The sequence below is a fragment of the Panicum virgatum genome, chromosome 3K (genome assembly GCF_016808335.1).
Source record: "Panicum virgatum strain AP13 chromosome 3K, P.virgatum_v5, whole genome shotgun sequence".
NCBI classification, from domain to species: domain Eukaryota; kingdom Viridiplantae; phylum Streptophyta; class Magnoliopsida; order Poales; family Poaceae; genus Panicum; species Panicum virgatum.
Window position 1 is genome coordinate 14,725,941 of NC_053138.1, and position 69,038 is coordinate 14,794,978.

The 69,038-nt window shown below is 50.9% G+C and overlaps 6 protein-coding genes across 10 annotated transcripts; 3 read left to right on the forward strand and 3 right to left on the reverse strand.

Moving 5' to 3' along the window:
- The first annotated feature begins 32,086 nt into the window (after window positions 1–32,086).
- Window positions 32,087–34,121, forward strand: LOC120697762 (probable 2-oxoglutarate-dependent dioxygenase AOP1). 3 transcript variants are annotated; one of them, XR_005684593.1, is made up of 4 exons: window positions 32,094–32,545; window positions 32,639–32,960; window positions 33,169–33,330; window positions 33,431–34,121. XR_005684593.1 is itself a non-coding variant. In XM_039981083.1 (3 exons), exons 1-3 carry the CDS (start codon window positions 32,157–32,159, stop codon window positions 33,871–33,873), a joined length of 954 nt encoding a protein of 317 aa, XP_039837017.1. In that variant the 5' UTR covers window positions 32,087–32,156; the 3' UTR covers window positions 33,874–34,121. The 3 variants fall into 3 exon arrangements, 2 of the variants coding, with proteins under 2 accessions (XP_039837017.1, XP_039837019.1); XM_039981083.1 differs by lacking the exon at window positions 33,169–33,330 and having other exon boundaries at window positions 32,087–32,545; window positions 33,631–34,121; XM_039981085.1 differs by having other exon boundaries at window positions 33,169–33,608.
- A 1,074-nt stretch (window positions 34,122–35,195) lies between these two features.
- Window positions 35,196–36,169, forward strand: LOC120700630 (probable 2-oxoglutarate-dependent dioxygenase AOP1.2). The gene is made up of 2 exons (XM_039984876.1): window positions 35,196–35,797; window positions 35,883–36,169. The coding sequence occupies exons 1-2, from the start codon at window positions 35,196–35,198 to the stop codon at window positions 36,103–36,105; spliced, it is 825 nt and encodes a 274-aa protein (XP_039840810.1). The 3' UTR covers window positions 36,106–36,169.
- A 2,225-nt stretch (window positions 36,170–38,394) lies between these two features.
- Window positions 38,395–56,002, forward strand: LOC120697763 (probable 2-oxoglutarate-dependent dioxygenase AOP1). Of its 2 annotated transcripts, XM_039981086.1 has the most exons (4): window positions 38,395–38,871; window positions 38,965–39,286; window positions 39,708–39,760; window positions 53,324–54,009. In XM_039981086.1, exons 1-4 carry the CDS (start codon window positions 38,483–38,485, stop codon window positions 53,511–53,513), a joined length of 954 nt encoding a protein of 317 aa, XP_039837020.1. In that variant the 5' UTR covers window positions 38,395–38,482; the 3' UTR covers window positions 53,514–54,009. The 2 variants fall into 2 exon arrangements, with proteins under 2 accessions (XP_039837020.1, XP_039837021.1); XM_039981087.1 differs by lacking the exons at window positions 39,708–39,760; window positions 53,324–54,009 and adding an exon at window positions 55,486–56,002 and having other exon boundaries at window positions 38,396–38,871.
- Window positions 55,069–57,311, reverse strand: LOC120697761 (zinc finger CCCH domain-containing protein 39-like). Of its 2 annotated transcripts, none has more exons than XM_039981082.1 (3): window positions 57,206–57,311; window positions 56,024–56,722; window positions 55,069–55,904 (listed from the first exon to the last, which is right to left on the reverse strand). In XM_039981082.1, exons 2-3 carry the CDS (start codon window positions 56,663–56,665, stop codon window positions 55,566–55,568), a joined length of 981 nt encoding a protein of 326 aa, XP_039837016.1. In that variant the 5' UTR covers window positions 56,666–56,722; window positions 57,206–57,311; the 3' UTR covers window positions 55,069–55,565. The 2 variants fall into 2 exon arrangements, with proteins under 2 accessions (XP_039837016.1, XP_039837015.1); XM_039981081.1 differs by having other exon boundaries at window positions 55,069–55,910.
- A 3,421-nt stretch (window positions 57,312–60,732) lies between these two features.
- On the reverse strand, window positions 60,733–61,496 carry LOC120697764. Its single transcript, XM_039981088.1, has one exon. The coding sequence runs from the start codon at window positions 61,403–61,405 to the stop codon at window positions 60,935–60,937; it is 471 nt and encodes a 156-aa protein (XP_039837022.1). The 5' UTR covers window positions 61,406–61,496; the 3' UTR covers window positions 60,733–60,934.
- Window positions 61,497–63,259: 1,763 nt separating this feature from the next.
- Window positions 63,260–64,274, reverse strand: LOC120701242. The gene is made up of 2 exons (XM_039985367.1): window positions 63,888–64,274; window positions 63,260–63,765 (listed from the first exon to the last, which is right to left on the reverse strand). The coding sequence occupies exons 1-2, from the start codon at window positions 64,101–64,103 to the stop codon at window positions 63,442–63,444; spliced, it is 540 nt and encodes a 179-aa protein (XP_039841301.1). The 5' UTR covers window positions 64,104–64,274; the 3' UTR covers window positions 63,260–63,441.
- Window positions 64,275–69,038: the final 4,764 nt, after the last annotated feature.

Genomic DNA, 69,038 nt, shown 5'->3' on the forward strand with positions numbered 1-69,038 from the left:
ATTTTTTTGGACCAGTCAGTGTCTGACCGAGGATTTGTCCGCACCCCTGACACAGAAAGAGAATTTAAATGCAGACCAGGCCGCCGCCTATCTTTACTCTGTTTACATCATCACGGAATAATATAAGAGGAAGTTTGGATCCAGATACTAATATCTACAATTACAAAACTTTAACACTAACTGAAAGGACCTTAAGATGACTAGATGGAGGTGAATATGCAATCTGCAATTTAAAAACACTTAAAAATCTATCAGACGCAGACTCGGCCCGGATACTCCGGGTTTTGTGGTCCGGAATATCCGGAGCTATAACCAGAGTCTCCGGGTATGAACAAACTGAAAAGAAACTGCAGGAATCTATGTATGAAAAGTAGATCGAGCTGAAGTACGAGTACCAGGGGTTCCTTAAGGTTGATATCCAACAAACAAAACTCACTAGAAACTCGTGAGTGAGTAGATCGACCTCAAACCCTAGAAAAAAGTCTCACAAGCAAATAGCAATGAAATCAAGTAAATTAACACGAAAGAGACAAGGATTTATTTCCCGAAGTTCACACCCGAAGGTGCTACGTCTCCGTTGAGGAAGGATTCGAGAGACGGTGCTCAAGAACCCATATGCTCATCTCCCAAGGGCGAGATCACCTCTCAAGCCCAAGGTCACTTACTATGGATTCATCGGCGAGGAATGTAGTTTACAAACTTCTTGTGCAGCTCACAACCTTGATTGAGCAGTCACAAGCACGCCTAGCCGTCTACGAGCACAAAACTCCAAGAGTAACAAACTTGAATCCACAGGCTAGACCAAAACCAAGTGCTCAAAAGGTGTGAATGAGGCTCACTAGCACGAATCCTTGATCTTGCTTACTTCTCACTCAAATCCCTTAAAGGAATCACTCAAGAATGAAGAAAGGGGAGTGAGAGAGCTCTCTTTTGGCTTTAGGAGGAGTTCAGCTCGAAAGAATGGCAAGAGAGAGTGAAATGAAGGAGGAGAGGGAGTATTTATACCCCTTGACCCAAAAATAGCCGTTGGGCGAACAGTTACCCGGAGACTCCGGGTATATGCCCGGAGACTCCGGGCAACCCTAATTTTTCAGTCCGTGAACAGCACCCGGACACTCCGGGCAAAGGGGTCCGGAGTATCCGGCCCTATACCCGGAGTATCCGGGTTAGGTAGGATGAAAGCTCAAGTTTTGCTCTTTTGAGTATATTTTGTGGCTCACAGATGTTTGTCTAGGTTCTCTTGAGCACAAGATTTAAATCGAAACCCTTGAATCAAGTCCCTCTTGATAGTACGGCATCTCTATACTCAAATTTCAAATATAAAATCTAATATCATGAATACACTTAAACACCGCCTTTTCATTTTCTTTTTGGGGGGCCATACGTCATCACTTGATTCACCTATACATATTCATCACCTGCACACATGCTCAATTACAAAATTAAATATACATGTGTTTTGTCATTATTCACCAAAACCCACTTAGGGGCCTAGATCACTTTCAATCTCCCCCTTTTTGGTGATTGATGACAACCCACATGTAGCTCATTTGATTAACTTGAAACAATAAACATCTACCATATAAGAGCTCCCCCTTAATGTATGCCATCAACTTTGAATTTCAATTTTGACTTGACATTTCAACAATTGGCATATATCAAGAGAACCACAAAAACTCTTATATTTTTAACAGTGGGGTGAACAGGTGCGTACAAAAACATGAGTGATGCATATGACATGTTATCCACTCAATAAAAAGTGTGTCTGCCAGCGAGACCCGGAGACTCCGGGTAGGAGCCCGGAGACTCCGGTTAGGGAATCCGGAGAATCCGGCCTGTAGCCCGGAGTATCCGGCCCTTCTGAACCAGAACACAAAAAAACAGTCACCAAGTCAGAGAAAGAATTCTCACAATAGCACAAATTCCTTAGAACAGAGACAAATACGATAGCTAAGCATAAAGTAGCACACATTACAAATGTTCTCACACCAAATAGTCCTTACAAAGATCAAAGGAGTTCGAAACGAAATGGAAACATAAGTTTGATACAAGTCGATACATGTCCAAATGAGTACATAAATGACACCTTCACTCCCCCTTTGTCATCAAGTGCCAAAAAGGGAATGAAAAGGAGCATGAAGTCCATCTACTCATCATCTTCCTCTTGGGTGACGTCCTCGGAGGTGTCCTCATCTTCAGCTGAGTCGGGGTGCTCGCGGTAGTCGAGAGGCGCGTCTTCCTCGGTCTCCTCTTCCTCATCAAAGATCTCTTGGACACTTGGAGGAGCACGGCGAGAGGAAGTAGAAGCACGGCGACGAGGAGAACGGGCTTGGCGACGAGCACGAGGAAGTGGAGCATGAGCAGCAGCAGCAGCCTCATCGGCGGCATCCCACTCAGCAAATGGATCATCGAAGGCCGAGAGCTCGCGGTGCGAATCCAAAGGAAGCCCCATGTGACCCCGAATCTCATTGATCGACCTTGCGTTCTCATGAACATCTTGTGCAATGTTCCTGCACATCCCAAATAAGCTGCGGAGGGCCCTCTTCACAAACGAGTCATGATGACGGTGACGGGACGATGAAGAGGCACCCAAGGAGGTTGGAACAGGATCAAATCTTGGGTTTCTTGTTGCACCGACATGAGATGGAGGAAGAGGTGGCGCATCACCAGAGCGGGCACGCAGGTGAAGAGGTTCATGCTTGATTGTCTTTGGAAATGTGACCTTTGTCACCCTCTTAATCATGTACATGATGTATGGTGCATCAGGAAGTGACTTCTTGGCCTCAATCATAGTCCTTCTTAGCTCATTCCAAATGAAGTCCATGATGCAAAAAGGTTTTTCACTGGGCAAAGCACGGGCTAGAAGGTTTACTGCATAGTATCTAAGTACAATGGAATCACCATCCTTTGCATCAATGGTGGCTCTAAAGAATTGATTCATTGCATAGTATACCGGTAGGAGATAGTTTGCCTTTCCTTCCTGAGCGCAAATAGGATTGAAGAACAAGGTAGGTACTTGATATGGCTTGAGTTGTTCTTCAACATGAATGGGATCTGTTTTCTCATCCTCAGTGCCAAGTCCAAGTATCCTAGAGAAGATCATGTAATCTACTCCGTATTTGACTCCCTCGGTGGTCCAATAGAAAGCAATCTCCCTTTCATCATAGTACAAGGAAGAGTGAAATTGACGTAGGATCTCCGCATTCCAATCATAGCGAAAGCCCATGATATCATAAAGACCCATCTCCTTGCACTTATCCATAGCCTCATTAAAGAATGGATCCTTCATATCTTCATAATATTTCCAATCCACGTACTTGCACGGGACAATGGGAGCATGAGACTTGCGCATCACCACTGAGGAATAGAAGTCTTCATGGAGTTTACACCAAAAACGCTTCTCAAGACCTTCACTCTTGTCATATTTGTAGACTTTCTCCTTGCGTGCCTCCCTAAGTGCCACATCTTACTTGTAGTAATTTCTTTCCATCTCAACCGTAAAGCCAGGAACAATTCCAGGTCGATGAAGCCTTGGAATGCTTGGATAGTTGCGCTGCTCAGAAGAGTATTCAACTTGCAAACGAGGAGGGGTTCGAGGACAAATGTCATGAGCAATACCCTTGCTTGTTGGAGTCGGACGGGATGGAGGAGCCGCGGGTCGGCTTTGCATAATGTAAGGAGCTTTCCTTGGCTCCTTTCTTGAACTACTGCCTGCGGGTTCCTTACCCGCGCGATGTCGTGGACGCAGCTCCCTTGTAGGGTTTGGAGGGGGATCCTCCCTTTGAGCGCGAGGATCATGATGCCGCCTTTGCCTTCTTTGTTCCGCATCATCCAAAGACTCACCAGCACGTGGCCTCACCATGCCTAAAGAATAGATAAGTAAGATCAAGACCAAGCTGGATAGGATTGGGGGGAAGAAAATGTGCCTGTGGTGATCCAGTCCGGAGACTCCGGGTATATCCCCGGAAACTCCGGCCCAGAGGGTCCGGAGTATCCGGACTCGAGCACCCGAAACCTTAGGTTATAAAAATCTAAGGATTTTGCCATGGGATTTGCGTGAAACTTAAGCCAAAGATTCCTACACATGCTAGGAAGAGATGCCCTAAAGATCTTTCAAAGAAACCTACGACATTAGGAGATCGGGCGATCCGAAGTTCAAAATACCTTTGAGACCGTTGAGAGCGCGGGAACTTCAAATCCAAAGCCTCCCCGGAGTTTCCGGAGGGGAGGAGAGCCTTCCTTCAAATATTGACGAACTTGGGATGGTAGGAAGGGTGGAATCGCCCCTAGGGCGAGAGAGGGGGAGAGGAGAAAGGAGAGGGCAGCGGCGGTAGTGAAAAAGACCTGAAGAACGGTTTACCCCCGACCCCAGCTGTATATATAGGAAAATTTAATTATCCGGAGTATCCGGCCTCTGGACCGGAGAATCCGGACCGTCCGGAGACTCTGGGTCTCAGGCCGGAGACTCCGGCTCCCCCTCAAACTAAGCAGAAAATGGCTCAAAAGAACTTGATCTAGATGGATTTGGTATAGATAGATTTTGAAGATCTAAAGGTGTGAGACAAATTACTCGACTCAAGATCAGCCAACAATCAATCAAGGAGAACAATGATCTCAAGTGAGTAAAGTGAAGAACCAAACTTTTCATAAAACAAAAGTCACACATTTTTGAAAGTTTTCAAGATCTTTTCATTTTGAGAACCACTTAATCTATGATCACTCAAGTGTATGCAGTAATTCAAGCTAGGTTACGAGAATCCAAGATGTTTAGTTCACTTCTCAAAGCACAAAACCTTGACTCATCTAGAGACTTAGTAAAGATATCGGCAAGTTGCCCGTCGGTGCTTACATGTTGTAAAGCAATATCTCCCTTAGCCTCATGATCCCTTAAGAAGTGATTACGAATATCTATGTGCTTTGTTCGGCAGTGTTGTACCAGGTTGTTTGCTAACTTGATTGCACTCTCATTGTCACAAAATAGAGGAATTGCAACAAAATGACAACCAAAGTCACTCAATGTTTGTCTCATCCACAAGAGTTGTGCACAACACGCACCGGCGGCGACATACTCGGCCTCCGCCGTGGACAAGGCAACCAAATTTTGCTTCTTAGAGCTCCAAGATACTAAGGACCGGCCAAGGAATTGACAAGTCTCCGTAGTGTTCTTTTGATCCACTTTGCAACCGGCATAATCCGAATCGGAATAGCCAAGTAAGTCGAAAGATGAGTGTGGCAGTACCGCCCTAATTAATCCGGCTCAAGTGCGCTAACCATCACCCTAAAGGTAATCCCGGCTAACACGCACTTCAAACGGAGTAATCCGGCAGTGCTGTCGGGTAAAGTCCCGATAAAACCACCTGAGCGTCGATCGAACTCAAAGCTTACATGCAACCCACACGAAGGTGAGTCCCGAGAGTACAACATTTCACAAATTCTTACATCACAGAGTCTTAACTTAAAATATTACAAACCGAGTTTGAAATCTTAAAAAGGTACTTGAGAATCAAATTGAAAATAGTTCAGAGTTCAACTGCAGCGGAAATAAAGCGAGTTCTAAACGACGATACAAGATGTCATGATGAAGCCCGTACATGACATCACTTGGCATTGCCATCGTTAGCCGGTAGTCGTATCCCATTCCACCGACCAACCAGGGGGTAAAGGTACACGGCCAAGTCAAGCTAGCTACCTGATCTTCAAACGTATCACCTGAAAACAAAGTTGAGCCACAAGCAAGGCTGAGTATACTAATACTCAGCAAGGCTTACCCGACTAAGGGTATACTTAGCCCTTTACCTAGACATGCAAGGCTTTTGGCTGGACGGGTTTGTTTCGCCGAAAAGCAACTAAGAGTGAATCCTTAATTTCAAATTTTAGCTTCAATATTCTAGTTCAATTAACCATTCTAAGTGAGCATCTATCCAATAGCATACATGGTGGAAAACAATTATTTTTTTATCATTCAACCATATTCATCATCCTCATTGTTCCATTTCTTACTCTATGTGGCAAAAGGGTTAAGCAGTCTCAATATCCGTGAGAGACGGACGATTCGAATCGAGTTTGTTAACCTGGCCAGGCAGACCTAAACACACGCATGGGAACAGAGTCACCCACGCAACAGTTCCCTTCAATTCCCGATTCACGGAACAGGCCCACCGCCCTCAAGTACAGCAGCACGACGACTCTGTACTCGCCATTAGCTAGATGTGAACAAGTTCAAGACGGTGGGGAGTATGTTCCGGCCTCGGTTCAATCCAGTACTTAAGCTTACCGATTACCATATTCTCGGCATGTGGTTAGTACGTTCAAAAGCTTAACCACCACTACCACACACCGCGGCCTTATCCATTTTTCACTAAACAGACGGGGTATCTCAAGTACCACAACCCCGCCCGTGAGCCTTATAGTTGCAGTATGTAGTAAACATCCAACTCCTATAATTCTCGCGAGTGACAGGAAATCACTCGACTTCTACCGAACCATTAGCCTAGCCAACTAGCGACCTAAACCAACTAGTGTTCAAGCATAGGTACCTAGGATCATGCAACTAAGGTTTCAATCAACTCCTGTAAACGTAAATGCACAAGTATATAGAAATATAAGCAGTTGCATAATTCTACAGTAGATAAGACATGCTCCGGGGCTTGCCTTGCTAAGCAAAGTTAGCCTTGGGCTCTTCCGAACTTTGGTTCGAGTCTTCGGCGGCTTCAGTTAGATTAGCTTGGGCTTCACTCTGCTCACTCTCGGACTCCGGCACCAGCTCGTACGTACCGTCGGCGAGAGTAGTCGAATCTACACGAGATGCATATGCATGAGTTTACGTGATAATTCTCAATTCATGATTTAATTCACTATAAAGTTGTAAACCAACACAACTCCAGTTAAGTTGGAGATTATGTTCTCTTTATTGGGCAATCGTTTATAGAGTACTATCTAACATGATTTTATTCAAAAAAAAAAAAAACTAGGAGTTTGTTGTCTTTCGTTTTCTTGACATGAAGAAATGGTATTTTTCTTAATTAACACTATACTAACCTGTAACGCCATAACTAGGGTTACATATACTTTCTGGTACTGAAATTTTTATGCAAGGTACAAATCTGAGTAACATGCCTACTGTGAAATTTTTAGCTAATTCCATTGAGCATATTAATTATTAAAAAGACATTAAACAGCTACTACTAGGAGCAAGATTCATTTATACAGAACAAACCACACAAGTAAAGATGCTATAATTTTTACTGAGGCTTCCTACTCTTACGTGGCGTCTACTGTTAATTTTTCAGATTTTATGGAGTAGTAAAAAGAGCATGAAAAATAGAGAAACATATAGCTGTATGGATCAAAACTAATTTCCATAGGCTGTCACACTAATTTATAGAGGCTCAAACTTTACCAGAAGGATTTAGTACTCTAATAGAAGCTCTAGTAAAAATATGAGATTTTTCTAATGAAGTAAACTAGGGTTTTTGATTTACAAAATTTATTCATGAATAAATCAAAAGGACTAGTTATACATTACTAAAAATTCCCAAAATTTTTATGTAGCATCTAGAAACTAAATTAAGGCTTATATAAAAATTTCAGCTCAGGAAAACTAAAATAGAACCCTGTGTATTTAATTCTATTTAACATAGGCATAAACCAAGATCTAATGAAACATATATCTAGATTTGTCAAAATGTCATCAAATTTTTACAGTAAGCTACTCATCTAGGGTATAGTACACTGTCCAAAAACTAGCCTTAGTTCATGACTACAACAGGAGATACATTTGTGTGCTATTTAATCTAATCTTTATCCTAGATTAAAATAGAAGCATAATATGAACATGTGACTGTCACAAAAGTTGTAGGTTTTGATCTAAGGATTCCAAAACATTTTAGTTTGCATTTTTCTGATTTTTCTACGATTTTATATGGAATTTACAAGTTTGCTGTTTTTTAAAAACAAAAGAAAAAGGAAACGAACTCTTGCATTTAGGCCCCTGGAAGTTTGTTTCTTCTCACTAGAGGTCCCTGGCGGAGGGAACAGAACAGGGGAGGGTCGGGCGGCCGTTTTCCGGCGAGGTTCGGCCCCGGCGGCGAGGGGAAAGTTGGGGAGGAGCTAGAGGAGACCGAGCTCTACCCGTTTGTGGGCTCAAACGAGGTTGGGGATGGCCGGAGGGGTGCTCCCCGCGGGAGCAGTGGGCGGCGGCGACGGCAGGCCGCGGCGGCGGCGCTCCGGCGAGGGGAAACGGCAGTGGGGTGGTCTGGGAGCTTCACCAAGCCATGGAGAAGCTAGCTAGGGGGCTTGCTCGGGTGGAGGAGGGCCCGGAAGGGAGAGCTCCGCGGTGGAGCTTGGGCGGCGGCCATGGGGTGCCGCAGCGGCAGTGGTCTGGTGGCTCTGGGCGGTGGCCAGCAGTTCGGGGAGCACCGGTGGAGGCCAAGGAAGCTAAGTACGGGGTCGTTTGGGCGCGAGGAAGGGTGGAGGAGGGGGCTCCGCGTTGCTAAGGGGAGAGGCGACGGCAATGGTGGGCACCGGCGACAGCGTGCGCGTTCCGGCTTCTGGGCGCGCGAGCAGGGGCTTGCCTCGGCTTTTAGGGGCGAGCATGGTGAAGGAGGAGGGGACGGGCGCGGCAGGGAGCTCGGGCAGCTCGGGCAGCGCGGGCAGCGGCCGCGACGCTTGGCCGGACGCGGCTGTCGCCGAGCGTGGCGTGCGCGGTGCAGCGGGAAGTCCGCGAGGGCGGCGTGCGCGCTCGAGTGGGGGTGATGGCGCGGCGCAGCGTGCCCAGTGCTCGAGTGGGGGGGATGGAGCTCAGCAGGGCAGCAGCAGCGCGGCAGCGGAGCAGCAGCGGCGGGCGGCAGCACAGCTGCCCTGCTCTGCTCTCGAGTGCCCGGAGTGAAAGAGGAGAGAGAGGGAGAGAGAAGAGAGAGAAGTAAGAGAGTTGACTTTAAATTCTCACAAAATTTTCAATTGAAACACTAAAAACTTTGAATACGAAAGTTGTTCAAAATGTCGAAATATACAACTTTTGTTTCAGGCATTTTCCCATTTGAGATTTTGTTTGAAAGTTACAAATTCAAATTGAAATGCAAAAGAAATTACCCTATACACATTGTTTTTCGAATTTTTCTTCCAAATTTTGTGTGCTAACTTGAAAAACTTTGAACATAAAGGTTGTTTGTCATATAAAACTTTACATCTTTGGTTTTAGGCAAAAGTTTATTTAAGCAACGGTTTGAAAATTATTTTTAAAGCATGTTGATAAAGATTTGAATTATTTCATCATTTCATGTGACCACTTTAAAATTTGAATTTGATTTTTCTTGCAAAAATTTTAAACATCACCTAGGGTGTATATCATTGCATTCTATTTGTCATTTCATGGTGAGGGTGAAAAATACATGAGCACTCTATTCTACACATATCTTGCACCCATACACCTAGATACCCATACATACACATGCATTTGTAAACATACCAGAAATGCATTATTTAATTTAATCTTGACGATTATGCATGATGTTATGTTTAGTATTTTATGTTTAGTGTTTTAAACACCCGGAGGGTTACAGCCTACCCCCCTTAAAAAGAATCTCGTCCCGAGATTCGGGTGAGTAAAATTAGAGGGGAACGTGCATGTGCCTTGGAGTGAGATTGGGGAAACACAAAAAATTTTGGTTTAGGTAACTTCCAGTGTCACACGTGGCTTCGTCTTCGGTATGGTGACTCATGTGGATCTTATATGTACATAATTGAATAGTTGCACTGGCACATGCGTAGCATGGAAAACAACAAGATCAACTCTACTACTACTTGAGGCATTTTTAACCCGAGATCTTATTATGTGGCATAAGCAAGGTTTTCTCAAGACATTCTTGCTCAAAGTTGCTTTTATTTTAATGGAGTTGATATTTATTTTGAGAAAAAATAATGTATTATGGAAATGCCAACATGCCAGGAGATCGATGATACAATGCATGGATGCGATGACCGATGCATTTATGAAATTATGCACATGGCGTGTTGCATTGGTTATGATGTGCCGGTCATGATGCATGACTGATGGTGCACGTGTTGGAATGCATGTTAGCAACCGTGGGAGTCATGCAGGTGCTCCTTATTATTTTTATTTTGACCCGAATTAGAACCCAAGTCAACCCATTATGCAGGTTGCGAAAAATAGTATGTCGCGGAGTTGCTATCGCGGACTATGATACCAGCGCGCACCTAGTGACACAAGCGTATGGCTGTAGCGCATACGAGGCCCTAGGTTCCGTCGCGGCACCATATGTCAGTGACAAACACCACGACAAGATGAAAATATAGCAACCCAATAATGTGCATGGCCAGGAAGGAAAATAGAGCCAGGTGATAATCAGAAGTCCTTCCGAGATGCATATGATGTTAATGGAGACAGAGCCCCAAAAATGCAGGTGATTTGGCAATGGCAATGCCACAACCATGCATGTAATGATCCTTCATGATATTCTCGTATTTGTATGCACCATTTTTAGTTTTTAGCAGACTTATATGAGCAAGAAGAGCAACTGAGATTTCCTGTAACTCATCCGAGGGAGGCACCTTTACTCATCTTCGAAATACTAACTAAGGAGCTAGGTGGGTTGGATAGGAGAACGTACCCTTCCTTTCTGGTGTACCTTCAGGAAGATCGGCAAGTGTGGTGACTTTGACCCTTCGTTGCAGAATAGTCCGTCTCACGTTCTTATTCTTGTTGCTCTGTATAGAATCTTGACCCTGTTTTGGTCGTCTAGGCTGGGAGCAGTCTCGAGCAAAGTGGTTAGGATTCCCACAATTGAAGCAACATTTCATCTTTCTTGAACCACCAGGCGGTTTGTTAACTAAGGATGTACTGGCAGGCACACCTACTGAACCTTTCTTGGGCGTAGTGCACCTGGCAAGGTCCATCGTTTCCCGGACAGGCGAGCGAGTTCTTGCTCTTAGGACGGTGTTGGTGTTAATAGTGTTGCTAGTCCACCGTCTACCACGTGGAATGAATTTTGTGCATGTAATTTCCCATCCAGCCAAGTCTATGTCACTTGGGCCATGCTTGAGAGTCCGACACGTTAGTTGGTGATCCTTAAGCTTCATCGGAAGTCGTGATGGTGGCATTAGAGAGTCGGAGACAACATCCTTTGTCTCCGTTATCTCCTCATTGAGCTCTCGATAGCCTACAACCTGAGGTTGGTGGACATTGTGCTCCTCCGGTTGAAAGTGTTGTTGCAGCAGGAATTGACCAATCGCTACCTGTCCCTGGACAAGCTGTCGAAGCAGAACAGTCTGGACATCCATGAATTCAGCCAGGTTGCACGGTGGCAGTGGCGGTGTGGGCTGTTCACTACCACTAGCACTTCCTAAGCCTTCAGGGGTATCGTGTATCCCTGGATCCATCTGCCATGTGCAAATTTTTCCTTAGACGGGGTCGGTCATCTGAAGTAATGATATGGTGTGTGATATGGGGAGATAGGTGAACAGATTATGAACAGTGCACTAAAGTAGCCATAACTCAAGGAGTTGATGTCCAAAATTTCTCAAATTTTAACAACAGGTAGTAGACAAGTTTTGGAGTAAATTTCTCCTCGTGCACTTCTGCATATAAGGTCCTTGATATATCTAATAAGTCGCATCTCTCTAGATACGGTAGAAAAGACAGATTTCTAGATAGACCTCGATCGAGAGAAAAGAATCGTGCTGAGATGCAAACCTTAATATTCCCAACTAATCCACATCCATTTCTATTGGCTTTTTGTTTATGATCAGGATGCATGCAGGTCCTATTCGTCCTCACAAGGAAAACAATTGCCAAATAGCTTTGGACTTACAGGGTTAGCACCGGTGGCATGGCACAATTTTACGTCTCTCCCTATATATATATTTCTAGCCGAGTTCTAACCGTTCTTAACTTACGTAATCGTGGTTAGTGTACCTGCAGAAAATTGATAGATATATATTCATTGAACCTTTCATGCCAGCACACATGAAAGCGTCCCCATACATTACCGCTCACTATAGAAGCGGCATCCATGCGTCCAACACTGCATGGACAGCGCTCATACGCTACTGAGGTGACGTATTCACGTTTTCTTTTACCCCCAATATAATCGACCGATGGTCGGTATATTGGCAGCAGCTCAAGTAGGCCACTGCTTGAGCGCAGCGTTCGATTCGCATCACCGACGGGAAGGTCAAACTCTCTCAGTTGACTGAGTATACTTTACTCCCAATATAGCCAACTAATAGTTGGTATATTGGCAGCACCTCAAGTAAGCCACTGCTTGAGGGCAGCGTTCGGCTCGCATCACCGACGGGAAGGTCAAACTCCCTCAGCTGACTGAGGATCCTTACCGTCTTACCTAAGCGTAGGTGCGTCATTACATAATGTAAATACTGAATTTAAAGTACAGAAAGAAATGTGCTGGAAGTCAGTCATAAATAAACCATAAGTTAGATAGCCACCTATAACTCCCATAATTTTTCCCTAGGGCTTTACGTACTATACACGATCCTTAGCGAAACAACGTATTTTCCAAATGCGATTGTGTGGCTAAGTTTTAAGGAAAAACTTTTGAAATCTTGTCGTACTCTCGGGTGTGCGCTTTGTTCGGCTCTGATACCAGCTGTGGCAGTACCGCCCTAATTAATCCGGCTCAAGTGCGCTAACCATCACCCTAAAGGTAATCCCGGCTAACACGCACTTCAAACGGAGTAATCCGGCAGTGCTGTCGGGTAAAGTCCCGATAAAACCACCTGAGCGTCGATCGAACTCAAAGCTTACATGCAACCCACACGAAGGTGAGTCCCGAGAGTACAACATTTCACAAATTCTTACATCACAGAGTCTTAACTTAAAATATTACAAACCGAGTTTGAAATCTTAAAAAGGTACTTGAGAATCAAATTGAAAATAGTTCAGAGTTCAACTGCAGCGGAAATAAAGCGAGTTCTAAACGACGATACAAGATGTCATGATGAAGCCCGTACATGACATCACTTGGCATTGCCATCGTTAGCCGGTAGTCGTATCCCATTCCACCGACCAACCAGGGGGTAAAGGTACACGGCCAAGTCAAGCTAGCTACCTGATCTTCAAACGTATCACCTGAAAACAAAGTTGAGCCACAAGCAAGGCTGAGTATACTAATACTCAGCAAGGCTTACCCGACTAAGGGTATACTTAGCCCTTTACCTAGACATGCAAGGCTTTTGGCTGGACGGGTTTGTTTCGCCGAAAAGCAACTAAGAGTGAATCCTTAATTTCAAATTTTAGCTTCAATATTCTAGTTCAATTAACCATTCTAAGTGAGCATCTATCCAATAGCATACATGGTGGAAAACAATTATTTTTTTATCATTCAACCATATTCATCATCCTCATTGTTCCATTTCTTACTCTATGTGGCAAAAGGGTTAAGCAGTCTCAATATCCGTGAGAGACGGACGATTCGAATCGAGTTTGTTAACCTGGCCAGGCAGACCTAAACACACGCATGGGAACAGAGTCACCCACGCAACAGTTCCCTTCAATTCCCGATTCACGGAACAGGCCCACCGCCCTCAAGTACAGCAGCACGACGACTCTGTACTCGCCATTAGCTAGATGTGAACAAGTTCAAGACGGTGGGGAGTATGTTCCGGCCTCGGTTCAATCCAGTACTTAAGCTTACCGATTACCATATTCTCGGCATGTGGTTAGTACGTTCAAAAGCTTAACCACCACTACCACACACCGCGGCCTTATCCATTTTTCACTAAACAGACGGGGTATCTCAAGTACCACAACCCCGCCCGTGAGCCTTATAGTTGCAGTATGTAGTAAACATCCAACTCCTATAATTCTCGCGAGTGACAGGAAATCACTCGACTTCTACCGAACCATTAGCCTAGCCAACTAGCGACCTAAACCAACTAGTGTTCAAGCATAGGTACCTAGGATCATGCAACTAAGGTTTCAATCAACTCCTGTAAACGTAAATGCACAAGTATATAGAAATATAAGCAGTTGCATAATTCTACAGTAGATAAGACATGCTCCGGGGCTTGCCTTGCTAAGCAAAGTTAGCCTTGGGCTCTTCCGAACTTTGGTTCGGGTCTTCGGCGGCTTCAGTTAGATTAGCTTGGGCTTCACTCTGCTCACTCTCGGACTCCGGCACCAGCTCGTACGTACCGTCGGCGAGAGTAGTCGAATCTACACGAGATGCATATGCATGAGTTTACGTGATAATTCTCAATTCATGATTTAATTCACTATAAAGTTGTAAACCAACACAACTCCAGTTAAGTTGGAGATTATGTTCTCTTTATTGGGCAATCGTTTATAGAGTACTATCTAACATGATTTTATTCAAAAAAAAAAACTAGGAGTTTGTTGTCTTTCGTTTTCTTGACATGAAGAAATGGTATTTTTCTTAATTAACACTATACTAACCTGTAACGCCATAACTAGGGTTACATATACTTTCTGGTACTGAAATTTTTATGCAAGGTACAAATCTGAGTAACATGCCTACTGTGAAATTTTTAGCTAATTCCATTGAGCATATTAATTATTAAAAAGACATTAAACAGCTACTACTAGGAGCAAGATTCATTTATACAGAACAAACCACACAAGTAAAGATGCTATAATTTTTACTGAGGCTTCCTACTCTTACGTGGCGTCTACTGTTAATTTTTCAGATTTTATGGAGTAGTAAAAAGAGCATGAAAAATAGAGAAACATATAGCTGTATGGATCAAAACTAATTTCCATAGGCTGTCACACTAATTTATAGAGGCTCAAACTTTACCAGAAGGATTTAGTACTCTAATAGAAGCTCTAGTAAAAATATGAGATTTTTCTAATGAAGTAAACTAGGGTTTTTGATTTACAAAATTTATTCATGAATAAATCAAAAGGACTAGTTATACATTACTAAAAATTCCCAAAATTTTTATGTAGCATATAGCAACTAAATTAAGGCTTATATAAAAATTTCAGCTCAGGAAAACTAAAATAGAACCCTGTGTATTTAATTCTATTTAACATAGGCATAAACCAAGATCTAATGAAACATATATCTAGATTTGTCAAAATGTCATCAAATTTTTACAGTAAGCTACTCATCTAGGGTATAGTACACTGTCCAAAAACTAGCCTTAGTTCATGACTACAACAGGAGATACATTTGTGTGCTATTTAATCTAATCTTTATCCTAGATTAAAATAGAAGCATAATATGAACATGTGACTGTCACAAAAGTTGTAGGTTTTGATCTAAGGATTCCAAAACATTTTAGTTTGCATTTTTCTGATTTTTCTAAGATTTTATATGGAATTTACAAATTTGCTGTTTTTTAAAAACAAAAGAAAAAGGAAACGAACTCTTGCATTTAGGCCCCTGGAAGTTTGTTTCTTCTCACTAGAGGTCCCTGGCGGAGGGAACAGAACAGGGGAGGGTCGGGCGGCCGTTTTCCGGCGAGGTTCGGCCCCGGCGGCGAGGGGAAAGTTGGGGAGGAGCTAGAGGAGACCGAGCTCTACCCGTTTGTGGGCTCAAACGAGGTTGGGGATGGCCGGAGGGGTGCTCCCCGCGGGAGCAGTGGGCGGCGGCGACGGCAGGCCGCGGCGGCGGCGCTCCGGCGAGGGGAAACGGCAGTGGGGTGGTCTGGGAGCTTCACCAAGCCATGGAGAAGCTAGCTAGGGGGCTTGCTCGGGTGGAGGAGGGCCCGGAAGGGAGAGCTCCGCGGTAGAGCTTGGGCGGCGGCCATGGGGTGCCGCAGCGGCAGTGGTCTGGTGGCTCTGGGCGGTGGCCAGCAGTTCGGGGAGCACCGGTGGAGGCCAAGGAAGCTAAGTACGGGGTCGTTTGGGCGCGAGGAAGGGTGGAGGAGGGGGCTCCGCGTTGCTAAGGGGAGAGGCGACGGCAATGGTGGGCACCGGCGACGGCGTGCGCGTTCCGGCTTCTGGGCGCGCGAGCAGGGGCTTGCCTCGGCTTTTAGGGGCGAGCATGGTGAAGGAGGAGGGGACGGGCGCGGCAGGGAGCTCGGGCAGCTCGGGCAGCGCGGGCAGCGGCCGCGACGCTTGGCCGGACGCGGCTGTCGCCGAGCGTGGCGTGCGCGGTGCAGCGGGAAGTCCGCGAGGGCGGCGTGCGCGCTCGAGTGGGGGTGATGGCGCGGCGCAGCGTGCCCAGTGCTCGAGTGGGGGGGATGGAGCTCAGCAGGGCAGCAGCAGCGCGGCAGCGGAGCAGCAGCGGCGGGCGGCAGCACAGCTGCCCTGCTCTGCTCTCGAGTGCCCGGAGTGAAAGAGGAGAGAGAGGGAGAGAGAAGAGAGAGAAGTAAGAGAGTTGACTTTAAATTCTCACAAAATTTTCAATTGAAACACTAAAAACTTTGAATACGAAAGTTGTTCAAAATGTCGAAATATACAACTTTTGTTTCAGGCATTTTCCCATTTGAGATTTTGTTTGAAAGTTACAAATTCAAATTGAAATGCAAAAGAAATTACCCTATACACATTGTTTTTCGAATTTTTCTTCCAAATTTTGTGTGCTAACTTGAAAAACTTTGAACATAAAGGTTGTTTGTCATATAAAACTTTACATCTTTGGTTTTAGGCAAAAGTTTATTTAAGCAACGGTTTGAAAATTATTTTTAAAGCATGTTGATAAAGATTTGAATTATTTCATCATTTCATGTGACCACTTTAAAATTTGAATTTGATTTTTCTTGCAAAAATTTTAAACATCACCTAGGGTGTATATCATTGCATTCTATTTGTCATTTCATGGTGAGGGTGAAAAATACATGAGCACTCTATTCTACACATATCTTGCACCCATACACCTAGATACCCATACATACACATGCATTTGTAAACATACCAGAAATGCATTATTTAATTTAATCTTGACGATTATGCATGATGTTATGTTTAGTATTTTATGTTTAGTGTTTTAAACACCCGGAGGGTTACAGCCTACCCCCCTTAAAAAGAATCTCGTCCCGAGATTCGGGTGAGTAAAATTAGAGGGGAACGTGCATGTGCCTTGGAGTGAGATTGGGGAAACACAAAAAATTTTGGTTTAGGTAACTTCCAGTGTCACACGTGGCTTCGTCTTCGGTATGGTGACTCATGTGGATCTTATATGTACATAATTGAATAGTTGCACTGGCACATGCGTAGCATGGAAAACAACAAGATCAACTCTACTACTACTTGAGGCATTTTTAACCCGAGATCTTATTATGTGGCATAAGCAAGGTTTTCTCAAGACATTCTTGCTCAAAGTTGCTTTTATTTTAATGGAGTTGATATTTATTTTGAGAAAAAATAATGTATTATGGAAATGCCAACATGCCAGGAGATCGATGATACAATGCATGGATGCGATGACCGATGCATTTATGAAATTATGCACATGGCGTGTTGCATTGGTTATGATGTGCCGGTCATGATGCATGACTGATGGTGCACGTGTTGGAATGCATGTTAGCAACCGTGGGAGTCATGCAGGTGCTCCTTATTATTTTTATTTTGACCCGAATTAGAACCCAAGTCAACCCATTATGCAGGTTGCGAAAAATAGTATGTCGCGGAGTTGCTATCGCGGACTATGATACCAGCGCGCACCTAGTGACACAAGCGTATGGCTGTAGCGCATACGAGGCCCTAGGTTCCGTCGCGGCACCATATGTCAGTGACAAACACCACGACAAGATGAAAATATAGCAACCCAATAATGTGCATGGCCAGGAAGGAAAATAGAGCCAGGTGATAATCAGAAGTCCTTCCGAGATGCATATGATGTTAATGGAGACAGAGCCCCAAAAATGCAGGTGATTTGGCAATGGCAATGCCACAACCATGCATGTAATGATCCTTCATGATATTCTCGTATTTGTATGCACCATTTTTAGTTTTTAGCAGACTTATATGAGCAAGAAGAGCAACTGAGATTTCCTGTAACTCATCCGAGGGAGGCACCTTTACTCATCTTCGAAATACTAACTAAGGAGCTAGGTGGGTTGGATAGGAGAACGTACCCTTCCTTTCTGGTGTACCTTCAGGAAGATCGGCAAGTGTGGTGACTTTGACCCTTCGTTGCAGAATAGTCCGTCTCACGTTCTTATTCTTGTTGCTCTGTATAGAATCTTGACCCTGTTTTGGTCGTCTAGGCTGGGAGCAGTCTCGAGCAAAGTGGTTAGGATTCCCACAATTGAAGCAACATTTCATCTTTCTTGAACCACCAGGCGGTTTGTTAACTAAGGATGTACTGGCAGGCACACCTACTGAACCTTTCTTGGGCGTAGTGCACCTGGCAAGGTCCATCGTTTCCCGGACAGGCGAGCGAGTTCTTGCTCTTAGGACGGTGTTGGTGTTAATAGTGTTGCTAGTCCACCGTCTACCACGTGGAATGAATTTTGTGCATGTAATTTCCCATCCAGCCAAGTCTATGTCACTTGGGCCATGCTTGAGAGTCCGACACGTTAGTTGGTGATCCTTAAGCTTCATCGGAAGTCGTGATGGTGGCATTAGAGAGTCGGAGACAACATCCTTTGTCTCCGTTATCTCCTCATTGAGCTCTCGATAGCCTACAACCTGAGGTTGGTGGACATTGTGCTCCTCCGGTTGAAAGTGTTGTTGCAGCAGGAATTGACCAATCGCTACCTGTCCCTGGACAAGCTGTCGAAGCAGAACAGTCTGGACATCCATGAATTCAGCCAGGTTGCACGGTGGCAGTGGCGGTGTGGGCTGTTCACTACCACTAGCACTTCCTAAGCCTTCAGGGGTATCGTGTATCCCTGGATCCATCTGCCATGTGCAAATTTTTCCTTAGACGGGGTCGGTCATCTGAAGTAATGATATGGTGTGTGATATGGGGAGATAGGTGAACAGATTATGAACAGTGCACTAAAGTAGCCATAACTCAAGGAGTTGATGTCCAAAATTTCTCAAATTTTAACAACAGGTAGTAGACAAGTTTTGGAGTAAATTTCTCCTCGTGCACTTCTGCATATAAGGTCCTTGATATATCTAATAAGTCGCATCTCTCTAGATACGGTAGAAAAGACAGATTTCTAGATAGACCTCGATCGAGAGAAAAGAATCGTGCTGAGATGCAAACCTTAATATTCCCAACTAATCCACATCCATTTCTATTGGCTTTTTGTTTATGATCAGGATGCATGCAGGTCCTATTCGTCCTCACAAGGAAAACAATTGCCAAATAGCTTTGGACTTACAGGGTTAGCACCGGTGGCATGGCACAATTTTACGTCTCTCCCTATATATATATTTCTAGCCGAGTTCTAACCGTTCTTAACTTACGTAATCGTGGTTAGTGTACCTGCAGAAAATTGATAGATATATATTCATTGAACCTTTCATGCCAGCACACATGAAAGCGTCCCCATACATTACCGCTCACTATAGAAGCGGCATCCATGCGTCCAACACTGCATGGACAGCGCTCATACGCTACTGAGGTGACGTATTCACGTTTTCTTTTACCCCCAATATAATCGACCGATGGTCGGTATATTGGCAGCAGCTCAAGTAGGCCACTGCTTGAGCGCAGCGTTCGATTCGCATCACCGACGGGAAGGTCAAACTCTCTCAGTTGACTGAGTATACTTTACTCCCAATATAGCCAACTAATAGTTGGTATATTGGCAGCACCTCAAGTAAGCCACTGCTTGAGGGCAGCGTTCGGCTCGCATCACCGACGGGAAGGTCAAACTCCCTCAGCTGACTGAGGATCCTTACCGTCTTACCTAAGCGTAGGTGCGTCATTACATAATGTAAATACTGAATTTAAAGTACAGAAAGAAATGTGCTGGAAGTCAGTCATAAATAAACCATAAGTTAGATAGCCACCTATAACTCCCATAATTTTTCCCTAGGGCTTTACGTACTATACACGATCCTTAGCGAAACAACGTATTTTCCAAATGCGATTGTGTGGCTAAGTTTTAAGGAAAAACTTTTGAAATCTTGTCGTACTCTCGGGTGTGCGCTTTGTTCGGCTCTGATACCAGCTGTGGCAGTACCGCCCTAATTAATCCGGCTCAAGTGCGCTAACCATCACCCTAAAGGTAATCCCGGCTAACACGCACTTCAAACGGAGTAATCCGGCAGTGCTGTCGGGTAAAGTCCCGATAAAACCACCTGAGCGTCGATCGAACTCAAAGCTTACATGCAACCCACACGAAGGTGAGTCCCGAGAGTACAACATTTCACAAATTCTTACATCACAGAGTCTTAACTTAAAATATTACAAACCGAGTTTGAAATCTTAAAAAGGTACTTGAGAATCAAATTGAAAATAGTTCAGAGTTCAACTGCAGCGGAAATAAAGCGAGTTCTAAACGACGATACAAGATGTCATGATGAAGCCCGTACATGACATCACTTGGCATTGCCATCGTTAGCCGGTAGTCGTATCCCATTCCACCGACCAACCAGGGGGTAAAGGTACACGGCCAAGTCAAGCTAGCTACCTGATCTTCAAACGTATCACCTGAAAACAAAGTTGAGCCACAAGCAAGGCTGAGTATACTAATACTCAGCAAGGCTTACCCGACTAAGGGTATACTTAGCCCTTTACCTAGACATGCAAGGCTTTTGGCTGGACGGGTTTGTTTCGCCGAAAAGCAACTAAGAGTGAATCCTTAATTTCAAATTTTAGCTTCAATATTCTAGTTCAATTAACCATTCTAAGTGAGCATCTATCCAATAGCATACATGGTGGAAAACAATTATTTTTTTTATCATTCAACCATATTCATCATCCTCATTGTTCCATTTCTTACTCTATGTGGCAAAAGGGTTAAGCAGTCTCAATATCCGTGAGAGACGGACGATTCGAATCGAGTTTGTTAACCTGGCCAGGCAGACCTAAACACACGCATGGGAACAGAGTCACCCACGCAACAGTTCCCTTCAATTCCCGATTCACAGAACAGGCCCACCGCCCTCAAGTACAGCAGCACGACGACTCTGTACTCGCCATTAGCTAGATGTGAACAAGTTCAAGACGGTGGGGAGTATGTTCCGGCCTCGGTTCAATCCAGTACTTAAGCTTACCGATTACCATATTCTCGGCATGTGGTTAGTACGTTCAAAAGCTTAACCACCACTACCACACACCGCGGCCTTATCCATTTTTCACTAAACAGACGGGGTATCTCAAGTACCACAACCCCGCCCGTGAGCCTTATAGTTGCAGTATGTAGTAAACATCCAACTCCTATAATTCTCGCGAGTGACAGGAAATCACTCGACTTCTACCGAACCATTAGCCTAGCCAACTAGCGACCTAAACCAACTAGTGTTCAAGCATAGGTACCTAGGATCATGCAACTAAGGTTTCAATCAACTCCTGTAAACGTAAATGCACAAGTATATAGAAATATAAGCAGTTGCATAATTCTACAGTAGATAAGACATGCTCCGGGGCTTGCCTTGCTAAGCAAAGTTAGCCTTGGGCTCTTCCGAACTTTGGTTCGGGTCTTCGGCGGCTTCAGTTAGATTAGCTTGGGCTTCACTCTGCTCACTCTCGGACTCCGGCACCAGCTCGTACGTACCGTCGGCGAGAGTAGTCGAATCTACACGAGATGCATATGCATGAGTTTACGTGATAATTCTCAATTCATGATTTAATTCACTATAAAGTTGTAAACCAACACAACTCCAGTTAAGTTGGAGATTATGTTCTCTTTATTGGGCAATCGTTTATAGAGTACTATCTAACATGATTTTATTCAAAAAAAAAAAAAACTAGGAGTTTGTTGTCTTTCGTTTTCTTGACATGAAGAAATGGTATTTTTCTTAATTAACACTATACTAACCTGTAACGCCATAACTAGGGTTACATATACTTTCTGGTACTGAAATTTTTATGCAAGGTACAAATCTGAGTAACATGCCTACTGTGAAATTTTTAGCTAATTCCATTGAGCATATTAATTATTAAAAAGACATTAAACAGCTACTACTAGGAGCAAGATTCATTTATACAGAACAAACCACACAAGTAAAGATGCTATAATTTTTACTGAGGCTTCCTACTCTTACGTGGCGTCTACTGTTAATTTTTCAGATTTTATGGAGTAGTAAAAAGAGCATGAAAAATAGAGAAACATATAGCTGTATGGATCAAAACTAATTTCCATAGGCTGTCACACTAATTTATAGAGGCTCAAACTTTACCAGAAGGATTTAGTACTCTAATAGAAGCTCTAGTAAAAATATGAGATTTTTCTAATGAAGTAAACTAGGGTTTTTGATTTACAAAATTTATTCATGAATAAATCAAAAGGACTAGTTATACATTACTAAAAATTCCCAAAATTTTTATGTAGCATCTAGAAACTAAATTAAGGCTTATATAAAAATTTCAGCTCAGGAAAACTAAAATAGAACCCTGTGTATTTAATTCTATTTAACATAGGCATAAACCAAGATCTAATGAAACATATATCTAGATTTGTCAAAATGTCATCAAATTTTTACAGTAAGCTACTCATCTAGGGTATAGTACACTGTCCAAAAACTAGCCTTAGTTCATGACTACAACAGGAGATACATTTGTGTGCTATTTAATCTAATCTTTATCCTAGATTAAAATAGAAGCATAATATGAACATGTGACTGTCACAAAAGTTGTAGGTTTTGATCTAAGGATTCCAAAACATTTTAGTTTGCATTTTTCTGATTTTTCTACGATTTTATATGGAATTTACAAGTTTGCTGTTTTTTAAAAACAAAAGAAAAAGGAAACGAACTCTTGCATTTAGGCCCCTGGAAGTTTGTTTCTTCTCACTAGAGGTCCCTGGCGGAGGGAACAGAACAGGGGAGGGTCGGGCGGCCGTTTTCCGGCGAGGTTCGGCCCCGGCGGCGAGGGGAAAGTTGGGGAGGAGCTAGAGGAGACCGAGCTCTACCCGTTTGTGGGCTCAAACGAGGTTGGGGATGGCCGGAGGGGTGCTCCCCGCGGGAGCAGTGGGCGGCGGCGACGGCAGGCCGCGGCGGCGGCGCTCCGGCGAGGGGAAACGGCAGTGGGGTGGTCTGGGAGCTTCACCAAGCCATGGAGAAGCTAGCTAGGGGGCTTGCTCGGGTGGAGGAGGGCCCGGAAGGGAGAGCTCCGCGGTGGAGCTTGGGCGGCGGCCATGGGGTGCCGCAGCGGCAGTGGTCTGGTGGCTCTGGGCGGTGGCCAGCAGTTCGGGGAGCACCGGTGGAGGCCAAGGAAGCTAAGTACGGGGTCGTTTGGGCGCGAGGAAGGGTGGAGGAGGGGGCTCCGCGTTGCTAAGGGGAGAGGCGACGGCAATGGTGGGCACCGGCGACGGCGTGCGCGTTCCGGCTTCTGGGCGCGCGAGCAGGGGCTTGCCTCGGCTTTTAGGGGTGAGCATGGTGAAGGAGGAGGGGACGGGCGCGGCAGGGAGCTCGGGCAGCTCGGGCAGCGCGGGCAGCGGCCGCGACGCTTGGCCGGACGCGGCTGTCGCCGAGCGTGGCGTGCGCGGTGCAGCGGGAAGTCCGCGAGGGCGGCGTGCGCGCTCGAGTGGGGGTGATGGCGCGGCGCAGCGTGCCCAGTGCTCGAGTGGGGGGGATGGAGCTCAGCAGGGCAGCAGCAGCGCGGCAGCGGAGCAGCAGCGGCGGGCGGCAGCACAGCTGCCCTGCTCTGCTCTCGAGTGCCCGGAGTGAAAGAGGAGAGAGAGGGAGAGAGAAGAGAGAGAAGTAAGAGAGTTGACTTTAAATTCTCACAAAATTTTCAATTGAAACACTAAAAACTTTGAATACGAAAGTTGTTCAAAATGTCGAAATATACAACTTTTGTTTCAGGCATTTTCCCATTTGAGATTTTGTTTGAAAGTTACAAATTCAAATTGAAATGCAAAAGAAATTACCCTATACACATTGTTTTTCGAATTTTTCTTCCAAATTTTGTGTGCTAACTTGAAAAACTTTGAACATAAAGGTTGTTTGTCATATAAAACTTTACATCTTTGGTTTTAGGCAAAAGTTTATTTAAGCAACGGTTTGAAAATTATTTTTAAAGCATGTTGATAAAGATTTGAATTATTTCATCATTTCATGTGACCACTTTAAAATTTGAATTTGATTTTTCTTGCAAAAATTTTAAACATCACCTAGGGTGTATATCATTGCATTCTATTTGTCATTTCATGGTGAGGGTGAAAAATACATGAGCACTCTATTCTACACATATCTTGCACCCATACACCTAGATACCCATACATACACATGCATTTGTAAACATACCAGAAATGCATTATTTAATTTAATCTTGACGATTATGCATGATGTTATGTTTAGTATTTTATGTTTAGTGTTTTAAACACCCGGAGGGTTACAATGAGCCCTTGGGATACCATAAACCAAGGTTAGGAGTGAAGACCAAATATCTTAGGATTCTCTTAACCGCCATCAAATGACATTCTTTCGGATTAGCTTGAAATCTTACACACATGCACACACTAAGCATAATATCGGGCCTAGATGCATAAAGGTAAAGAAGGGATCCAATCATGGAGCGATATACCTTTTGATCCACGACCTTGCCATCTTCATTGAGATCGAGATGCCCATTGGTTGGCATGGGAGTTTTGATGGGCTTGGCATTTTCCATGTCAAACTTCTTGAGCATATCCTTGATGTACTTGGTTTGACTAATGAAAGTGTCATCCTTGAGTTGCTTGATTTGAAATCCGAGGAAGAAGGTCAACTCACCCATCATAGACATCTCAAATCTCTTTGTCATAATCCTATTAAAATCATCGCACCAAGTTTTGTTAGTAGAGCCAAATATAATGTCATCGACATATATTTGGCACACAAAAATTTCTCTATCAACTTTGCGAGTGAAAAGAGTAGGATCGGCTTTGCCTATTTCAAAGTCTTTCCTTAAGAGAAAGTCCTTAAGGCATTCATACCATGCTCTAGGGGCTTGCTTGAGCCCATAGAGCGCCTTATGGAGCAAATAGACGTGGTTTGAGAATTTGGGATCTTCAAAACCCGGTGGTTGCTCAATATATACTAACTCGGAGATTGATCCATTAAGGAAAGCACTCTTCACGTCCATTTGATATAGCTTGAAATCATGGTGAGAAGCAAAGGCAAGTAAAATACGAATTGACTCAAGCCTAGCTACGGGAGCATAAGTCTCACCAAAATCCAAACCTTCGATTTGTGTGTAGCCTTGAGCAACCAACCTAGCTTTGTTTCTTGTTACCACGTCATGTTCAACTTGTTTGTTTCGAAAGACCCACTTGGTTCCAATGATATTTTGCTTGGGCCTTTCTACTAAGGACCAGACTTCATTCCGATTGAAGTTGTTCAATTCCTCTTGCATAGCCATCACCCAATCCGGATCATCCAATGCTTCATATACCTTAAGAGGTTCAAAAGAAGAAACAAACAAGTAATGTTCACAAAAAGTAGCCAAACGAGATCGAGTGGTTACCCCTTTACTTATGCTTCCAAGGATATTATCCACAGGATGATCCTTTTGAATTATGTGATGAACTCTTGGATGTGGAATGGAGGATTGATGTTGGATTGGTTCAGCTTCTCTATCATCTTGAGATTTATCTCGTTGTTGAGTTGTTGTTTCAGCTTGAGTGAACCGGATACTCCGGTCTGGAGTCTGGATACTCCGGTCATTATGTCCGGAGTCTCCGGCTTCATATCCGGAGTTTCCGGGTTTTGCAGCGGATGTAGAGGTAGATGGCTCTTGAAACATCAACTCATCATCATTATCATTGTCCACTTGTTCTTGAGGCTTTATCTCACCAATCGCCGACTTCTTGATGGCTTGACTTGATGATTCTTCCATTCCTACAACATTATCAACTTGCTCCCCTCGAGAGCCATTAGATTCATCAAATGTCACGTCACACGCTATTTCAACACAATCGGAGGTTTTGTTGAAAACACGATAGCCATGAGCATTTGAGGCATAACTAAGAAGAAATCATTCATCAACTTTAGGTGCAAACTTAGAGTTTTTGGGCTTCTTGTTTAGAATGAAGCACTTACTTCCAAAGACTCTAAAGTAAGACACGTTAGGCTTTTTACCAAGTAGAAGCTCGTATGCTGTTTTGTTCAAGATCTTGTGAAGATATAGGCGGTTGATTGCATGACATGTCGTGTTGATTGCTTCCGCCCAAAATTGATCCGAGATCTTGTACTCATCAAGCATTGTTCTTGCGGCCTCAATGAGAGTTCTATTTTTCCTTTCAACAATTCCATTTTGTTGAGGAGTGTATAGAACCGAGAACTCATGACCAATGCCCTCTTCATCTAGAAACTCTTCTACGTTAGTGTTCTTGAATTCGGTGCCATTGTCACTTCTCACTTTCTTGATCTTAGTCTCAAATTCATTTTGAGCTCTTTTTGCAAACTTCTTGAAGGTCTCTTGCACTACACTTTTGTCATGCAAAAAGAATACCCAAGTGAAACGAGAATAATCATCAACAATGACAAGACTATATTTGTTACCACCAATGCTAATGTATGCCACTGGGCTAAAAAGATCCATATGTAAGAGTTCAAATAGATTGACGGTGGTGACGATACTCTTTGATGGATGTTGAACACCAACTTGCTTTCCGGCTTGGCATGCACTACAAACACGATCTTTCTCAAAAGAAACATTTGTTAGTCCTAGAATGTGATCCCCCTTTAGAAGCTTGTTGAGATTTCTCATCCCAACGTGAGCTAGTCGGCGATGCCATAACCAACCCAAGCTAGACTTTGCTATCAAGAAAGCGTCAAGTTGAGCCCTATCTTGAGAGAAATCCACAAGATAGAGCTTTCCCTTGAGCACCCCCTTGAAAGCAATGGAGTCATCGCTTCTTCTAATAACAGTTACACCCTCGTTAGTGAACAAACAATTGAAGCCCAATTCACAAAGTTGTGAGATGGACAACAAATTGTAACCAAGTGACTCAACCAAAAGAACTTTTGAGAGAGTGAACTTTGAGTTTAGATTAATGTTACCGGTACCAAGCACTCTTCCCTTTTGATTTCCCGCAAAGGTAATGAAATGATCTTCACTTGATGCGGTTATTGTTTCGAACATACTCCTTTTTCCGGTCATATGATTTGTGCATCCACTATCAATCACCCAAGTTGATCCACCGGAGGAGTATCCCTACAAAACAAAGTTACTCTTTTCTTTTAGGTACCCAACAATACTTGGGTCCTGTAATGTTAGTCACAAGAACTTTGGGCACCCATACATGGCTTTTCACTTTTGTGTTCCATGTACGGTGTCCTACAAACTTGGCAACCACTTTACCACGGTGGTTCCTTGCCAATACATAATCGGCATAAAAGGATACATGAGATGATTCTTGTGCCTTGATCTTGGTTGGGTTAGAGGCCTTGAACTTATCTTCTTTGAATGAGGATGCAACAATCTTAGCACCCTCATCACATATTGTGCATCTCTTGCTGAATTTGACAAGACCACTTTCTTGAATCACATCATTTGTCTTGTGAATGGGAGTGGTCATGTTCACTAGACCTCCTTGAGCACCCAAGGCGGTCTTGTTCTTGTTCTTGATAAATGGAATGGCATGTGGAGTACCTTGCCCATTCCTACCAAGTCCTTTACCTTTTTCAAACCCAAACTTGCTCATGTATCTTGACCCAAATTCCTTGGTGTGTTTCTCAAACTCACCTACCCTTGTTGAGGGATTTTTCTTTGGGACTTGAGTATGTGATGGAGCCTCTTCTTGCAACAAATGAGTGAGTCTAGAGATTTCTTTCTTCATTGCATTCATCTCAACATGGTTAGTAGCACAAATTTGAATATCGATGTTATAGCACCGTGCACAACCATTACTTGTCGAATGACTAGATTAATTAGATGTATCTCTAGTCTTAGAAGTACTTTCCCAAAGAGTATTAAATTAAACTTCAAGTGTCGTGTGATTAGCTTGTAAGCTTGTCATGCTCTCTTGAAGTTTCTCATTATTCTTTCTTAGGAATGTGTTAATGTCATTGACAAAAGAAAATTTTCTAGTCAAATCATCCACTTTTTCTTTTTCACTAGAGAGTGACTCTTTCAACTCAAGAAGAGTGTCATCCTTGACTTTGATTGGGTTCACAAGCATCTTGTTTTCCTCCCTTTCATTGGCGAGGTCCTTTTCAAGAGCCTTGAATTTTTCTCTCTCAAGTCTAAGCAATTCTTCTTGTGTTTCAAGAGTCTCATCCGCTTCATCTAGTTTCATAACTAATTTCATCATTTTAGTTGCGGCCCATTTACCATATTTCTTGACTAGTTTAGCAACTTCTACTTCATTATCCATTTCATCGTCCGATGAGTTTGGAGATGTTACCTTGGAGTTTTTAGCCATGAAGCACATGATAGGATCTTCATCCTCATCGTCGGTGAGATCTTCAAACAAGCTTGTAGGATGTGGAGATGATGCCTTGAAAGCCATGGTTGCAACATCTTCTTTCTCGGACTCACTTTCTTGTTGTGAATCCCATTCTTGACCGAGATGAGCTTCTCCGGCTTGCTTCTTGTATCTTTATCTATCTCTCTTGGATGTGCTTTCTTTGGTGTCTTTGTTCTTCTTCTTCTCTTTCGGGCAATCGGCAATGAAATGCCCACCTTTGTTACACCCAAAGCACTGCCTATTAGATCTTCTTCTTGGCTCATACTTCTTGTTCTTCCCAATGTTTCTAAAGTTGCTTTTCTTCAATACTCTTGTGAAGTTCTTGATAAAGAAGGCTATTTGCTCATCATCAAGCTCGTTATCATCATCACTACTAGTGCCTTCATTTTTTGAGGATTGGTTTGCCTTTTCTTTGCCTTTTGACTTAGCTTGAAGTGCCAACCCACTATTCTTGGCTGCTTGTTCTTGAAGCTCGGCTAGATCTTAGTTAATCTTGATTCTCTTCAATTGATCATTGTGAGCCTCAATTCTTCCAAGGACATTCTCGGCAGTGAAGTGCTTGAATCCTCTTTCGGCTCTAATCAAGTTAGGTAGAATAACATCCCTATCCATATACACGGTCAAGAGCTTGTCCACGATCTCACGGTCACCCCACTTGTCACCACCAAGAGATTTGATTTGATTTGTGATCTTCTTCATGCGGTTATACATCTCTTTCACACCTTCATCCTTCTTTATGGAGAATAAGCTCAATTCATCTTCCAAAGTTTTGATTCTTGATTCACGTACTTTTCTTGACCCTTGATGGTTCACTAGGAGAGTGTCTCAAACCTCCTTGCGGTTTGTACATCTTCTATCTTATTAAATTCTTCGGGGCTCACGGATGTGTGAAGCATGTTCAATGCTTGAAAATTTCGTTGGAGCACATATGATTGAATGGGTGTTGGAGTTTCATCTTCTTCCGGTAGTTCACACCCAACCTCTACAACCTTCCACACATCCTTGTGGATTGCATTCATTTAGCCGTACATCTTTGTCTTCCATTGATTGTATCTGGTCCCATCAAAGAAAGGTGGCTTGCCCATGTGGATTGATGCATTGTGCTCACTAGGTAGTGAAAAAGTGTAGTCATGAGCAACTCTTCAATAATCACCTTTGCCTTTTGACCTCGATGAGCTGCCCTTGTTTGAAGAGCGTGAGGCTCTTCTCTTGGAATCGGTGTCAGAGTCATCACTAGAATCAATAATAACTCGGGAGCTAGACTTTTTCTTCCTTTGCTCCTTCTTCTTTTTCCTCCATGCCTTCCACTTCTCATAAGACATCTCATCATCGGATGTCTCTTCTTCACTTTCTTCTCCACCATTCTTATTCTTTTCTTTTTTGTTTTTGTTGGATGGCTCTGCATTCTTGTCTTTGTTTCTTTTATCACCCGAATCGCCTTTTTCACCTTCATCAACCGGATTCTCGAGATTCTTTTCATCATCCGACATCTTGACCTCTCCGGACGGTTAAGCCCTTTGAATGGAGAGCCAAGCTCTGATACCAATTGAAAGGACCTTAAGATGCCTAGAGGGGGGGTGAATAGGCAATCTGCAACTTAAAAACACTTAAAAACCTGTCAGACGCAGACTCAGCCCGGATACTCCGGGTATAAGCCCGCATACTCCGGGTTTTGTGGTCCGGAGTATCCGGAGCTATAACCAGAGTCTCCGGGCATGAACAAACTGAAAAGAAACTACATGAATCTATGTATGAAAAGTAGATCAAGCTAAAGTACGAGTACCAGGGGTTCCTTAAAGTTGATATCCAACAAACAAAACTCACTAGAAACTCGTGAGTGAGTAGATCGAGCTCAAACCCTAGAAAAGAAGTCTCACAAGCAAATAGCAATGAAATCAAGTAAATTAACATGAAAGAGACAAGGATTTGTTTCCCGAAGTTCACACCCGAAGGTGCTACATCTCCGTTGAGAAAAGATTCGAGAGACGGAGCTCAAGAACCCCTATGCTCCTCTCACAAGGGCGAGATCACCTCTCAAGCCCAAGGTCACTTACTATGGATTCCTCGGCGAGGAATGGAGCTTACAAACTTCTTGTACAGTTCACAACCTTGATTGAGCAGTCACAAGCACGCCTAGCCGTCTAGGAGCACAAGACTTCAAGAGTAACAAATTTGAATCCACGGGCTAGACCAAAACCAAGTGCTCAAGAGGTGGGAATAAGGCTCACTAGCACAAATTCTTGCTCTTGCTTGCTTCTCACTCAAATCCCTCAAAGGAATCACTCAAGAATGATGAAAGGGGAGTGAGAGAGCTCTATTTTGGCTTTAGGAGGAGTTCAGCTCGAAAGAATGGCAAGAGAGAGTGAACTGAAGGAGGGGAGGGAGTATTTATACCCCTTGACCCAAAAATAGCCGTTGGGCGAATAGTTACCCGGAGACTCCGGTTATATGCCCGGAGACTCCGGGCAACCCTAATTTTTCAGCCCGTGAACAGCACCCGGACACTCCGGGCAAAGGGGTCCGGAGTATCCGGCCCTATACCCGGAGTATCCGGGTTAGGCAGGATGAAAGCTCAAGTTTTGCTCTTTTGAGTGTATTTTGTGGCTCACAGGTATTTGTTTAGGTTCTCTTGAGCACAAGATTTAAATCGAAACCCTTGAATCAAGTCTCTCTTGATAGTACGTCGTCCCTATACTCAAATTTCAAATATAAAATCTAATATCATGAATACAGTTAAGCACCGACTTTTCATTTCCTTTTTGGGGGGCCATACGTCATCACTTGATTCACCTATACATATTCATCACCTGCACGCATGATTAATTACATAATTAAATATACATGTGTTTTGTCATTATTCACCAAAACCCACTTAGGGGCCTAGATCACTTTCACTAGCATATCTAAACAGAAGTGCTAATAGAGTGGGCTAAATTTTAGCTAAGATTTAAAAAATTTAGCAAAAATATAAACTACTAATATGTGCTAAAATTTAGCACTCAATTTTGATCCATCCAAACGGCGGGGGCTCGCGAGCGCGGCGGCGGGGGCTCGCGAGCTCGGCGGCAAGGCCTCGGCGAGTTCGACGGCGGGGCTCGCAAACGCGGCAGCTGGGCGCGGCGAGCGCAGCGGTGGGGCCTCGGCGAGCGCGGTGGCAGAGGCTCCAGCGAGCGTAGCGACGAGGAGGCCAGGGAGCGCGGAGGCGGCGGCTCTGGTGAGCTCGGCGACGAGGACGACGGCAAGCGCGGCAGCGAACGCTCGAGCTAGCGCGCGACGAGCAAGGAGATGAGAGGGTCAATCATTTTTTTATTCGTGGGGAGTTGACTCTCAATTGGGATTCGACTCTTCTCTCTCCTCCATGATTCGATTTCTCCAGCGGTGAGAATTTGGTTTGTGTCTTCCACGTGCCCCATGGTTCGGCCACGGGAGAAGCCCTAATTAGGCATTTGCGCCGGCAACTTTTTTTTTATGGATTTTGATTTGACTCTTCACAGTTTGCTGTTTGTTCAGTTTTTAGTTGGGCCAACGTGTTGGGTCGGACCAGCTCAGGCCAGTGACGAAGTTGGGCCCTAACACAAAGCCCACTTGAATTTCTCTCGAATCTCGGCCCAAGTCAACGGCGGCGCCGGCCGCGCTCTCTGTTCCGAAGCAAGACCACCAACCACGACGGGAACACGGGATGCAAAGAAAGCAACCCCTATCCCCACCAAAGACGCGGAGGCGGAGCTCAGCTGGGACTTGGGACGGCGAGGATGGGCACCGACGCGACGCAGCTCCCAAAGATCGACTTCTCCGGCGTGGACCCGTCGGCGCCGGGCACCGGGACCTGGTCGGCGGTGCGCGCCCAGGTGATGGACGCGCTGGCCACGTTCGGCTGCTTCGACGCGGAGTACTCGGCCCTGACGCCGGAGCAACGCGCCGCGCTCTTCGACGGCGCCGCGAGGCCGCTCTTCGCGCTGCCCGTCGACACCAAGCGCCGCAACTACTACGGCGCCGACAAGCCCTTCCACGGCTACCTCGGCGGCCTCCAGGGCTACGACGGCTACGAGAGCCTCGCCATCATCGACGGCAACAAACCCGAGCCCGTCCGCGACTTCGCCGGCCTCATGTGGCCCGACGGCGGCAGCAACGACGGCTTCTGGTAAGCTTGGTACCTCCTTTCATTTCTCGCAGCAGATCTTGCTCCGTAGAGAAGCATCGTTTGGTTTGACTTTGCTCTGCTTCGGCTGCGCAGCAATGCCGTCCATGGCGTGGCGGCGCGGATCTTTGAGCTGGAAGCGGCGGTGCGGAGGATGGTGATGGAAGGGCTCGGGGTGGCCAAGTACCACGACGCGCTGAGCGCGTCGACGTGGCACCTGTTCCGGATGTCGGAGTACCAGGCGCCCAGCGCCGCGGAGAAGACGGTCAGGTTCGGGTCGCATCAAGACACCAATCTGCTCAGCGTCGTGTGCCAGCACGAGGTGGAGGGGCTGGAGATGCAGACGAGGGACGGGCAGTGGGTCCTCGTCAAGCCATCGTCGACGTCGCTCGTTGTCATAGTCGGCCAGGCACTCCGGGTACGAATCAATGCGGCTCTGCTCCACTTTTACCTCTCACTGCATTTGGCTAGAGCATGAAAGAAGTGAAGAAACTCCCTCGGTATTTTTGAAGAAAAAAACTCCCGCGGTTGCTAGCTCGTAATTTTACATGAAGGCAGTACTAGGCTACTAGCTGTTAGACAATGAGAGATTAAGCAAGAATAAATCACACTAATCTGCTGTGCAGGTAGAACGTTTCAGCAGATGTGGCCCATCGCTTATTTCCCTTTCACAACATCAATAGCAGCCATTCAGGAAACATTGTCAACCATGCAGATTTCAATTTCAACGGTGATAAGATGAAGGCCTAGTCCCAACAGATCACCAAAAAAGCTTCCTTTGCAGTTCGGTTAGAAAACACTTGTGCTGCTAACTGAATATTTTTAGACCTGCTTGTTTACAAGGATGTGCAAGTGTAATACTGTAATCATGTGCATGGATATTTTCAGGCATTGAATTCAGCACGCTAAGCTTAACAAATCACTGAGAATCTACAAACCGTGCCTGCACTTTCACAGTTACTAATTTGTAACTTCTCCTACGGTTGAAAGTTCAGACACACCCATTTCTGTACTGATCATGTAGTCTTACTTTCTGCACTGATGTTATCTTCTGATTTTCTGCACTGATGATTTTTACCTTACTCTAGGCATGGACAAACGACCGCTTGCACGCACCATTTCACCGGATTTCCGTCGCTGGGGATGTCACCAGGTACTCTGCCATACTGTTCTCCGTCCCGAATTTCATGATTCAGGCGCCAGATGAGCTTGTGGACGACGAGCACCCTCCCCGTTTCAAGCCCCATGACAACATGGACTACATCCGCTACTGTGTTTCGGAAGAAGGTGCTCGCCAGGAAGATAAGCTCAAGGCGTTCTGCGGAGTATAGGCAACATCATTCATCTGCGCTTTCAGCCCTGTGTGCACAATCGAGTTGAGCAATCTGTCCGGAAGTTTGGCATTCGTTCTATATGAGCACGTCAGAGATGCCCGTTCCATTTCTTAAAGTCCGAACTCCGAAACATGAACAATCTGGTGCCTTGCCAGGCATGAAAAGAAACGAATAAATTTATTATGACTTTTCGCAATATTACAGTGTAAATTGTAATCACATAAACTCGAGCTGCATTCGGTAAAGTAGCTCGTGGCAAAGCTATCAGCCACCAGTACACGGAGTTCAGCTGAGCAGAGTTGGGACTATGACTATGAGCGCCGAGGCGGCGCAGCTCCCCCGGATCGGACTTCTCCGGCGTGGACCCGTCGGCGCCGGGCGCCGGGACCTGGTCGGCGGTGCGCGTCCAGGTGGTGGACGCGTTGGTCACTTTCGGTTTCGGCTGCTTCGACGCGCACTACCCGGCCCTGGACCTGGAGCACCGCGCCGCGCTCTTCGACAGCGCCGTGAGGCCGCTCTTCGCGCTGCCGCTGCTAGTATTGAAAGAGTGTTTTCCAATATTATGTTGTTTATAAACTTCTTAAGTTGATCCTAATTCTTCTCGAAGCCACTGCTAGTATTGAAAGAGTGTTTTCATGATGAATTATGTGAAGAACAAGCAAAGGAACAAAATAGGTGATGATTACTGAAAAATTTCTTGATTACGTTTGTTGAGAGAGAATTTTTCAGTCAAATGAAAGATAAGGATATTATTAATCTCTTTCAACAAGGGGATCGTAGGGTTATATTGTAGTAGGCTTTATTGTTTTGTAATATTCTTTAATTGTTCGTGTCTAGAACTTGTATTTGGTTTTTATTGTGGATTCTTTATGATCATTATAATTTATCGTCCATTATATTGTGCATTTGTTTCAAAATATTTTTATATGGCAGGCGCCAATTCCTAGCTGTGTCACATATACATATTTCTAAATAGTAAAATTTGTTTGATCCCTAAACTTGTGGACGAGTTTGAACCCCTACCCCCACCGAATTCGAAAACCAATCAACACCCTCTAACTTTACGAAACTAACAAATTACGTGGTTTGGTCACCACCGAACCCCAGGAGACTGGAGTTTTTGGTAATGTTTGGTTTCTACAGTATAGTCTATTTGAAAAAAAATTAAGGATGGGTGTAATCTAATGACGGTAATTAATTCATAATTTTCTACAGTGATGCTACAGTAGATGATTTTGTAATTAAACTTTATTTAATACTCTAAATTACTGGTTAAAGGTGCAAAAAGTTTTCGCGAATTTTTTTCACCCAAACCAAACATGGCCTTTGGGCCAGTAACAAAATTGGGCCTAAAATACAAAGCCCGCTTAACTCCCTCTCGAATCGCGGTCCAAGTTAACGGCGGCGGCGGCGCTCTTCCGAACGAAGCAAGACGACCAACCACGACGGGAAGCAAAGAAAGCAATCCCCCATCTGCCCATCACCACAAAAGACACGGAGCTCAGCACATCAGCTCAGTTGGGACGGCGAGGATAGGCACCGACGCGATGCAGCTCCCAAAGATCGACTTCTCCGGCGTGGACCCGTCGGCGCCGGGCACCGGGACCTGGTCGGCGGTGCGCGCCAAGGTGATGGACGCGCTGGCCACGTTCGGCTGCTTCGACGCGGAGTACCCGGCTCTGACCCCGGAGCAACGCGCCGCGCTCTTCGACGGCGCCACGAGGCCGCTCTTCGCGCTGCCCGTCGACACCAAGCGCCGCAACTACCACGGCGCCGACAAGCCCTTCCACGGATACCTCGGCGGCCTCCAGGGCTACGACGGCTACGAGAGTCTCGCCATCGTGGATGGCAACAAGCCCGAGCCCGTCCGCGACTTCGCCGGCCTCATGTGGCCCGACGGCGGCTGCAGCGACGGCTTCTGGTAAGCTTAGTACCGTCTTTAATTGCTTCCGTAGAGAAGCAATGTTTGGTTTGACTTTGCTCTGCTGCGGCCTGCGGCTGCGCAGCAAAGCAGTCCATGGCGTGGCGGCGCGGATCTTTGAGCTGGAGGCGGCAGTGCGGAGGATGGTGCTGGAAGGGCTCGGGGTGGCCAAGCACCTGTTCCGTATGTCGGAGTACCAGGCACCCAGCGCCGCGGAGAAGACGGTCAGGTTCGGGTCGCATCAGGACAGCAATCTGCTCAGCGTCGTGTGCCAGCCAGGGTTTCCATTCCCGACCGGACCGGCCTAACCGCCGGGCTCCGGTACCAGTTTACCGGTCCGGTTAGGCCGGATACCGGTCGGAACCGGACAAAAGGAAGTTTGAATTTGTTTGAATTCAAATCTCGACGTTCAAACGGTACGGACCGGTATACCGGCCGGACGGTCCGGTTTACCGGCCGGTTTGACCGGTATACCGGTGATGTGGGAGGGGCAGCTCGAACCGGTAAACCGGCCGGTTATACCGGTATACCAGCCGGTTGGACCGGTATACCGGTTAGTTTTCCGCCGCTTCAAAAATAGATCCCGGTGTAAAATAAAAGAAAATTTCGGCATGAGCTATGCACATTTTAATGTAAATGACCATACCAAAGCAACAAGTTATAATCATACATACAAATACAATAGTAATAAGCGTGCATACAAATACAGAGTCATACACCTAGACACATGAAACGAAAATTCAACGTAGAAATGGGAAGACCCCCATTTGGGACGCGGTTTGGTATTCGGCGTTGGACATCAAAGCGATACCTCGCACTCTAAGCAGCTCAGCCTTGTAGTGTTGCCAAGTTTGGCCCGTCCACGCCGATGTTGTCTGCCATTCCTGAACTAACATAGTGTAAAAATGGGGGTCTTCCCATTCGTACACCCATCTCGTCGGTGGCTGCATGCTGATGTCAGGAATGGGATAGTGAAAAGAGTGCCTCGAATCGCTGTAGGAGGAAGAAGAGTGCTGTGGACTATCATAGTCCGTTGGTCCACCTGTTCTCCTCTGCGATTGCGGTGCTCCATGGTCGGTGTCCTGAGTAGCATGTGTGAACTGAGTCTCCCCTGCAATCAACCATATTTCATAATTAGTAGTCAATAGTCAGAAATATGTGTCTATTTGTATGTGCAATGTATACCTGTGAAACGAACACTACGAGCACGACCACTACCACCAGCAGCAGCATCAGCACCACTACCACCACCACCAGCATCAGGCCCAGCACCGTCACCATCATCACCATCATCACCATCATCGGCCGAGCTGCTATCCTCGGACTCCTGATATGGAGGACTACGCTCACCTTTGCCATCATCAGTCTCGGTGTCGCTGCTCACTGGTTTTGCTGTTACTTTGCCTTTTCGACGCTTCGGGTCACCCTTCTTAGGTCCCTTCTGCAACTTTCTCTTCCCTAGGTGAGTGTCACCTATATTTGTACGTGCTCAATCGCTGATGGAATCATTCCCCGTAGCCTCACGTAGATCTGACTCGTTTATTTGATCTCTGACAATATAGGACGGGAGAGGGATGTCGCCGTCATCATCATCCTCGTCCAGAACTGGAGCCCGGTTAGATCTACCATATTCCATCCATTCCCGCACCGGTTGAATCTCCTGCAATGGAAGACAGATTGTTTAGTAACATGTCAAAACATACACCATGCGAATGAAACATGTTTAGGGACTACCTTGAACAAATATGCAGCATCTTGAGTTCTTCCGGTCGCATCAATAGACTTATGGAACCACATGACCCCATTGCAATATATCAAAAAGTTGATGACACTCATCCTCGTTGAACCAGTCCATGAATCACACATCAACGTGACGCCAAATAAGGGCCAGTCTTTCTGAAACTTTACGTACCTCGTCTTCAAGTCTTGCTCGTTCTGATCAAGGTACTTGCCATCAATATACCGTCCAGTGGGTGATGTGATACCTTCACCTGCAAACCATATGAAAATCATGAGATACAAGGATGTACACTCATACATATCATTGCAATGAAAGAAAACTTACCCCACTTTTGTGTCTCCCTGACCGCACTAATAAAGTATGGACTGTCAGCCTGTCTTCCAGGAACTCCTGCAATATGGAAAAACTTTGACCAAGTTTTACCAATAGCTTCCTTTGCGTTCTTACCCTTCTGCGTCCAGGAGCCTGTATCAATCCTTGGTTGCATCATTCCTCTTCTCCCACCAGCTGCCAAGTTATAGTCCTCCACCACAGGACTTTCCCTCTGCGAAGTGGACCTTCGAAACATCATCTGCATAACATTCCCCCTCGTCGAACCACTACCTCCTCCACGCTCATATGCACCTCCTCTCTGTTCCACCCCGTCGGAACTTTTTTTTTATCGATTTTGATTTGACTCTTCACAGTTTGCTGTTTGTTCAGTTTTTAGTTGAGCCAACGTGTTGGGTCGGACCAGCTCAGGCCAGTGACGAAGTTGGGCCCTAACACAAAGCCCACTTGAATTTCTCTCGAATCTCGACCCAAGTCAACGGCGGCGCCGGCGGCGCTCTCTGTTCCGAAGCAAGACCACCAACCACGACGGGAACACGGGATGCAAAGAAAGCAACCCCTATCCCCACCAAAGACACGGAGGCGGAGCTCAGCTGGGACTTGGGACGGCGAGGATGGGCACCGACGCGACGCAGCTCCCAAAGATCGACTTCTCCGGCGTGGACCCGTCGGCGCCGGGCACCGGGACCTGGTCGGCGGTGCGCGCCCAGGTGATGGACGCGCTGGCCACGTTCGGCTGCTTCGACGCGGAGTACTCGGCCCTGACGCCGGAGCAACGCGCCGCGCTCTTCGACGGCGCCGCGAGGCCGCTCTTCGCACTGCCCGTCGACACCAAGCGCCGCAACTACTACGGCGCCGACAAGCCCTACCACGGCTACCTCGGCGGCCTCCAGGGCTACGACGGCTACGAGAGCCTCGCCATCATCGACGGCAACAAACCCGAGCCCGTCCGCGACTTCGCCGGCCTCATGTGGCCCGACGGCGGCAGCAACGACGGCTTCTGGTAAGCTTGGTACCTCCTTTCATTTCTCGCAGCAGATCTTGCTCCGTAGAGAAGCATCGTTTGGTTTGACTTTGCTCTGCTTCGGCTGCGCAGCAATGCCGTCCATGGCGTGGCGGCGCGGATCTTTGAGCTGGAAGCGGCGGTGCGGAGGATGGTGATGGAAGGGCTCGGGGTGGCCAAGTACCACGACGCGCTGAGCGCGTCGACGTGGCACCTGTTCCGGATGTCGGAGTACCAGGCGCCCAGCGCCGCGGAGAAGACGGTCAGGTTCGGGTCGCATCAAGACACCAATCTGCTCAGCGTCGTGTGCCAGCACGAGGTGGAGGGGCTGGAGACGCAGACGAGGGACGGGCAGTGGGTCCTCGTCAGGCCATCGCCGACGTCGCTCGTCGTCATGGTCGGCAACGCGCTCCGGGTACGCATCGCTGCACTTCCGTTGGATGTCCTCACTTACTGCTGGAACCTTCTGGCCCTTTGGTTCGGGAAGGTTAAACTTAATTATAGAACTTGTGTTAATTCACGAGACAAATCTAATGAATTACAAAATGGTTATTATATCATCACTAAAACAAATTATGAATAATTAGACTCATTAAATTCATGAATTTGCATATATGCAAAAAAAAATTGCAAATAGATTTTATTTAATATTCTAAATGACGATATTCTCATTTGATGTGGCTAAACATGAATCCCTAGTGCTAAACTTTAATTCCTGGTAATCAAACGGGGCTAGTACATTAAGTAGGCAGTTTCAAGCTTATCTTAGGCGCGATCGAAGCAATCCATTTCTATACTAATGATGCTTCGTGCTTCTGATCTTTCACGTCCTCTAGGCATGGACAAACGACCGTATGCACGCGCCATTTCACCGGGTTACCGTCCCTGGGTGTCGGTATCCTGTAGCAGGGATACTGACTCTTACCGCAGCAAGACAGGACCCTCGTAGTTATCCGTAACTACGCGTAAGGACGGAGTAGCCAGGCCCCACCGGTCAGGCTCTTCCCTCACCAGGCCAACGGCCCCGGACCCGTTCCCCGCCTGGGGATGGATCCGGAGACGCCACGTGTCTCTAAGGGATGGAAGCTCTGAGCTGACAGCTAGGCCTCGGACTCCCCATAGGGGTCCGGGACCTCCTGCGCCGTCCGGACCCCTCTTACCGTGCGGGGGTCCGGAGACGCCACGTGTCCCGGGGGCACGGGCGCGGGCTCGTGCGCGAGTCCTCCGGAAGGGGGACTCGCCCACCCACCACATTTAATGCGGATGGTTGACGCATGCTCTACCGCCGCAGCACGCGGGACAGCCTTTGACAGGCCCCGCTGTGCACCGCGTATTGTCAAGGTGCACAGTGCAGCCGCCTGTGCCGCGCCCGCGCAGAGCTCGTCAGCCGCATTAAATGGATACGACGGCACGACACTTTTCCATCATGCCGCCTACGCCGCTCCCTATGCAGCCGTTCAGCTACGTGGCAGGCGACGCCACTGGCTACGACGGGCGCCGTTCCGACAAGACAGCGCCTAGACACGCTGAACGGGAGACTCCAAGAGCAGGCAAAGATATCCAGAGAAAGATCTCCTTTGCCTGCAGCGCCATAATGATGAACAGTACTATATTTTATACCGCATCGCTGGGCCCACTTGTCGGGGTCCCGGCAACCATGTACGCGCCTCCCTTGGGATATAAAAGGGAGGCACTCGCTGTGCACAGGACAAGTTTTTTTGGACGAACACAAGCTCTCACACTCTCGTGGGGAGGCAATACAACACACAGTGGACGTAGGGTATTACGCTCCGGCGGCCCGAACCACTCTAAATCTTGCTGTGTTCATCGTGTTCTTGAGTGAGATCGTTCTGGGACCAGCTAACCCCCGAGTATACACCCTCTGGGCTAGGGCGGGTGCCTTCCGCCACCCGGCCGTGGTTGCAGCTCCACGACATTTGGCGCGCCAGGTAGGGGATTCTTTAGCTGGTCACAGTTCATCTCCTCATCGTCCCCATGGTTCGTGTGGACGACGTAGAGATGACGGAGTGTGTGGCGTCCTCTACGCCACACGCTCCCCGTGTTCCTGCTCCAGGGGCAACTGTGCCTGTGGAGCAGCCACCGTCGGCAGCAGTGCGCGCTGCTCGCCGGCAAGAGTCAGGGCGCCCATCAAGGGCCCCCTCACAAGCTGCGAGCGGCGGAGCGCTGGCAGCGGCTAGGGAGTTGCTTCGCAACCCCCCGGCTGGGGCAGCCTCGCCAGACACCCTGAAGCAGTGGCGGGATGATGTTGACCGTCTCCTCCACCTGGCTCAGGCCTCCCCCAGTTCTGCAAGGACTGGGCAACGACCTCCGCCCGGCAATGCGGTGGTACCATACCACCAGCGTCAGGGCGGTGCGTCGGCGTCTGTGCGCTCCCCTACCGTGAGGGGTGCACGAACAGAAGACCTGCGGGCGGAGCTCAACCGCCGGCGCGCGGGAGAGGATGCCCGCGTCTCCGTTGAGAGGGTGCGAGAGCGTCGTCTTAACATTGAGGGCCGTAACCTCAACGCCGACTTGGATGTGGTGGCACCCAAGCCCCCGGTGAACGCCCGGATACAGCCAGGCGCACCAGTTGCCGGGGTGGGCTGCGCTGCACTGGCGGACCACCTCCGAGCGGTGGCATGGCCATCCATGTTCCACCCCCATCTGCCGGAAAAGTACGACGGTACCACTAACCCGTCGGAGTTCCTGCAGGTGTACGTTACTGAAATCACAGCGGCTGGTGGTAACGGCGCCGTCATGGCAAGCTACTTTCATGTAGCCTTGTCTGGGCCAGCCCGGACCTGGCTCATGAACCTCACGCCTGGGACGATCCAGTCCTGGGAAGAGCTCTGTGCAAGGTTCACAGCGAACTTCGCCAGTGCGTACCAGCAGCATGGCGTGGAGGCGCACCTCCACGCCGTGAGGCAAAAGCCCGGAGAAACGCTCCGGGCCTTCATCTCGCGTTTCACCAAGGTACGGGGTACCATTCCTCGTATCTCAGATGCATCTATTATCACTGCTTTCCGCCAGGGGGTACGTGACGAGAAGATGCTCGAGAAGCTGGCGACGCACGAGGTGGAAAGCGTCACTACGCTCTTCTCCCTGGCAGATAAGTGTGCCAGGGCCGCTGAGGGTCGTGCATGGCACTCAGCCCCCCAAAGCGGAGACGCCAAGGCTGGCGGCTCCAGTGCTACCGCTCAGGGCGGTGACAAGAAGAAGAAGAACAAGAACCAGAATCGCGGGGAACTGCAATCTGGTGGACCAGTCGTTGCAGCGGCGGCGCCAGCGGCGACGCCGGCTGCGGCAGCAGCGGCTGGGGGCCAGAATGCACACGGCAAACGCCCTCGCCCGCAAGGTGGAAGCGGAGGTTCATGCCCAGTGCATCCCACCGCTCGCCACAGCGCCGCTGACTGCCGTGAGATCCAGAAGCTCGCGAAGCGGGTCAGTGGGCGGCGTGAGCAGTCCTCCAAGGACGGTTCATCCCCTCCTCGCCAGCGGGCCGGCAAGGAGAAGGCCTCCGACAGCGGGGCCGCCGCCGGGGAGAAGGAGCTGGGGTACCAATCCCCCGCTCGAGAGCTGAAGGGCGTCTACCACGACGACGACTCCGATTCCGACAACGGCGACCGCCGCAAGAAGCTGTATGTAATGTACGGCGGAAGCTGGGAGCTTGTTTCCCGACGGGATGTGAAGACCCTTCGCCGGGAGGTCCTCTCGGTGAAGCCGGGGGTCCCGAAGGCGGCGCCGCACCAGAGGTGGATGAACACCACCATCTCTTTTGGGCCATCTGACTGCCCGGAAAATATGGCCGGAGCTGGTGTACTACCTCTAGTCACCGCTCCCGTCATATCCAACGTGAGGCTCTATCACGTGCTGATTGACGGTGGGGCAGGCCTCAATTTCATCAGCTATGCAGCGTTCAAGCAGCTGCAGATTCCGGAGTCCAAGCTGACTCCCTCTCGCCCATTCTCTGGAGTGGGCCCACACCCGGTGTTCCCTGTGGGGAGCATCACACTGCCGGTCACGTTCGGGACTGAGGAGAACTTCCGCACAGAGAGCGTTCTGTTCGATGTTGCGGAAGTAAACCTCCCGTTCAACGCCATCATTGGCCGGCCGGCGCTCTACCGCTTCATGGCCATTGCTCATTATGGGTATTTGGTCTTGAAGATGCCTTCTCCTGCCGGAGTCCTCACCGTGCAGGGCGACCGCACCGCTGCCGTCGCTGCAGTTGAGAGGCTGGATGCTCTGGCGGCAGAGGCTGCGCGTTCCGAGGAGGATCCGTCCACCTCGCAGCCCAAGGCGCCTGCAAAGGCTCCCAAGGTCCAACCGTCCGATCCGGACCATGTTTCTGTGAAGACGGTGCAGATTGGAGCGGACTCCACCAGGACCACCCGTATCGCGGGGAACCTGGAGGAGAAATAGGAAGACGCGCTCATCGCTTTCCTCCGGGCAAATGTCGATGTGTTCGCCTGGGAACCGTCACAGATGCCCGGGATTCCCAGGGAAGTGATCGAGCACAATCTGAGGATCTACCCCGACGCCACGCCGGTGCGCCAGAAGCCTCGGAAGCAGTCCGTGGAGCGACAAAACTTCATCCGCGAAGAAGTCCACAAGCTCCTACACGCCGGCTTCATCGAGGAGGTCCACCACCCCGTGTGGTTGGCCAATCCGGTCGTCGTCCCAAAGGCCAACGGGAAGCTTCGGATGTGCATCGACTACACCAGCCTCAACAAGGCATGTCCTAGAGACCCCTATCCTCTACCACGTATCGATCAGATCGTGGACTCCACCTCCGGGTGTGACCTTTTGTCTTTCCTAGATGCGTACTCTGGTTTCCACCAGATTCAGATGTCTATAGAGGATAGGAAGCATACTGCCTTTGTAACAGTAGATGGGCTTTATTGCTACATTGTCATGCCGTATGGTCTAAGGAATGCCTTACCCACGTTTGTACGAGCTATGAACAAAACCTTCTGTAATCTGATTAGAGATGTTGTTGAGGTTTATGTCGATGACATTGTGGTCAAGACTAAGGTAGGGTCAACACTAGTGGAGGACCTGTCCCTCGTCTTCGACCGGCTCCGCGCCACACGCACGAAGCTGAATCCCGAGAAGTGCATCTTCGGCGTCTCAGCAGGGAAGCTGCTGGGTTTCCTGGTCTCACATCGAGGCATCGAGGCAAACCCAGCCAAGATCAAGGCGATCGAAGCAATGAGGCCTCCTGGCCGCATCAAGGATGTCCAGAAGCTCACTGGATCTCTCGCTGCTCTTAGCCGCTTCATATCGAGGCTAGCTGAGAGGGCCCTCCCCTTCTTCAAATTATTGAGGAGGTCCGGTCCATTTACTTGGACCGAAGAGGCTGAACAAGCCTTCCAGGAGCTGAAGCAACACCTCACCTCGCTGCCAGTATAGGTGGTTCCAGAGCCCGGTGAGCCGTTGTTTCTGTATCTTGCTGCGTCTGCGGAGGCAGTCAACATGGTGCTGGTCGCCGAGAGGGCGGAGCAAGCTCGCCAGGGGGACACCAGGGTCTCCCCGGCCAAAGATGGTGAGCCGGACCCCGGACACGGGGGCCCGTCAGCCTCACCTCTGCCTGAAGCCCCGGGCCCCGCACAAGGGGGTCCGGACGAGCCTTGTGCCAGTGGGAGCCCGGAGCCGCTGGGCGCCCAAGGACCTGATGTGGTGGATAAGGGCGTGCCGGACCCGGTAATCGGGATTCGGACTGTCCAAAAGCCCGTTTACTACGTCAGTGAAATCCTCCACGAGGCGAAGGCCAGGTATCTTGAGAAGCATAAGCTTATCTATGCGATACTAATTGCGTCCAGGAAACTGCGCCACTACTTTCAGGCACATCGAGTTGTCGTAGTGACCTCTTACCCGTTAAGAGCGATCCTGCACAACTCCAACGCCACAGGCAATATCGCCAAGTGGGCGGCAGAGCTGGCAGAGTTCCAACTGGACTTCCAGCCACGCCATGCAATCAAGAGCCAGATCCTGGCCGATTTCATAGCGGAGTGGACTCCCTCCCCAAGCAATCCTGGGGGTCCGGTCGTCAACGCTGGACCCCCGAAGCCGGAAATCAGGGCACCAGTCTTCACCGAACCCCACTGGACACTCTTCTTCGACGGGTCCGCCCACGAAAAGTGGGCCGGAGCTGGTGTGGTCCTCATCGACCCAAATGGAGATCAGCTGAAGTACATGGTGCACCTTGAGTTCAAGGCCACCAACAACATGGCGGAATACGAGGCGCTGATCTTTGGCCTGACGCAAGCCCTCTCATTGGGGGTCCGACAGCTCCTGGTGAAGGGGGACTCGCAGCTAATCATCAAGCAGGTCCGAGGGGATTGCAACTGCAACAATCCCCAGCTCGCGGCATACCTCATACACGTGAGGAAGCTCGAGAAGGACTTCGACACCTTGGAACTACAACACGTTCCCCGCGAGCACAACTCAGCAGCAGATGATCTCTCTGCGAGAGCATCTACCTGGGCACCCGTGCCTGAAGGTGTCTTCGAAAGACGGCTGCAGAGACCTACCGCCCAGCCTGTCGAGCTGGGTGAAGGGGATCAAGCTAGCACCTCAAAGCCAGCGGTCCCGGCAGCACTCCACCTGTGGTGCCCAACCTGGGCCGTGTGCCCTGTAGAGGATCCTGGTGACCTCGCAGAGCCACACCCACCTACTCAGGGAGCTCCCGATGCATGGATCTCCGAGATCCGGGACTACCTGAAAGATAACATCCTCCCTGATGACGATGTGTCCGCTGAGCGCATAGTCCGGTTGGCTAAACGCTACGCGGTGGTAGAAGGGGATCTCTACCGCCGTGGCGCCAACGGTGTTCTCATGCGGTGCATTTCCCAGGGAGAGGGCCGCGAGTTGCTCGCGGAGATCCATGGAGGCGAGTGCAGAAGTCATTCCTCCTCTCGCACGCTTGTTGGCAAGGCCTTTCGGCATGGCTTCTACTGGCCAACAGCACTCCAGGATGCGGCTGAGCTGGTAAGGTCCTGCAAAGCATGTCAATTCCATGCAAAGCAAATACACACCCCGGCTCAAGCTCTACAGATGATTCCGCCCTCATGGCCATTCGCTGTGTGGGGTGTGGATATCCTGGGGCCATTCCCCCGGGCTGTCGGCGGGTACCGGTTCCTCTATGTCGCCATCGACAATTTCACCAAGTGGCCGAAAGTTACCCCTGTGGTGAATATCACTAAGAAATCAGCAGTCGCCTTCCTCAGGTCCATTGTGTGCAGATTTGGCGTCCCAAGCCGCATCATCGCGGATAACGGGACCCAATTCAAAAGCAGACTCTTCCAAGAGTACTGTGAGGACATCGGAATCCAGCTATGCTTTGCGTCCGTAGCACACCCCCGCAGCAATGGACAGGTTGAGAGAGCGAATGCAGAGATCCTCAGGGGACTCAAGACCCGCACCTACAACTACTCGAAGAAGCATGGTGCCAAATGGGTTGACGAGCTTCCATGCGTACTATGGGGGAACCGGACCACACCCAGCCGAGCCACCGGGGAGACTTCGTTCTTCCTGGTCTACGGGGCTGAAGCATGCCTTCCCCCAGAAATTCACCTGGGCTCACCACGGGTCCAGGCCTTTGACGAATCCATGCAGGAACAGCTGCGGCGCGACGACGTGGACTTCGTTGATGAGCGAAGGTGGCGAGCAGCAATCCGAAATGCACGCTACAATCAGGCGCTCCGGCGCTATCATCAACGGTTCGTGCACAGCAGGGAGCTCCGGGCTGGCGACCTCGTCCTCAGACGAATCCTGAGCCGAGCAGGGCTTCACAAACTCTCCCCCAGCTGGGAGGGGCCCTTCAGGGTTACAGAGGTATGCCGGCCCGGATGCGTTCGCCTCGCCACAGAAGATGGAGTGCCACTGCCCAACCCATGGAACATAGAGCATCTGCGTAAGTTCTACACCTAGGCAGAGCCGGAAAATAATCCTTTCCTTTGTAATAAGATAGAGTTACCGTGCGGCCCAGAGCGGTTGGGGACCACCCTCGTAAACCCAACCTCTGGCATCCATCGCACCGTCGGCTAACGCGCGGCCCAGAACGGTAGAGGTCTGACCTCGTAAATCCGGTCTCTGGCATCCATCGCGCAAGCCATGTACAACAAGATTGCAAAGGAAATAATTTCTTCCAGTTCTGTCTTTGTGTTAAAATTTAAATTCACATGCCGATTCTCAAAGTTTTTACCTCTCTAACCCCCGCGGGGACCTCTGCCCTTGTTGCTACAACTAAGATCTGAGCTGAGTTACTGGACTGCCGTACAGATCCGGACCCTCTTGCTCCTGGAGAAGAGTCCAGACCGTTAGGGACCTACTCTGGAGAGCGGGTGCTTGTTTCCTGGGGTGGTCCGGAGTCCTGTGTAGCCGCTTAGCTGGTTCCGTACCCAAAAGCCTACACACTCCACCACCCTGTAACAAGTACTCTAGTACCTGGAGTCAGGTAATTAAGGGCCCGGACCCCGATCCAGCTCAAGAGTTGGTTTCCTAAATCCAACACGGCATGCCCAGTCCTATAACTCAAAAGATCGAGTACAGCGAAGTGACCTTGCCACTGCTGCCAGAGGCCTGGGATGATGAAGCCAGGTCCGGGGAGATCGCGCTGTTTCCTGGAATGGTCCGGAGCCTTGTGTAGCGCCTTAGCCTGGTCCCGTACCCTAAGCCTACACACTCCACCACTCTGTAACAAGCGCTGAACAACCTGGACCTGCGCATCTAGAGCCCGGACCTTGTACCAGCCTGGCACTGGTCACGGACGAGTCCCGCGGGCCTGTTACTAAGCTGTAAATTTGAAGTGGTACACAGGTTAAGCCCTGATTGGTGGTAGCCAGCCTCAAACCATTGAGCCTACCTACCAGGGGGTCCTAGCATCTGCTTCAAAGCCTTCATGCAGATCAAGATCCAGTCTCAATGGTAGACAGACTCAAAATAACTGAGTCTATCTTCCAGGGGGCTAAGTTGCAGTCCGAGCATCCGCTTTGTTCCACACATCACGGACGGATTCTGCATGCGTCAAGTAGCTAAGTTGCAGTATCATTGCTACTGTATAAGTGAACTCGATTCTTCTATATGAAGTCCTGAATATTACACAGGGAGCAAGGCGCTAGCTCGTCTTACAGACTATGCTGCCCTATACCAAGGAGGTCCAGAGCATCTCCTACGGCTCACATGGCAGACAGGTCCAATCAATTGAACCTATCCGCCAGGGGGCCAGGGCGCCGGGGTGCTGCATACCGCAAATCAACAGACAAACAGCTAAGTTGAAGTTTCTTCTACTTCAAAAATTTCAGCTAATACAAAGTTTGTTACATAATGCAAAAGGGAAAAGGTACAATGCCCCGCTCAAGGGTCCGCAGGTTCCCGCTTGAAGTAGGCGGCAACGAAGTCAACGACCTCTCGCACGCTGTCCCGAGCGGCGGCCTCCGTCTCCGCTGCAGGGCCATCGACCACGGGCGCCAACGAGATGGTCGGGTCGTGGCTCCGAAGGCAGGTCAGGATGTGCTCCGCCACCATCCGGATCAGCTCGCGGCCCTCGGTTTCGAGCTGTCCAGCAAGGACCGGCCCCAGGCGCTGGAGCCTATCCGAAGCAGAGCTCAGCACTGGGAGGGCGTCAGCTATCGAAGCTGGCGGCTCCACCACCTGGATTGGGCTCATTCCAAATGGCACCAGCGCGAGGCTCGCTTCGGCCGCCCAGTCAGCGATCCGCTGGGCTCCCGCGCGCTGGTCCTCCTGGTGCTTCCGGACCGCCTCCTGGACCGCATCTCGCACCCGGGTGTCCAGAACCGCTTTGGCCACCTCCACCTCGCGGGACCTTTCCTCGAGCCCGCGGGACCTTTCCTCGAGCTCGGCCTCCCTCTCCTCCGCCCGATCCCTCAACTTCTTGAGCGACTCACGCTGGCGCCCGAGTTCCTTTTCTATGCCGGTGGCGTGGGCCTCCCGCTTGGCGAGGGATTTCCGGCCCTCCTCCAAAACCGCCTCGTCGGCAGTCAGCTGGCGGGCTCTCTCCTGCAGTTGTTCACGCCATCCCTGCAGAGTCGCAGAGAGGACATCGAGCTCCTGCCTCCGGACCTCGAGGTCCTCGCTGCGAGTCTCCAGCTCGGACTGTTGAGCTGCGAGGTGAGCCTCGAGGTCGGACCGCTGAGCAGCAAAGCCAACAACCTCCAGGGTGAAGTCCTGCTCCCGCTGCGCCAAGGATTTCTCTCGGTTTGACACTGCGAACTCTCGGTCAAACACCTTCCTAAGGTTGGCTCGGTAGTCCTCTTGGTCCGCCTTGAGCTTTGACCGAGTTTCCGCAGCGCGGGAGGCTTCAGCCTTCGTGTGCGCTTCCAGGCGGGTGTGCCAGTCGGCGAGGCGCTGGCGCTCGCTCTCCAGGGCAGACCACTCCCGCCGGAAGGCCACCTCGACGGAGGAGGTTGCCTCCTCGATCGACCGCCGAACCTGCAACAGCACCTGAGGAAGGGGAGTTGCATCCTCCTCCGGGAGTTGGAGCTGCAGGAGCCGCCTGCCAAAGACCACCTCCAACTCCTCCTCTGCAACCGGACCGGAGCTGGAGGTGGGGGCTTCCGCTGCGGCACTTATCTCCGGCGCCTCCGCTGCCACCGCGTCGGGTGCGGCTGTGCCCAGCTCCGGCGCCCCCGCTGCCGCCGTGTCCGGCGCGGCCGAGCTCAGCTCCGGCGCCCCCGCTGCCGCCGTGGCGGACGCGGCCGTGCCCAGCTCCGGTGCTTCCGCTGCCGCCGCGTCGGGTGCGGCTGCGCCCAGCACCGGCATCTCCACCACCGTGTCGGGTGCGGCTGCGCCCAGCACCGGCGCCTCCGCCGCCGCAGCGCCGGGGGCCGCGGCGTCCAGAGCCGGCATTTCAGCCGCCGCGGCATCGGGTGCTGCCCCACCCAGCACCGGCGTTTCTACCGCCGTTGTGTTGGATGCTGCTGCGTTCAGTATCGGCGCCTCCACCGTCGCCGCGCCGGGCGCGGCTGCACCCAGCACCGGCGCCCCCGTCGCCGCCGCCGCGTTGTGCGCTGCAGAGTCTAAAAATGACACGCCAGTCAGCATCACGTCATGCGCCACGGAGCTAGCAGCAGGTCGCTGTACCTGAGGGTCCCGCATCTGCTGTCGCCGTCGCTGTCGACGCCGAGGCCGCCGACGCCTGGGCACCTGCCGATGTGCCGGCGAGGGTAGGAGAACCGCTGGGGCGAGGAGCCCTGGTAACAAGGCAGAAAAGCCTTCAAAAAACAACAAAACAGAGCACCGGCGCAAGGGAAGAGAGCAGGATGACACTAACCCAGAAGTACCGGGTACCCAGCGTCCCCAGAGCCCGGGCCTCTTCTCCTGCGGCTGCTGCTGCTGCCCTTGCAGCTGCGTTGCAGGTGCAACCCGGGCTTGCTCCCGCTGCTGCTGTCCCTGTGGCTGCGACATGGGCGCAACCCGGGGTCGCACCTGTTGCTGCTGTTGCCGCCCGCGTGCCTGCTGCCGCTGCTCTTGCAGCTGTTGCCGCTGCTGCTGCTCTTGCTGCCGGCGGGAGGAATTCCTCGGCGGCGATGGTGGTGGTCCAGTCGCCCTAGAGGCTCGGGAGCTACCCTGGCCTGCACCCTCGGAAGACCTCTGGCGCTTCGCGGCGGGCTCCGAGACCAGGGTCCCGTCGCCCCGGAGTAGCCTGCGCCGGCCTGCGAAGCCCGACGATGCACCGGAGCTGCCCTGTGCCCGGCTGGAGCCGGCTGCGGCCGCGCTGCTAGCCGCGGCCTGCTTCCCCTTCGTGGTGGCGCCGGACCCCGCAGCACTCAGTGTGGCCTGATCCCCGGACGCGCCAAGGATCCGGAGCCCACGGTTCGCGTCGCCTCCGGTTTGGCGTGGGGCCAGTCCCCCGTCGTCCAGGGTTGGTAGGGTGGCCAGCACCGCCGTCCTCGCAGAGTCCTCGCAGAGGGGGACTATGCTCTGCGGAAGGATCAGGTTCTCCGGGATGAAGGCGTCCCCAGTCACGTTCCGCACCAGAACCTCCAAGGCCTCCTGAGTCAGGTCGCTCCCCTCACCGCGTTGGGTCCTGCTGCAGTCGTTGAGGCCGGTGAAGTTCCACGCAGGACGCGGCCGCTGCTTCAGGGGAGCGATCCGGCGCTTCACGAAGTCTCCGAGCACGTGCCACGAGGTGAGGCCGCTCTCCGCCAGTGACCTGATCTTGTCCAGCACGGAGTCGAACTCCGGCTGCAGCGACGGCTTGGCCCTCCAGGATGCCTTGTCGGAGGCGGGCCCCTCGGTCGGCAGGGCGAGGCGCTCGTTGGCTTCAGTGGTGGCGATCACCCAGTCCCTGCGCCACTCCTCCCACTTTCCGCCAGCAAGGCCGGGAATGTAAGGAGTCGCCAGGTCACTCCTCACCTGGAAGTAGTACCCCCCCCACCTCGTCCTTGCTCCTTCCGGACCTCACCAGAATGAAGAAATAGCGGAAGAGAATGACGCAGGGCCGAACTCCCACGAACATCTCGCATAAATGCACGAAGATGGACGTCAGGAGGAGGGAGTGCGGCGTCAGATGCTGAAGTTGGAGGCCGAAGTCTTCCAGCAGCAGCAGCAGGAACGAAGAAATCGGCAGTCCCACGCCGGAGGAGATGTGCGAAATAAATAGCACAAACTCCCCGGCGCGAAGGTTGCCAAGGGGAACCGAGCCTGCTCGCACCCCCCAGCCGGTCTCCTGAGCACTCCATCCCAGCAGACGGCGCACTGTGTTCAACTCTCCCTCGGTCTGGTAGCGGCGGGGATGAACAAGGGACGCCATCTCTCGGTGGAGTAAGAAGCAACCTGTGTGGGGGAGAAAGGGGCGAGGAAAGCTCGAAGGCAAAGGGGCGCAAAGGTTGGAAGGAAGAAGGCGAATGCGGGAAAGTAACCGCGGAATGCGGATTCATCCCATTATAAGCCCGATTCAACCGGCGCACTCCGGAACCGTCGCCGGAACCCAAGCGACGCCCGCGCCCGGAGTTAACCGCCCAGTCCATGACATGGGGGCCCAGGCCCACCTGGCGGGGTGAGCGGGTAACGAACAAGGGTGCGAAAAGACGGGATCTGAACCGTTGCCCACGCGCGCGCGGAGCGAGGCGGAAGCCGAGCTGACGTGCGCGCATTAAGCGCTGGCGTGGCCGAGCTTTTCGGGAACTGCGCCGGTGGTAAATGATCAGTTTACTCTGGCCGCAAGAATGCCGAGCGTCGCGCGCATGACCAGGTGTACCACTGTGCGTGGGGGCCACGAGTCAATAAGCCGTTGCGATGTGATGAGGCAGCGAACAATCCGATGGATGGTCAAGGCTGGTCAAGACCTCTGCAGCAAGAAACTTCAAGCTATGCAGAGCCAAATCGCAGTAGTGGCCCCACCTGCGGGTTCGTACCTCCCCCAAGGTGGGCCCGGGGGCCACTGTCGGTACCCTGTAGCAGGGGTACCCACTCTTACCACAGCAAGACAGAACCCTCGTAGTTATCCGTAACTACGCGTAAGGACGGAGTAGCCAGGCCCCACCGGTCAGGCTCTTCCCTCACCAGGCCAACGGCCCCGGACCCGTTCCCCGCCTGGGGATGGGTCCGGAGACGCCACGTGTCTCTAAGGGATGGAAGCTCCGAGCTGACAGCCAGGCCTCGGACCCCCCATAGGGGTCCGGGACCTCCTGCGCCGTCCGGACCCCCTTACCGTGCGGGGGTCCGGAGACGCCACGTGTCCCGAGGGCACGGGCACGGGCTCGTGCGCGAGTCCTCCGGAAGGGGGACTCGCCCACCCACCACATTTAATGCGGATGGTTGACGCATGCTCTGCCGCCGCAGCACGCGGGACAGCCTTTGACAGGCCCCGCTGTGCACCGCGTATTACCAAGGTGCACAGTGCAGCCGCCTGTGCCGCGCCCGCGCAGAGCTCGTCAGCCGCATTAAATGGATACGACGGCACGGCACTTTTCCATCATGCCGCCTACGCCGCTCCCTACGCAGTCGTTCAGCTACGTGGCAGGCGACGCCACTGGCTACGACGGGCGCCGTTCCGACAAGACAGCGCCTAGACACGCTGAACGGGAGACTCCAAGAGCAGGCAAAGATATCCAGAGAAAGATCTCCTTTGCCTGCAGCGCCATAATGATGAACAGTACTATATTTTATACCGCATCGCTGGGCCCACTTGTCGGGGTCCCGGCAACCATGTACGCGCCTCCCTTGGGATATAAAAGGGAGGCACTCGCTGTGCACAGGACAAGTTTTTTTGGACGAACACAAGCTCTCACACTCTCGTGGGGAGGCAATACAACACACAGTGGACGTAGGGTATTACGCTCTGGCGGCCCGAACCACTCTAAATCTTGCTGTGTTCATCGTGTTCTTGAGTGAGATCGTTCTGGGACCAGCTAACCCCCGAGTACACACCCTCTAGGCTAGGGCGGGTGCCTTCCGCCACCCGGCCGTGGTTGCAGCTCCACGACACTGGGGATGTCAATAGATACTCTGCCATCCTGTTCTCGAACCTCAGCGGCAAGATTCAGGCGCCCGATGAACTTGTGGGTGATGATCACCCTCCTCGTTTCAAGCCTTATTACCACGACGACTTCGTGCGATTCTCCGTTTCTGAGGAAGACGCTCGCCACGAAGATAAGCTCAGGGCCTACTGTGGATTATAGGCAACATAATGCGTCTGCAGTTCAGCCCGGTACACCAGTGTAGAATCTGCTCTGAGAGACTGAGATCAGATCACCCCTGCATACGAGAACGTTTGCAGTACACCCTTGAGTATATTTAGGTCCTGTTTGGTAGGGCTCAATGAGCGGCTCCACGAGCTGCTCCAGCCGGAGCCCTGCCAAACGATGGTTTGGGAACCAGCTCCACATGTGAAGCCCCTGCTGGAGCCGCCGCCGGCTTCCACAGGCGACGTGAAGCCAGCAAAACGAGGCTCTGCGCGGCTCCGGCAGCGGACCATTGCCCTTCCTTCCACGATTGCCCCTAAACTTTGCTGGAATAACCACAATTTTGCCACTCCCCCAACCCTCCAAGCCCCGACGGGAGAAAAAAAAAAGAGTGCTCACCATCCTCCCGTTCCCCTGCTCCCAGCGATACAGAGAGGCCATGAATCCTCTCCGGCAGCCGCCGGCGGCGGCGGCGCGCAGGGAGGGCTCCCTGGCCACCGGAATCGACGGATCCAGGCGACGGCAGAGGCGCTGGGTCCCTGTACAAGGCGGGGGCGGATCCAGGCGGAGCTGCGACGGGAGGCCAAGGTGCGGCGCGCGCTGAGCATCCTCCAAGGGGGAGGGGCCTGGACGCTGGTGGAGGCGTGAGCCTGGTGGAGGCGTGAGCCTGGTGGAGGCGAAGAGGCGGCTGCTGGCGAGCGCGCTCCTGGACCATGGCAACGAGCAGTTCGTGCTGCTGTCGGAGGCGTGCATACTCCGTCCGCAACTTCGCCGCCGTGCGTACCCGTCCAATATTACCTAACCAATATATTTATTTATCTATTTTATTTCCACATGAATTCAATTAAATCCGTCATGTTTCCTTGTATGTATTATACCACAACTCATCAGTTTAAGCAGCTCAAATATCTAAGGGCATATTGGACATTTGACCATGCCAATCCATTCATAAAAAAATAAAATGGAGCTGTTTTGCCAAACGTTTTGTAAAACGGCTCCAACTCCACCAGAGAAGCCACTCCACCAAAAAAACCCAGAGCCGGAGCCGTTTTTGGAGGAGCCGGAGCCGTTTTTGGAGGAGCCGGAGCCGTACCAAACAGACGCTTAGCTTATTGTAGCCTGAAACATGAACAAACTGGCGTTCTGGCAGACATGAAATAATTGATTTTGTGTTGCGTGTTTGCACTCCAAATAAGCAGTTTACCACCACGAACTGACCTGCACTGTATGTAAAGTGTAATCACTTACCGAGTATCCTTCGTGTACAGATCACACGAAACAGAAATCCACAATGTACAATATTATAGCCAAATTTGTTCACACCGGAAAACAACTTGTTCAGAATATATGAATAAACAATTTTCCATCCATCAGCTGGGCACAAGAGCAACCGGGGTAAAATATCAGGCAAATCACCATCCATAGCAGGGATAGTCTGATAGAGAGACTGAAAATTAGGACAGCAGAAGTTCCCTCGGAAGAAAATCAGAAAAGCAAAGATCTGAAGAAAACAGAGCACCAGAAACTGGAGGCAAAATCTGCAAGCTTCGCATATTCTACCAAAATACAATTCATTGCTTCAATTTCCCAGAAACAGTACAACTGAAGATGCTTGCACTTGTCAAATGTGCAAGTGCTCAACACATCAATGAAAACGCAGATAACAGCCTTACCAAGTTTACCTTACAGGAGTCCACAGACTTTCGCCTCTCTGCCCCAAAAACACTGACTAGGAATAACACCATAACCTATATGGTGTTATGGTGTACTACCAACATAATAACTCACATATCTGATGATCAGCCCCATATGAACAGCTTGGTGTCTAGAAGTCTATATTCACATCTTGCCTGAGTGCTAATTATGTAGCCCAATTTCGTTTTCTATCTATGTATTTAGCTATACCTTATTTACGGCTCCCCTTTTCAGCCTCACCTCTGATAATGACATGGTCTTTTTATTTTTATAGGACTGACAATGGCATAACGGATGACTTTGGAGAGGGTGGAGGCGGGCGAGGGAGTGGCGGTCGGTGATGGACTGACAAAATCAGGGGTGCAGGGGGAAGAGGTCGGTGGGGTTGATGGAGTGGCGGAAGTGGCAGCGGTGGCCGTAGGGGCAGACGACGCCCGCGAGCACCATGCGGCAGACCTCGGTCTTGTAGCGCGGGTGGCGGATCACGGGGCGGAGCTCGGCGATGCCGTGCGCAAACTGGCACTGGTCGCCGTACGGGCACGCGCCGGTCTCCTCCCACTTGTTGCACAGCTCCGTCTTCAACATGCCCTGATTGTACACCTCGAACTCCAGCCCGCTGTTGGGCTGCTGCTCCTCCCCACCCTTGAGCTCCCCCTCCCCATTGACGCCACTTTCCATGCCTACGGACACGCGCTGCGGCTTGGATTGCCGCGTTGAGAACAACAGACGAACAGGAAAGAGTCATGAACTGATTGATCGGACACTGTAATCAATCACAGCGACGGGGAAAATGGTGTGTGCATTGATCTCACCGAGCCCAGCTTCGTTGGCTTGGAGGGGCGATGCTTGCCATTCTGGTTCATCTTGAGGTAAACGGGCGACCGGACGGAGATGCTCTTCGGTATCGCCGGTGGGGCTGGCAGCGGTGTTAGAGGAAGAAGTGGGATGGGGTGCTCCTCGGTGAGGCTCAGACCGCTGAACTCGTCGACGAGCCTGCCGCCGACCATCTTGATGCGGCGGGCGAGATCCTCGTTGGCGATGCGGAGCTCGTCGTTCTCCCGGCGGAGCGTCGCTGCCTCGTTGCTGGTGTCGGCGAGGTACGAGAGGCAGACCTCGAAGCAGGTGACCACCTCCTGGTACTGGAGCGCGAGGCGGGCGAGGCGTTGGCGGCGCTCTGCGGCGGCGGCGGCGGCGGCGGCCGCATCGTTCCCTTCATCGACGACGGAGCCGGAGTCGGAGGAGCCGCGGGAGAGCGAGGCGGCGCGCGGCGACGGCGAGGAGAGCACGCGGCCGAGGCCGAAGGGGGACGAGGGGGAGGGGTAGCCGTAGAAGAGATCGCCGCCGTTGAGAAGGCTGGGCGTGGAGAAGCGTCGATCTCCGAAGCCGCAGGGCTCCTTGGGCCCGAACGCCGCGTGCAGGCCGTCGGGCTGGTCCGGAGCAAGGACTACTTCCATGACGGCGCTAGCGCGGTAGCGCCCTGCTCTCCTCTTCCCTCCGCAAACAACTCGCCCCTGCAACCAAAACGGATCAAAACGTCAGGGAAAAATCCAAGGAAAATCACACGAAATATGTCTCTGGAGCGAACTGGACTGCACACTGCAGGAAACATCCACGAAGCATATTGCTCAAGGCGGTGGCAGAACAGAACTAGCCAAACACGAACCAAATTCAAACACAAAAACGAGCCACGAACAATCACAGCATCTGCACTTGGAATTGAACCTAACATTCGAATTCGAATTCAGTTCAAACAGACACGCGAGCAATAAGCAATCAGGGAGCAGCCAATGAGTTGAGTCTACTCAAATTACTAATCCGTTTTCAAATAGAACGGAACCCAGCATCTAATCTACGTTGCAACCGCAACAGTCACATCAAAATCCACCCCAATTAAGCAGGGAGAGAATCAAACACGGCGGATAAAACCGATCAAATGCACAGCTCAGATAGAGGAACGAGGATGGAAGCTAAGATCAAACAGCTCGCGCACTCACCTCTTCGCTAGCTCCCCCTGCTGGAGCGCGCGTTCGACTCGGGGCGCGGATTTGGGGGTTGGAGAGGAGTCCGGAGAAACGAGGGCCGGGAGGGAAGAGGACCGGGGGGGGGGGGGGGGGGGGGGGGGATGCCGGCATGCCGCTGGGTGCGAGCGGGCAGGCGGGTGCGTATACATAGGCCGTCGCACACCACCGCACGCAGGCGATCGGCGGATTCAGTGGGGCCCCGTGCGCCTGCTGGGTGGCAGGCTGTTAGAGAAATTAACACGAGTTTTTTTTTTTGAACCCCTTTCTTTTCTGTTCTCTTGCCGCGCAGCGCTTGCGAATTTGCCCGGCTCGGGTGCCCTCTCTGATCAGAAATAACTGGTGGACTGGTGGTGTACCTTCGAAATGCAGCTTAACCGCATTCAGCAATACTCTCTGTGAGAGAATAAAATCCGAAATACTACACAAGCAGACAAAACTGCTTAGAGAACGCAAGCTCTGTTGCTAGTTTGACGACTGATAGCGGAAAAATGTGGCCAGTTTAGTGAGCTACACACCTCGTAGGAGGAGAGCTCCATTCGTCTCTGACTCTGAGTACCCGCTCAAGACCATCGAACCACTAACGAATCATCGCGTGGGCCAACCCGAGCTTCTCATTTCTGTACCTGTTCCCGCAGTGCTACTCCGGGCCGCGTATGGCTATTGCTTATGGTGCGGTTCTTGATGGAATTAACATAAACTCCTATATCGCTGTCTACTACTACTACTGTAGCCTGCTTCGCTTTTACGGGTCCGTCCCTCTCAGCTCCGAGCTAACCAGCGTCGTCTCGAGCAAGAAAGTAATAACACTACCCACAAAAGGCAAAGGAATTCAGGTGTCACGCTTCGCCCGTCGCCCCCGTAGCGTTGCTTCCTAGGCCCAGGTTTAACTAACTTGGCCCACCCATGCACGCACGCACACGCCTGGGTCGCGCATCACCCACGGGCCGTGGTGCGGCCGTGCGGGGAAACGGCCGCCGGTGCACGGCAAGAGCGGGGGGCCGGTCCGGTGAGGAGCGGGTGTGCCGACGACGCCGGCGGGGATGCGACGCCCAAACGAATCGGCGAGACTTTTAGGTGCGCGCGTCCGTCCGGCTGTGGCAATCAGTTCGGCTAGGGGGATCCCAATCGGATTAGTTATGCACCTGCGCTGCGTTTGGTTCGGTACGTGCGGGTGAAGGCATGCACGCACGCACCGCGACGCGACGCGGGACGTGCTGACGTGCAGGTCGGACCTCATGAAATTGGTGGCTCCCCGGGACTGACTCCTATCATTGCGATCATGCACCAAGCCCGGACAGCGGGACAAGCTAGCCATGTTGTTCTATGTACAGTGTACTAACCCAAATTATCACTTGTCACTTGTCAGTTCCTTGTAGAAACTGACAAGTGACCATATCTGAGTTCTTGCTTAGATACTGGGCCGAATGTCCCAGAGCCCGGTAGGTGCGAGTACAAACAAATGGGCTTCCCGATTCGCATGGGAGCGAATATTGATAACTCTCTTTCCAAACAGGGGCTTGGTGTTTTATGTGGAGCCGTGCGATTCAATTCAGCACTTGCAGAACATTCAGGATCTTGTATCAGGTTCCTACCTTCACTCTTCAGAAGCAACAGCTTTGTCATCAACCGTATCATTTCTACTATCATTCTTATTCATCAACCGGTGTGATAATACACACGTTGTGGTCTTGCAGCAGTATTGATTCGCTTGCTGCTTACACTGGGACGCCGTGCTCTCGGCTCACACGATCCATCCCTCAGGCTCTGGCGGCGCATGGCAGCTCCGGCGTGACGACCATGCTGTATATGTGCGCCATCATCCGGCTCTCGAAGTCGCCGCCGCGCGCGCCGCCGCTACCCTGCTCAGGCCGGCCGCGCGCCCGCGGCACCCGCTTCCCCCACAGCCCGGCCTCCGCGCCGCTCCGCGACCTGGCCAGCGCCGCGCACGGGCGCACGGCGCCCCCGCCCAGCGCCACCATCGCGTCCACGTACGCGTCCCGGAGCCGTGAGAGCAGGAGCGCCGGCGCCGCCAGCACGACCGCGGCGCGCGCGGCCCTGGCCTTCCACGACGGCGAGCGCGCGGCGGCGGGGCCCGCCACCCTGCTGCTGCCGCCCCCGCCGCCCAGGCGGGCCACCCTAAGGCGCCGCGACGGCGAGCCGAGGCGCTGGTAGTGCCTCCGCGCCCAGTACATCTGGATGCTGTGGCGCGGACGGGACACGAGGCTGGCCATGGTCAAGCCCTGCGCTTGCAAGCTGCCTGAAGATGCGATCTGCTGATGATCCCACGGCGAGGTGTTTGAGCTGCTGGTGGATGGGTGCTTATATAGCACAGAAGTATCGGTGAGATCGAGCTGATCGGTGGCCGGAAATGGAAGTGCCAGACTGCCAGGTCAATACATGTTCGCGTGATGTGATGTGTACTTCTCTAGGGTCCAGCTACGTGGCCGTGAATTCTTTCTTGCCGGCGCATCGATGGGTGGCGCTGGATGTCCAGGTCGCGTCAGCTTTGAAATGGTCTAGCTCGGCGGGTCACGGTTCTGGTCGAGGTTCCAGGGAAGTTTAATTTTCAGCCGCCAAAACTGCATCGCTTCTTATATGGAACTGGAACAGTGGAACCTGCTTAGCTTGTGTGGGCGGAGACACTAGAGAGAGCCTGCTTCCGCGCGGTTTGGTCAATCTGCTGCCTGCCATCCACGGCAAATGCAATGCACCAGTTTTCCGATGGAAGTCAACATGACTACTGCTCTGGATGTGAAATTGCTTCAGAGCTAACGACGTATTCGCTGCAGTTGGGCCGGCCGCAGATGATGGATCTCGCTTTGGTCGAGGCCCAGAGCTTCATGTATCTTTAAAAAAAACAAAACTACCACAAGATGAATTGCTGGAACATAGAGGGAAAAAAATGGTTTCAAATCTTCAGTAAAATCTCGGGATTTCAAGAGCGTTTTCTTCAGATTTTGTAGGATCCACGAGCATACGTGTTCGGATGTGTTCCAACATCCAACCTAACTGGAGATGGCTTTGCTTATTTCAAAAAAAAAAAAAACTGGAGATGGCTTTGGCGCGAGCATGATTGTTCAGAATTCTGGGGATCTTGAGTTGTGCGGAGAGGTCGTACTACGAGACCTGAGCAAAACAAGCTGAATAATGTCACTTTCGTACTGCAGAAACGTGTCACGCAGTTTTAGCCCCTGTACTTTCACTCAAAGGCGTGGACGCGTGGTACACTTGTACTACACTCTACAGCAGGCAACAGCACAGAAGCTCGTACGTTCAGTCCGAGCGAAGAACAGTCGCGCGTGCGCCACGCTTTCCTCGCTATCGCCCAAGGTAAAAGCAAAACGAAACGAGCTCGGACCTCTGTATTTTTCGCGAACATTTCCTTTTCTGAAACTAGCTCGATCTATTCTCGATTTCGTTTTCATGTGCTCGCTGTGTCTGGCACGCTTTGTACTTTCCAAAGAAAGCAACGGGATCAGAGTCAGACTAGACCATTGCTCTAGATCAACAGAAGCTTTCGTATTCCATTGGCTATGGATCGACACTGATCAATTATTGCCAGCAAAAATAAAAAATAATGTACATGGCGATATGTATATCGCATATATGCATGCTCCCATTTCACCCTAGTAGCTATTGATCGATGAGTGGGGGCAAATAACGTTCGCAGTAATCTGTTTCCAGAAAAAAAAAAAGAGTTCGTCAGAGGGAGAAGCAGTCCGTGCCGGGGCGCGGCGACAGGAAAGGAGGCAACACCAAGTCCGGCGCGGGCGCCTGCAGGGCCGCCGCCGAGACCGAGACGCTGCTGAACCTCCTGCGCGTGGACGCGCGGGGCAGGTTCTCCGGCACGACGTTCTCCAGTGAGTTGGCGCGCCACGCGGGGCACTGCCTGCGGTCGCTCCACCGCGCCTTCGCGCGCGGGGTGCCCACGGCCGCGGCGACGTCGCCGGGCCTCGAGGCGGCCGCGCCGTCCCGCGCCAGTGCCAGGGCCATGTCGGCGCCGCCGCCGCCGCCGGCGGCGTCCGCCATCCCCACCGCAGCGCACGCCGCGGCGGCGGCGAACGCACGGCACAGCGACGATGGCACGCCCGACGACGACCAGCGAGCAGCAGTGGCAGCGCCCTTGGGCGGAGCAGGAGGCCCGATGCAGCAGCTGATGGAGGCAGCCGCCATTCTTGAGCTTTCGAGCGGTGAAATTTGGCGGCACACGGGAGGAAGAGTGATGTTGCGATGGTACTGGCTGCTTGGCTGGTCTGCTGGTTCGTTCGAGCACGGAAGTTATATAGCCCATCGGAAAGAGCTGCGTGGATAGATCAGAGCCGTTGATCCAGACGTGGACGTTGGATTTTTACAAGCGCTATTCGATACACCTTTTTTGAAAATTATAAAAATTCTCCTCACCTGACCACGGGTGGCGTGTACCATGGTGTAGTGGGGCCCGCTCTGTTAGATATTTTGTCCACAGAAACAGAACACAGTATTTTTCTGGCGTGCGCGCAGCTCGGACTTCGGAGGTCGGAATTACTGCCAACGTACTTGGATTTGTTTATGCCTAAACTTTTAGGTGTAAAATATTATAGTATTTTCATTTGTATTTGATAATTATTATTCTATCATGGGTTAATTAGATTTAAAAAATTTATCTCGTAAATTATAGACAAACTATATAATTAGTTATTTTGTTTAGCTATATTTAATACTTCATGCATGAGTTAAAAGATTTGATGTAATGGAAAATCTTGTAAAATTTTTGAATTTTGAAAGCAATGTCAATTTTTGACAGCAGCGTCTCGTAAAAATACCTTTGTCATCGAATCCACGTGGAGTAGTGACTGTGAGTTTGCTCAACAAAGCTAAGATTCAACTTGTCAAGATCAGATGTCTTGGAAGAGACGATTTGTCAAGATTAAGACCACCAAATTTATTGCTATAATCCTGGCTAACATTGAACGTAAACTAGAGTGTCAGCTCTCGATTCACCGCTGCAACGCTTGGGGGCCAAAAAACCTGGAGGAGGAAATAATCGGGTTTTCCTTGGGAGAAAGGACGAAATAATTGTTGCGAGTTGTACCGAGTCTATCTAGAGCATAAAGCCAGAAACAATTGCAACTTGGGTGCTGTTTAGTTCCCTTCAAAATTTCAAAACTTTATAAAATTTTCCATCACATCGAATCTTTTAACGCATGCATGAAGTATTAAATGTAGTTAAATAAAATAGCTAATTACACAGTTTGTCTATAATTTGGAAGATGAATTTTTTAAGCTAGTTAACTTATGGCGGGACAATAATTACCAAATACAAATGAAAGTGTTACAGTGCTTTACACTCAAAAATTTATGCATCTAAACAAGGTCTTGCTGAATTTATGTGCATTTTTATCTACTGAAACTTCTGAACGCACAGTATAGTCCAGGCGTCCTGCCGGATTCTCTCTACAGAATCACAAATGCCTGTTCTTTCTTTATTTCTTGTTTTAGGCAGAGGCCTGCTGTTCTAGTGTTCTTTCTGCATCCACGAATACACCACTAGGACATTACACAGTTTTTTTTTTGGTGGAGACATTACACAGTTACTGTCAGGGTCAAACTGTCATACACTCATACTACGCTTTTTTTTCTTTGAGAGGAACTGTCATACGCTTCTGGGCTTCTGTCCTCGCGCTCTGCACACATTTCAGTTCGGGCCTTCCTCAGGCGCCGTGATCGTTCGGCCCCAATTTATGGTGACGAAGTGGGCCTCCGCAGCTTACGGTCCCATCTCCGATCCTGGCCCATCTAAACCCTTCTACTGCACTACGGCGGCCGGGGCCCCCAGCGGCGAACCTCGCCACATGGCACGCGGTTTCGATGCCACGGGGGCGGACAGGCGGTGCCGCGCCGCCACCATAACGGTGCATGAACCGGGTGTTTCCACAGGACGGCCGTCCCCGAGTCCCCGTACATGCTGCATGAGTTTGGCGTTGGATTTTGGAACTGGTCACGTTTATGCGTATGCGTGATAGGGGCCTTGGGGGAGCGCAAAAAAACTGAAGGAAACGTAACACAAGAATGATTTTTTTTTTCTAAAATCTATACGAATCAATACATTTTCTTGAATTGAACCCCTTTCGCTAAGCTAATCATCCCACTTTCCAGTTACAAATACACCTAGAATTCTAGAAATGCAGCTGCGGGGTGGAGTTGCGGTGTGATCAGGGCCAGCTACTTGCCTAGAGGGAGAAGCAGCCCAGGCCAGAGTGCGGCGCCAGGAAGGGCGCCACCGGTTCGGGCGCGAGGGCCAGGGCCCTGTCCGGCGCCCTGATGCTGTTGAACCCCCGGCGCTCCGACGGGCGGGGCAGGTTCTCCGGCACGATGTTCTCCAGCGAGTTGGCCCGCCACGGCTGGCACTCCCTGCGGTCGCTCCACCGCGGCGGCGCCCGCGCGTCCACGGCCACGGCGTCGTCGCCGGCGGTCCTGGGGACGGCCGCCCCGCCCCGCGCGAGGGCCGCGCCGCCGTCGCGATCACGACGCACGCCCGGCGCAGCCCGCCCGACCTGCGGCCGATCGAGATCGCGCGCACGCGTGTCAAACCGTTGTCCTCCTTGGCCACTGCTGCCGGCGGGCACACGATGCTGCAACCGATCCTGAGCTACAAGTGGAAAGTTTGGAAACTTACCACGGGGTAGTCGTGGCTGCTGGTGGCGACGGCTGCAGGCGAGCGCTGGCTTCTTTGACGGCAGATGGAGGCTTGAGCGAGCAGCTGATGGAGGAAACCGCCATGATGGAGTCCCGAGAGCTTCGTCTGAAAAAACAGCACAGGCTTCCTCATGTCTGGCGGCAATTGATCGAGACGATTTTTTTGAAGCCTCTCATCTGGATACAGCTGTAGCATCTGTTCGTATACAGACACACACCTACACTACACACACGCACACCTCACACACACCACAATTATACAACCAGACCTACAACTATACATAGATATCAAAACGTGTCCTTGGAGAGATCACTAGAGTCATCGAGGCTCCGGCGATGGGCGCATCACAATCTTTTTGTGGCTCCACGCGTTGAGAGGCTCATCTAAGATTATTTAGGGAACCTACTGTTCCCGGGTGCGAAATCTGCGTCGAGCGACGCTCGAACACGGACGACGGACGCTCCACCGAGCGGACCCAGCCAGCCGAGCTACGGCTCGTTCGCGATCGAGACGACTTGTTGAGATCAACGGTAGGTTCGGCTGGTCCGAGAGCTTGGGAGCCAAGTATATAGGCTGCCTTTTACATGGAAACTGGCGGGTATTGTTGGTGAGCCGAGAGAGAGGCTCCTGGTCAGATCGCGGGCGGTTGGTTCGGACCTGCGAGCTGGATTCTAGCGGCGGGAGCGGTGCACTAGTTCTCTCCGCTAACTTGGCGTGTGGAACCACCGGTGGCGTGTCACGCCGTGCGCTAGGCGCGTCGGGTGGTGGGCAGTAGAGTTCGTGGGGTTCTGTGAATTCTGAGAGGAACAGGCGCCTCCTCCCAAACCAAGACCGTGTGCGTGACGCATCCTGTCCAGATGACCCGCTACTTAGTATGCGTATCCCCGGCCGGCCGGGCCGTATGGCGGGGCTCTGCGCACTCGTCACTCTCTAAAAAAATATTCCTATTTGGTCATCGAGATTCTCTTCTCTATATTCAGTTTCTCCGCACCCATTCATTCTCTATATCACTCTCTATACCAACTACCAGACCGTGGGGCCCACATGTCGTAATTTTTTCCCCCTTTTTTACCCCCCCGCCCCGCCCTCCCTCCCCGCTCTCTCTCCCCCGCAGCCCCTCTCTCTCCCCCCTCCTCTCTCCCTCCGCCACCGCGCCCCTCCTCCCCCGGCCACCGCCATGAGCCTCGCCAAGCCACGCCGCCCCCTCCTCCCTCGTCCCTCACCCTCGACCTGCCATGGCTCGGAGGCCGGTGGAGCAGGGGTCCCGCCCTCGGCGACGGGTCTCGCGGCTGCACGGGCGGGCAGCGCGGGGCCTCACGGCGGCGCGGGATGGGCTCGACCTCCGCCGCCTTGAACTCGAGCACGAGCTCGGCCATGGCGATGCGGGGAGGCCATGGCGGCCTCCAGCGAGCCGCATGGTCCTCCTCTGCTCCCTCCCCCTGTGAGGCGCGGCGGACCCATGGCTGCGGCGGCGGGCCCTGCCCCCGGAGCTCTGCGCGGAGATGGCGAGCTCCAGGAGCAGGACGCCGCGCCCCCTCCCTCCTTTCCTCTCCATCCCTGCTCAGCGTGCGGCGATGTGGCGTGCGGGGAGCTCCGCGCCGCCGCTCCCCGAGCCGGCCGGGGCTCCAGCGCGACGAGGCCCCTGCTCCGAGCTCCGCCGCCCCTGCTCCGAGGCCCGGCGGCGCCCACAGACCGGAGCTCGCGCGGCGCGGGGCGGCGGCAGCCCACACGGCGCGGCGGGGCGGCCTCCGCCGGCGGCCAGTGGCGTGGAGGCCATGGAGCTGCGGCGCCCCGCCGGCAGGATCCGCGCGCGGCGGAGGCCATGGCCGAGCTCCTCTCCGCCACGACCTCCTCCCCGCCTGCCTTGGTCCCTTCGCTAGTGTCGGGTACCACGATTAGAGACACCCTAATCGGGGTACTAAGATCGCTTTAAAACGCAAACACATGCTAGGGCAACCGGGCCCACAAAGGCCCACGGACTCCCTCCGGTCTGGAAGAAAGGAAAGGACTCAAAGAAGCCCAAGCACGTGGCCCACCGACACGGTGCGGCCCATCCACGCTCTCCTCGGACTGCGGGGTGGTTTCCGCCTCGCTCGAGGGCTCCTGTCGAGACCCCTCGAGCGGGCGGCACATCTCCGCCGCGCTCGAGGGTAGCGAACCTACCCTCGAGCGGGCGGCACATCTCCGCTTCGCTCGAGGCCACCCCTCGGCGCAAGGGACAAACAGCCCTGCAGCTTACCCGCCCGTCGTACGGAGGCTTTAAGTGCTAACCACTCCTCCACAATGCTCAGGACAGACGGTGTCAGACCGCCATTTCCCGCGATGTCTGTGACCGGAGTCCCATCCGCCAACTCCGGTCACTTCTCCGCCATCCCGGGCGCTGTGGCGATACTGTGAAACCTGCGACGCGGGATGGAGCGTGCCCGGCACTGCTCCCCGTACTATTCTGCCAACTCTGGCCGTCCGGACTCTACATCATCACACGTAAGACCCCGGGCCCACCTCCTGCTTGGGAGGAGGTCCGGTGCCGCCATGAGCCCCTCGGAGAGGGACACCCATCACTCACAGCCAGGAGCCCGGACCTCCCCCCTCGAGGGGTCCGAGACCTACACGTGTCTCCCAGATCCCCTAAGTATGCACGTCAGCACTCCGTCCAGGGGGTCCGGGATCGCCGCGTGCCCCGCTGCCGCTGGAGTACACAAGATCCAGACCCGCAGGGCCCACGGAACGCCACATCTGGAGAGCTGTACGCCCTACAGCAACGACCACTCCGCCTACAGGGGTTGGCAGGGCGCCAGCGCGATCTCCGCGAGACCAAGGACGATCGCCACGCCAAATGCCATGCCCCATAGTGTACTTTCTATAGTGTTTGACCACTGCACCCCCACGATTCGGGGGAAGACGGCGACTTCCGTGTCCCCTACTCATGTATCCCGCCCCTCCTTGTGTCTATAAAAGGAGGAGGCGGACATCCCTTAAAGAGGTCGGTCGACTCTCTAGACACTTACCGCTCAGAGCACACGCACCTGCTCCCAGCTTCCGATATCGTTATTTGCCACGCTCAAACCCCACATCTAGCAGAGACTTGGGAGCCTCCCTCCCTCTCTCGCATTGCTTGTACCCCCTACTACAAGCACTCCGGGTGTAAGATAATACAGTGCACTCTCACACCTCCTTTGCTGGACGTACGGCCCCGCGGCCGGAACCAGGATAAACCATGCATTACTGTGTTGCCTCTTGCATCATCATCTGGGACGAGAAAACACGCAGCATTTATTAGTTGGGATCCGGACCCCCGGGTCGGGACATCGACAGCCAGCGAGCCGGTGTGTCCGAGCGCGAGGGCGGGTGGAGCACGCGGGACCCGCACCAGGCGGCCACGTCTGCCTGTAGAGAGCTTCTCTACCGCACTAGAAATGGAGAAATCGGAATGGCTCTGAATCATAGCGTTGCTTTTACAGAACGCCGCTGCGGAGGAATTTTCTGTATGCTCATACTTGAGTATGGCGTTGCGGACGGCTTACAGAGCCCGTTGCGGACAGCCTAAGGCCACCCGCAACAGTCCTAGCTAGTGCTAGCGACGTCGCCGGCTCAAGTGGAGTGGAGGTGAGAGATGAATTTACACGTATTACGAGGCTGTATTTATTCTCTTGGGCCCGCGCTCTCTCTCACATAGCTGCAAATCGACAGGCGACGAGTCCATCGCTAGCTAATCCTCTCTCTCCTCTGTTTTCGTCGCCAGCTAATCCTCTCTCCTCTGTTTTTCTCTCCCCGTCAGCTCCGAAGCTGCATCCGAGCCTAGTCACTAGCGACGTCGCTGGCTGAAATCGCCTTGTTGCGGACGCCCTTATTAGTCCGTCGTCGGCACTTGGCATGTTGTGACCGTGCCAGAGCGCGCGGCGAAACAGGCGCCGGGCTTCCACTTTTGCCGCATGTTTCAACTAGCCTCGAGAGCAGAGCCGAAGCTAGAGGCCACAAGCGAGGCAACGAATGTGCGCCTCTCTTCGGAAGGCTCTGTAGTAGTTGTTACCAAAAAAATATCGGTAGTATCTGAGATTCTGCGTTCGACTCTCTACGGAAGCAAATATTTTGAGATTTAACGGCATTATGCATTAAGTGGTAGACGATGTTCTCGTCGACAGCGAGACGCCTGTAGTGACTTTGTCAATCTCGAGAATTTACCGGCTCAGTCTTCGAAGATATTCATATAGATAGAATTTATGTACGTATATTCATAGGAGTGTGAGTGTGCGTGCATTGTGAGTGTCTAAATTGTACTGTGCAATCTCAAAAACAATGTGCGCCTCTCTCTCTTTTTGAGATTATTAATGCGCGCCTCTCTTTTCCCTTGACCCGTTTTCTGCTTTCAGTTCCGATTTGGCAAACGGAGGCTCCTGTCACCGTGGATTCAGAAGAGGGGAGAGTGATGCCTTGCCAGCTCCTGGCCCAGAACACGGTGACAAACTGGGCTGCCGGCCATCTCCTCCCAGTCCCAGGCCTCTGCTGCCGTCGGGCGGGCAAGCCTCAGCCGCGGAATTCTGTCGCCGCGACAACAACGCCGGGCGCCGCGTCAGTCGTCACACAGCGGAGGTAGTCTGGTGTAGTGAACGAACGAAGTAGGAGTGCGCGTGCTGTGTTTGGCGTTAAGCATGGCCGATAGGAATCTCCATTGTCACCAACGATGCAATGCATTGATCATTCTGACCTCCACTTAGGAGAACTCATCTACCGACTAACGATCATTCCATGAATAGCTACATCAATAAAAAGAAGATAAAAGCCAGTGCCAATATGCCACTGCTTTACTTTTGTTTTTTAAATATTCAAGTATTTTAATATACTAGTTCAACAATTTTTTGCGCATATCTCAACAAATATTTTTAGGTTGAAGTCGGTTTTAGAAAATGTGGATTCTTCTTTAGGAAAAAAGAAAAAAAATACAAAGAGATTAAAGGACTAGAGAGAAAAAAGTGATTGGGTTGGTTTTCCTCTCTCTCCCCCCGCGTATTTGGAACCCTCGGAGGATGAGACCCATTGTGTTCGTTAGGTGGTAAACATGCTTGCGTGCGATAATGCGGCCAATGTGAGTGTGCATGCTTGGTGGTTATTAGATGGAGGTTAATAATATAT

Coding starts and splice junctions, on each gene's coding strand:
- LOC120697762 (XM_039981083.1), top strand. CDS start 32,157: ATGGGCACCGACGCGACGCAGCTCCCAAAGATCGACTTCTCCGGCGTG. Junction 32,546..32,638: donor GGCAGCAACGACGGCTTCTG/GTAAGCTTGGTA, acceptor TCGGCTGCGCAG/CAATGCCGTCCATGGCGTGG. Junction 32,961..33,630: donor TAGTCGGCCAGGCACTCCGG/GTACGAATCAAT, acceptor ACCTTACTCTAG/GCATGGACAAACGACCGCTT.
- LOC120700630 (XM_039984876.1), top strand. CDS start 35,196: ATGGCCTTTGGGCCAGTAACAAAATTGGGCCTAAAATACAAAGCCCGC. Junction 35,798..35,882: donor GGCTGCAGCGACGGCTTCTG/GTAAGCTTAGTA, acceptor GCGGCTGCGCAG/CAAAGCAGTCCATGGCGTGG.
- LOC120697763 (XM_039981086.1), top strand. CDS start 38,483: ATGGGCACCGACGCGACGCAGCTCCCAAAGATCGACTTCTCCGGCGTG. Junction 38,872..38,964: donor GGCAGCAACGACGGCTTCTG/GTAAGCTTGGTA, acceptor TCGGCTGCGCAG/CAATGCCGTCCATGGCGTGG. Junction 39,761..53,323: donor CACCGGGTTACCGTCCCTGG/GTGTCGGTATCC, acceptor CCACGACACTGG/GGATGTCAATAGATACTCTG.
- LOC120697761 (XM_039981081.1), bottom strand. CDS start 56,665: ATGGAAGTAGTCCTTGCTCCGGACCAGCCCGACGGCCTGCACGCGGCG. Junction 55,911..56,023: donor AGCCAACGAAGCTGGGCTCG/GTGAGATCAATG, acceptor CGGCAATCCAAG/CCGCAGCGCGTGTCCGTAGG.
- LOC120697764 (XM_039981088.1), bottom strand. CDS start 61,405: ATGGCGGCTGCCTCCATCAGCTGCTGCATCGGGCCTCCTGCTCCGCCC.
- LOC120701242 (XM_039985367.1), bottom strand. CDS start 64,103: ATGCTACAGCTGTATCCAGATGAGAGGCTTCAAAAAAATCGTCTCGAT. Junction 63,766..63,887: donor GCAGCCACGACTACCCCGTG/GTAAGTTTCCAA, acceptor GATCGGCCGCAG/GTCGGGCGGGCTGCGCCGGG.